The sequence below is a fragment of the Falco punctatus genome, assembly GCF_963210335.1.
Source record: "Falco punctatus genome assembly, chromosome: 10".
Classification (NCBI taxonomy): domain Eukaryota; kingdom Metazoa; phylum Chordata; class Aves; order Falconiformes; family Falconidae; genus Falco; species Falco punctatus.
In genome coordinates, this window is record NC_137590.1 from 42,127,652 (window position 1) to 42,197,897 (window position 70,246).

General features: G+C 42.6%; 3 long non-coding RNA genes across 6 annotated transcripts in view; 2 read left to right on the top strand and 1 right to left on the bottom strand.

The window, feature by feature from the left end:
* The first annotated feature begins 26,659 nt into the window (after positions 1-26,659).
* Positions 26,660-32,801, top strand: LOC308070837. Its single transcript, XR_013930879.1, has 2 exons — positions 26,660-26,953; positions 31,304-32,801. It is a non-coding gene; the product is annotated as an uncharacterized lncRNA (long non-coding RNA).
* Positions 32,802-32,902: 101 nt separating this feature from the next.
* On the top strand, positions 32,903-53,131 carry LOC308070835. 4 transcript variants are annotated; one of them, XR_013930874.1, is made up of 6 exons: positions 32,903-33,458; positions 39,633-39,925; positions 49,080-49,139; positions 50,678-50,813; positions 52,169-52,314; positions 52,797-53,131. It is a non-coding gene; the product is annotated as an uncharacterized lncRNA (long non-coding RNA). The 4 variants fall into 4 exon arrangements; XR_013930875.1 differs by lacking the exon at positions 32,903-33,458 and having other exon boundaries at positions 38,814-39,925; XR_013930876.1 differs by lacking the exons at positions 32,903-33,458; positions 39,633-39,925 and adding an exon at positions 44,323-44,388.
* A 14,572-nt stretch (positions 53,132-67,703) lies between these two features.
* The window catches only part of LOC308070416, a 3,710-nt gene continuing 1,167 nt past the window's right edge, over positions 67,704-70,246 (bottom strand). Inside the window, exons 2-3 of the long non-coding RNA XR_013930735.1 lie at positions 69,800-70,246; positions 67,704-69,516 (exon numbers count right to left, since the gene is read on the bottom strand). The exon at positions 69,800-70,246 is cut by the window's right edge and continues 266 nt beyond it. This is a non-coding gene — a long non-coding RNA (uncharacterized lncRNA). The remainder of the gene's footprint in view (positions 69,517-69,799) is intronic.

Sequence of the window (70,246 nt, forward strand, 5' to 3'; positions counted from 1 at the left end):
AGTCTTGGGGCTAAGTCTTAGGGTTAAGTCTTAAATCTTAGGTTTAAGTCTCAGTGTTGAGTCTTAGGGATAAGTCTTTGAATTAAGTCTTCAAGTTTTGTCTTAAGGTTTAACCTTAAGTTTACGTCATAGGGTTAAGTCTTAGGGTTAAGTATTGAGTGTAAATCTTAAGGTTACGCTTTAAGGTTAAGTCTTAATGGTACATCTTAAAGTTAAGTCTTAGCATTAAGACTTAGGGTTAAATCCCAGGGTTAAATTTCAAGGTAAAGTCTCAAGGTTAAGTCTCAGGGTTACGTGGTAAGGTTGTGTCTTAGGATTCAGTCTTAGGGTTAAGTTTTGAAGTTAAACTTGAGGTTAAGTCTTAGGGTTAAGTCTCAGGCTTATGTCTTAGGGATAAGTCTTAAGTTTAAACCTTAAGCTTAAGTCTTAGGGTTAAGCCTTAAGGTTAAGTGTCAGGGTTAATTCCTAAAGGTTAAGTCTTAAGTTTACATCTCATAGATTGAGCCTTAGGGTTAATTAAGTCTTAAGTTTACATCTCATAGATTGAGTCTTAGGGTTAAGTCTTCATCTTAAGTCTTAGGGTTAAGTCTTAGAGTACAATCTTGAGGATAAGTCTTAGGGTTAAGTCTCAGGGTTAAGTCTTAATGTTAAGTCTTAAGGTTGAGCCTTAAGGTTAAGTCTTAGGGTTAAGCCTTAGAGTTATGCCTTGGGGATAAGTCTTAGGGCTAAGTCTCAGGATTAAGTATCAAGGTTAAAGCTCAAGGATAAGTCTCAGGGCTACGTTTTAGGGTTAAGTCTTCAGGTTAAATCTTAGGTTTAGGTCTCAGTTTTCAGTTTTAGGGATAAGTCTTATGGATAAATTTCACGACTAAGTCTCAGGGTTGAGTCTTAAGGTTAAAACTTAACCTGAAGTCTTAGGGTTAAGTCTTATGGTTAAATCTTAATGTTAAATCGTAATTTTAAGTCTTAGCGTTCAGTCTAAAGTTTAAATCACAAGTTGAAGTCTTAGGGTTAACTCTTTAGAGTTACGTCTTGGGGATAAGTCTTAGGGTTAAGTCTTAACGTTTCAGTCCTAAGGTTAACTCTTAGGGTTAAATCTGTAAGGTCAACACTTAAGGTGAACTCTTAGGGTTAAGTTTAGGGTTAAGCCTTAAGGTTACATCTTCAAGTTAAATATTAAGGTTAAGTCTTAGGGTTATTTCTTAAGTTTAAGTCTGAGGGTTATATCTGAGCGTTAATTATTAAGTTGAAGTCTTAGAGTTCATTCTCAGGGTTAAGTCTTCAAGTTACTTCTTAAGGTTGAGGCTTAGGGTTAAGTTTTAAGGTTAAGTCCGAATGTTACATCTTAAAGTTAAGTCTTAGGGTTAAATCTCAGTGTTAAGTCTCAAGGTTAGGTCTCAGGGTAGAAGTCGTAAGGTTGTGTCTTAATGTTCAGTCTTATTGTTAAGTCTTAAAAGTTATATTTTAGGGTTCAGTCTTAGGGTTAAATTTTAAGGTTAAGTCTTCGGGTTAAGTCTTAAGGTGAAGTCTTATGGCTTGAGTCTTAGGGTTAAGTCTAAAGTTTAATTCATAAGTTTAAGTCTTAGACTTAAGTCTTGGGGCTAAGTCTTAGGGTTAAGTCTTAAATCTTAGGTTTAAGTCTCAGTGTTGAGTCTTAGGGATAAGTCTTTGAATTAAGTCTTCAAGTTTTGTCTTAAGGTTTAACCTTAAGTTTACGTCATAGGGTTAAGTCTTAGGGTTAAGTATTGAGTGTAAATCTTAAGGTTACGCTTTAAGGTTAAGTCTTAATGGTACATCTTAAAGTTAAGTCTTAGCATTAAGACTTAGGGTTAAATCCCAGGGTTAAATTTCAAGGTAAAGTCTCAAGGTTAAGTCTCAGGGTTACGTGGTCAAGTTGTGTCTTAGGATTCAGTCTTAGGGTTAAGTTTTGAAGTTAAACTTGAGGTTAAGTCTTAGGGTTAAGTCTCAGGCTTATGTCTTAGGGATAAGTCTTAAGTTTAAACCTTAAGCTTAAGTCTTAGGGTTAAGCCTTAAGGTTAAGTGTCAGGGTTAATTCCTAAAGGTTAAGTCTTAAGTTTACATCTCATAGATTGAGCCTTAGGGTTAATTAAGTCTTAAGTTTACATCTCATAGATTGAGTCTTAGGGTTAAGTCTTCATCTTAAGTCTTAGGGTTAAGTCTTAGAGTACAATCTTGAGGATAAGTCTTATGGTTAAGTCTCAGGGTTAAGTCTTAATGTTAAGTCTTAAGGTTGAGCCTTAAGGTTAAGTCTTAGGGTTAAGCCTTAGAGTTATGCCTTGGGGATAAGTCTTAGGGCTAAGTCTCAGGATTAAGTATCAAGGTTAAAGCTCAAGGATAAGTCTCAGGGCTACGTTTTAGGGTTAAGTCTTCAGGTTAAATCTTAGGTTTAGGTCTCAGTTTTCAGTTTTAGGGATAAGTCTTATGGATAAATTTCACGACTAAGTCTCAGGGTTGAGTCTTAAGGTTAAAACTTAACCTGAAGTCTTAGGGTTAAGTCTTATGGTTAAATCTTAATGTTAAATCGTAATTTTAAGTCTTAGCGTTCAGTCTAAAGTTTAAATCACAAGTTGAAGTCTTAGGGTTAACTCTTTAGAGTTACGTCTTGGGGATAAGTCTTAGGGTTAAGTCTTAACGTTTCAGTCCTAAGGTTAACTCTTAGGGTTAAATCTGTAAGGTCAACACTTAAGGTGAACTCTTAGGGTTAAGTTTAGGGTTAAGCCTTAAGGTTACATCTTCAAGTTAAATATTAAGGTTAAGTCTTAGGGTTATTTCTTAAGTTTAAGTCTGAGGGTTATATCTGAGCGTTAATTATTAAGTTGAAGTCTTAGAGTTCATTCTCAGGGTTAAGTCTTCAAGTTACTTCTTAAGGTTGAGACTTAGGGTTAAGTTTTAAGGTTAAGTCCGAATGTTACATCTTCAAGTTAAGTCTTAGGGTTAAATCTCAGTGTTAAGTCTCAAGGTTAGGTCTCAGGGTAGAAGTCGTAAGGTTGTGTCTTAATGTTCAGTCTTATTGTTAAGTCTTAAAAGTTATATTTTAGGGTTCAGTCTTAGGGTTAAATTTTAAGGTTAAGTCTTCGGGTTAAGTCTTAAGGTGAAGTCTTATGGCTTGAGTCTTAGGGTTAAGTCTAAAGTTTAATTCATAAGTTTAAGTCTTAGACTTAAGTCTTGGGGCTAAGTCTTAGGGTTAAGTCTTAAATCTTAGGTTTAAGTCTCAGTGTTGAGTCTTAGGGATAAGTCTTTGAATTAAGTCTTCAAGTTTTGTCTTAAGGTTTAACCTTAAGTTTACGTCATAGGGTTAAGTCTTAGGGTTAAGTATTGAGTGTAAATCTTAAGGTTACGCTTTAAGGTTAAGTCTTAATGGTACATCTTAAAGTTAAGTCTTAGCATTAAGACTTAGGGTTAAATCCCAGGGTTAAATTTCAAGGTAAAGTCTCAAGGTTAAGTCTCAGGGTTACGTGGTCAAGTTGTGTCTTAGGATTCAGTCTTAGGGTTAAGTTTTGAAGTTAAACTTGAGGTTAAGTCTTAGGGTTAAGTCTCAGGCTTATGTCTTAGGGATAAGTCTTAAGTTTAAACCTTAAGCTTAAGTCTTAGGGTTAAGCCTTAAGGTTAAGTGTCAGGGTTAATTCCTAAAGGTTAAGTCTTAAGTTTACATCTCATAGATTGAGCCTTAGGGTTAATTAAGTCTTAAGTTTACATCTCATAGATTGAGTCTTAGGGTTAAGTCTTCATCTTAAGTCTTAGGGTTAAGTCTTAGAGTACAATCTTGAGGATAAGTCTTATGGTTAAGTCTCAGGGTTAAGTCTTAATGTTAAGTCTTAAGGTTGAGCCTTAAGGTTAAGTCTTAGGGTTAAGCCTTAGAGTTATGCCTTGGGGATAAGTCTTAGGGCTAAGTCTCAGGATTAAGTATCAAGGTTAAAGCTCAAGGATAAGTCTCAGGGCTACGTTTTAGGGTTAAGTCTTCAGGTTAAATCTTAGGTTTAGGTCTCAGTTTTCAGTTTTAGGGATAAGTCTTATGGATAAATTTCACGACTAAGTCTCAGGGTTGAGTCTTAAGGTTAAAACTTAACCTGAAGTCTTAGGGTTAAGTCTTATGGTTAAATCTTAATGTTAAATCGTAATTTTAAGTCTTAGCGTTCAGTCTAAAGTTTAAATCACAAGTTGAAGTCTTAGGGTTAACTCTTTAGAGTTACGTCTTGGGGATAAGTCTTAGGGTTAAGTCTTAACGTTTCAGTCCTAAGGTTAACTCTTAGGGTTAAATCTGTAAGGTCAACACTTAAGGTGAACTCTTAGGGTTAAGTTTAGGGTTAAGCCTTAAGGTTACATCTTCAAGTTAAATATTAAGGTTAAGTCTTAGGGTTATTTCTTAAGTTTAAGTCTGAGGGTTATATCTGAGCGTTAATTATTAAGTTGAAGTCTTAGAGTTCATTCTCAGGGTTAAGTCTTCAAGTTACTTCTTAAGGTTGAGGCTTAGGGTTAAGTTTTAAGGTTAAGTCCGAATGTTACATCTTAAAGTTAAGTCTTAGGGTTAAATCTCAGTGTTAAGTCTCAAGGTTAGGTCTCAGGGTAGAAGTCGTAAGGTTGTGTCTTAATGTTCAGTCTTATTGTTAAGTCTTAAAAGTTATATTTTAGGGTTCAGTCTTAGGGTTAAATTTTAAGGTTAAGTCTTCGGGTTAAGTCTTAAGGTGAAGTCTTATGGCTTGAGTCTTAGGGTTAAGTCTAAAGTTTAATTCATAAGTTTAAGTCTTAGACTTAAGTCTTGGGGCTAAGTCTTAGGGTTAAGTCTTAAATCTTAGGTTTAAGTCTCAGTGTTGAGTCTTAGGGATAAGTCTTTGAATTAAGTCTTCAAGTTTTGTCTTAAGGTTTAACCTTAAGTTTACGTCATAGGGTTAAGTCTTAGGGTTAAGTATTGAGTGTAAATCTTAAGGTTACGCTTTAAGGTTAAGTCTTAATGGTACATCTTAAAGTTAAGTCTTAGCATTAAGACTTAGGGTTAAATCCCAGGGTTAAATTTCAAGGTAAAGTCTCAAGGTTAAGTCTCAGGGTTACGTGGTCAAGTTGTGTCTTAGGATTCAGTCTTAGGGTTAAGTTTTGAAGTTAAACTTGAGGTTAAGTCTTAGGGTTAAGTCTCAGGCTTATGTCTTAGGGATAAGTCTTAAGTTTAAACCTTAAGCTTAAGTCTTAGGGTTAAGCCTTAAGGTTAAGTGTCAGGGTTAATTCCTAAAGGTTAAGTCTTAAGTTTACATCTCATAGATTGAGCCTTAGGGTTAATTAAGTCTTAAGTTTACATCTCATAGATTGAGTCTTAGGGTTAAGTCTTCATCTTAAGTCTTAGGGTTAAGTCTTAGAGTACAATCTTGAGGATAAGTCTTATGGTTAAGTCTCAGGGTTAAGTCTTAATGTTAAGTCTTAAGGTTGAGCCTTAAGGTTAAGTCTTAGGGTTAAGCCTTAGAGTTATGCCTTGGGGATAAGTCTTAGGGCTAAGTCTCAGGATTAAGTATCAAGGTTAAAGCTCAAGGATAAGTCTCAGGGCTACGTTTTAGGGTTAAGTCTTCAGGTTAAATCTTAGGTTTAGGTCTCAGTTTTCAGTTTTAGGGATAAGTCTTATGGATAAATTTCACGACTAAGTCTCAGGGTTGAGTCTTAAGGTTAAAACTTAACCTGAAGTCTTAGGGTTAAGTCTTATGGTTAAATCTTAATGTTAAATCGTAATTTTAAGTCTTAGCGTTCAGTCTAAAGTTTAAATCACAAGTTGAAGTCTTAGGGTTAACTCTTTAGAGTTACGTCTTGGGGATAAGTCTTAGGGTTAAGTCTTAACGTTTCAGTCCTAAGGTTAACTCTTAGGGTTAAATCTGTAAGGTCAACACTTAAGGTGAACTCTTAGGGTTAAGTTTAGGGTTAAGCCTTAAGGTTACATCTTCAAGTTAAATATTAAGGTTAAGTCTTAGGGTTATTTCTTAAGTTTAAGTCTGAGGGTTATATCTGAGCGTTAATTATTAAGTTGAAGTCTTAGAGTTCATTCTCAGGGTTAAGTCTTCAAGTTACTTCTTAAGGTTGAGACTTAGGGTTAAGTTTTAAGGTTAAGTCCGAATGTTACATCTTCAAGTTAAGTCTTAGGGTTAAATCTCAGTGTTAAGTCTCAAGGTTAGGTCTCAGGGTAGAAGTCGTAAGGTTGTGTCTTAATGTTCAGTCTTATTGTTAAGTCTTAAAAGTTATATTTTAGGGTTCAGTCTTAGGGTTAAATTTTAAGGTTAAGTCTTCGGGTTAAGTCTTAAGGTGAAGTCTTATGGCTTGAGTCTTAGGGTTAAGTCTAAAGTTTAATTCATAAGTTTAAGTCTTAGACTTAAGTCTTGGGGCTAAGTCTTAGGGTTAAGTCTTAAATCTTAGGTTTAAGTCTCAGTGTTGAGTCTTAGGGATAAGTCTTTGAATTAAGTCTTCAAGTTTTGTCTTAAGGTTTAACCTTAAGTTTACGTCATAGGGTTAAGTCTTAGGGTTAAGTATTGAGTGTAAATCTTAAGGTTACGCTTTAAGGTTAAGTCTTAATGGTACATCTTAAAGTTAAGTCTTAGCATTAAGACTTAGGGTTAAATCCCAGGGTTAAATTTCAAGGTAAAGTCTCAAGGTTAAGTCTCAGGGTTACGTGGTCAAGTTGTGTCTTAGGATTCAGTCTTAGGGTTAAGTTTTGAAGTTAAACTTGAGGTTAAGTCTTAGGGTTAAGTCTCAGGCTTATGTCTTAGGGATAAGTCTTAAGTTTAAACCTTAAGCTTAAGTCTTAGGGTTAAGCCTTAAGGTTAAGTGTCAGGGTTAATTCCTAAAGGTTAAGTCTTAAGTTTACATCTCATAGATTGAGCCTTAGGGTTAATTAAGTCTTAAGTTTACATCTCATAGATTGAGTCTTAGGGTTAAGTCTTCATCTTAAGTCTTAGGGTTAAGTCTTAGAGTACAATCTTGAGGATAAGTCTTATGGTTAAGTCTCAGGGTTAAGTCTTAATGTTAAGTCTTAAGGTTGAGCCTTAAGGTTAAGTCTTAGGGTTAAGCCTTAGAGTTATGCCTTGGGGATAAGTCTTAGGGCTAAGTCTCAGGATTAAGTATCAAGGTTAAAGCTCAAGGATAAGTCTCAGGGCTACGTTTTAGGGTTAAGTCTTCAGGTTAAATCTTAGGTTTAGGTCTCAGTTTTCAGTTTTAGGGATAAGTCTTATGGATAAATTTCACGACTAAGTCTCAGGGTTGAGTCTTAAGGTTAAAACTTAACCTGAAGTCTTAGGGTTAAGTCTTATGGTTAAATCTTAATGTTAAATCGTAATTTTAAGTCTTAGCGTTCAGTCTAAAGTTTAAATCACAAGTTGAAGTCTTAGGGTTAACTCTTTAGAGTTACGTCTTGGGGATAAGTCTTAGGGTTAAGTCTTAACGTTTCAGTCCTAAGGTTAACTCTTAGGGTTAAATCTGTAAGGTCAACACTTAAGGTGAACTCTTAGGGTTAAGTTTAGGGTTAAGCCTTAAGGTTACATCTTCAAGTTAAATATTAAGGTTAAGTCTTAGGGTTATTTCTTAAGTTTAAGTCTGAGGGTTATATCTGAGCGTTAATTATTAAGTTGAAGTCTTAGAGTTCATTCTCAGGGTTAAGTCTTCCAGTTACTTCTTAAGGTTGAGGCTTAGGGTTAAGTTTTAAGGTTAAGTCCGAATGTTACATCTTAAAGTTAAGTCTTAGGGTTAAATCTCAGTGTTAAGTCTCAAGGTTAGGTCTCAGGGTAGAAGTCGTAAGGTTGTGTCTTAATGTTCAGTCTTATTGTTAAGTCTTAAAAGTTATATTTTAGGGTTCAGTCTTAGGGTTAAATTTTAAGGTTAAGTCTTCGGGTTAAGTCTTAAGGTGAAGTCTTATGGCTTGAGTCTTAGGGTTAAGTCTAAAGTTTAATTCATAAGTTTAAGTCTTAGACTTAAGTCTTGGGGCTAAGTCTTAGGGTTAAGTCTTAAATCTTAGGTTTAAGTCTCAGTGTTGAGTCTTAGGGATAAGTCTTTGAATTAAGTCTTCAAGTTTTGTCTTAAGGTTTAACCTTAAGTTTAAGTCATAGGGTTAAGTCTTAGGGTTAAGTATTGAGTGTAAATCTTAAGGTTACGCTTTAAGGTTAAGTCTTAATGGTACATCTTAAAGTTAAGTCTTAGCATTAAGACTTAGGGTTAAATCCCAGGGTTAAATTTCAAGGTAAAGTCTCAAGGTTAAGTCTCAGGGTTACGTGGTCAAGTTGTGTCTTAGGATTCAGTCTTAGGGTTAAGTTTTGAAGTTAAACTTGAGGTTAAGTCTTAGGGTTAAGTCTCAGGCTTATGTCTTAGGGATAAGTCTTAAGTTTAAACCTTAAGCTTAAGTCTTAGGGTTAAGCCTTAAGGTTAAGTGTCAGGGTTAATTCCTAAAGGTTAAGTCTTAAGTTTACATCTCATAGATTGAGCCTTAGGGTTAATTAAGTCTTAAGTTTACATCTCATAGATTGAGTCTTAGGGTTAAGTCTTCATCTTAAGTCTTAGGGTTAAGTCTTAGAGTACAATCTTGAGGATAAGTCTTATGGTTAAGTCTCAGGGTTAAGTCTTAATGTTAAGTCTTAAGGTTGAGCCTTAAGGTTAAGTCTTAGGGTTAAGCCTTAGAGTTATGCCTTGGGGATAAGTCTTAGGGCTAAGTCTCAGGATTAAGTATCAAGGTTAAAGCTCAAGGATAAGTCTCAGGGCTACGTTTTAGGGTTAAGTCTTCAGGTTAAATCTTAGGTTTAGGTCTCAGTTTTCAGTTTTAGGGATAAGTCTTATGGATAAATTTCACGACTAAGTCTCAGGGTTGAGTCTTAAGGTTAAAACTTAACCTGAAGTCTTAGGGTTAAGTCTTATGGTTAAATCTTAATGTTAAATCGTAATTTTAAGTCTTAGCGTTCAGTCTAAAGTTTAAATCACAAGTTGAAGTCTTAGGGTTAACTCTTTAGAGTTACGTCTTGGGGATAAGTCTTAGGGTTAAGTCTTAACGTTTCAGTCCTAAGGTTAACTCTTAGGGTTAAATCTGTAAGGTCAACACTTAAGGTGAACTCTTAGGGTTAAGTTTAGGGTTAAGCCTTAAGGTTACATCTTCAAGTTAAATATTAAGGTTAAGTCTTAGGGTTATTTCTTAAGTTTAAGTCTGAGGGTTATATCTGAGCGTTAATTATTAAGTTGAAGTCTTAGAGTTCATTCTCAGGGTTAAGTCTTCAAGTTACTTCTTAAGGTTGAGACTTAGGGTTAAGTTTTAAGGTTAAGTCCGAATGTTACATCTTCAAGTTAAGTCTTAGGGTTAAATCTCAGTGTTAAGTCTCAAGGTTAGGTCTCAGGGTAGAAGTCGTAAGGTTGTGTCTTAATGTTCAGTCTTATTGTTAAGTCTTAAAAGTTATATTTTAGGGTTCAGTCTTAGGGTTAAATTTTAAGGTTAAGTCTTCGGGTTAAGTCTTAAGGTGAAGTCTTATGGCTTGAGTCTTAGGGTTAAGTCTAAAGTTTAATTCATAAGTTTAAGTCTTAGACTTAAGTCTTGGGGCTAAGTCTTAGGGTTAAGTCTTAAATCTTAGGTTTAAGTCTCAGTGTTGAGTCTTAGGGATAAGTCTTTGAATTAAGTCTTCAAGTTTTGTCTTAAGGTTTAACCTTAAGTTTACGTCATAGGGTTAAGTCTTAGGGTTAAGTATTGAGTGTAAATCTTAAGGTTACGCTTTAAGGTTAAGTCTTAATGGTACATCTTAAAGTTAAGTCTTAGCATTAAGACTTAGGGTTAAATCCCAGGGTTAAATTTCAAGGTAAAGTCTCAAGGTTAAGTCTCAGGGTTACGTGGTCAAGTTGTGTCTTAGGATTCAGTCTTAGGGTTAAGTTTTGAAGTTAAACTTGAGGTTAAGTCTTAGGGTTAAGTCTCAGGCTTATGTCTTAGGGATAAGTCTTAAGTTTAAACCTTAAGCTTAAGTCTTAGGGTTAAGCCTTAAGGTTAAGTGTCAGGGTTAATTCCTAAAGGTTAAGTCTTAAGTTTACATCTCATAGATTGAGCCTTAGGGTTAATTAAGTCTTAAGTTTACATCTCATAGATTGAGTCTTAGGGTTAAGTCTTCATCTTAAGTCTTAGGGTTAAGTCTTAGAGTACAATCTTGAGGATAAGTCTTATGGTTAAGTCTCAGGGTTAAGTCTTAATGTTAAGTCTTAAGGTTGAGCCTTAAGGTTAAGTCTTAGGGTTAAGCCTTAGAGTTATGCCTTGGCGATAAGTCTTAGGGCTAAGTCTCAGGATTAAGTATCAAGGTTAAAGCTCAAGGATAAGTCTCAGGGCTACGTTTTAGGGTTAAGTCTTCAGGTTAAATCTTAGGTTTAGGTCTCAGTTTTCAGTTTTAGGGATAAGTCTTATGGATAAATTTCACGACTAAGTCTCAGGGTTGAGTCTTAAGGTTAAAACTTAACCTGAAGTCTTAGGGTTAAGTCTTATGGTTAAATCTTAATGTTAAATCGTAATTTTAAGTCTTAGCGTTCAGTCTAAAGTTTAAATCACAAGTTGAAGTCTTAGGGTTAACTCTTTAGAGTTACGTCTTGGGGATAAGTCTTAGGGTTAAGTCTTAACGTTTCAGTCCTAAGGTTAACTCTTAGGGTTAAATCTGTAAGGTCAACACTTAAGGTGAACTCTTAGGGTTAAGTTTAGGGTTAAGCCTTAAGGTTACATCTTCAAGTTAAATATTAAGGTTAAGTCTTAGGGTTATTTCTTAAGTTTAAGTCTGAGGGTTATATCTGAGCGTTAATTATTAAGTTGAAGTCTTAGAGTTCATTCTCAGGGTTAAGTCTTCAAGTTACTTCTTAAGGTTGAGACTTAGGGTTAAGTTTTAAGGTTAAGTCCGAATGTTACATCTTCAAGTTAAGTCTTAGGGTTAAATCTCAGTGTTAAGTCTCAAGGTTAGGTCTCAGGGTAGAAGTCGTAAGGTTGTGTCTTAATGTTCAGTCTTATTGTTAAGTCTTAAAAGTTATATTTTAGGGTTCAGTCTTAGGGTTAAATTTTAAGGTTAAGTCTTCGGGTTAAGTCTTAAGGTGAAGTCTTATGGCTTGAGTCTTAGGGTTAAGTCTAAAGTTTAATTCATAAGTTTAAGTCTTAGACTTAAGTCTTGGGGCTAAGTCTTAGGGTTAAGTCTTAAATCTTAGGTTTAAGTCTCAGTGTTGAGTCTTAGGGATAAGTCTTTGAATTAAGTCTTCAAGTTTTGTCTTAAGGTTTAACCTTAAGTTTACGTCATAGGGTTAAGTCTTAGGGTTAAGTATTGAGTGTAAATCTTAAGGTTACGCTTTAAGGTTAAGTCTTAATGGTACATCTTAAAGTTAAGTCTTAGCATTAAGACTTAGGGTTAAATCCCAGGGTTAAATTTCAAGGTAAAGTCTCAAGGTTAAGTCTCAGGGTTACGTGGTCAAGTTGTGTCTTAGGATTCAGTCTTAGGGTTAAGTTTTGAAGTTAAACTTGAGGTTAAGTCTTAGGGTTAAGTCTCAGGCTTATGTCTTAGGGATAAGTCTTAAGTTTAAACCTTAAGCTTAAGTCTTAGGGTTAAGCCTTAAGGTTAAGTGTCAGGGTTAATTCCTAAAGGTTAAGTCTTAAGTTTACATCTCATAGATTGAGCCTTAGGGTTAATTAAGTCTTAAGTTTACATCTCATAGATTGAGTCTTAGGGTTAAGTCTTCATCTTAAGTCTTAGGGTTAAGTCTTAGAGTACAATCTTGAGGATAAGTCTTATGGTTAAGTCTCAGGGTTAAGTCTTAATGTTAAGTCTTAAGGTTGAGCCTTAAGGTTAAGTCTTAGGGTTAAGCCTTAGAGTTATGCCTTGGGGATAAGTCTTAGGGCTAAGTCTCAGGATTAAGTATCAAGGTTAAAGCTCAAGGATAAGTCTCAGGGCTACGTTTTAGGGTTAAGTCTTCAGGTTAAATCTTAGGTTTAGGTCTCAGTTTTCAGTTTTAGGGATAAGTCTTATGGATAAATTTCACGACTAAGTCTCAGGGTTGAGTCTTAAGGTTAAAACTTAACCTGAAGTCTTAGGGTTAAGTCTTATGGTTAAATCTTAATGTTAAATCGTAATTTTAAGTCTTAGCGTTCAGTCTAAAGTTTAAATCACAAGTTGAAGTCTTAGGGTTAACTCTTTAGAGTTACGTCTTGGGGATAAGTCTTAGGGTTAAGTCTTAACGTTTCAGTCCTAAGGTTAACTCTTAGGGTTAAATCTGTAAGGTCAACACTTAAGGTTAACTCTTAGGGTTAAGTTTAGGGTTAAGCCTTAAGGTTACATCTTCAAGTTAAATATTAAGGTTAAGTCTTAGGGTTATTTCTTAAGTTTAAGTCTGAGGGTTATATCTGAGCGTTAATTATTAAGTTGAAGTCTTAGAGTTCATTCTCAGGGTTAAGTCTTCCAGTTACTTCTTAAGGTTGAGACTTAGGGTTAAGTTTTAAGGTTAAGTCCGAATGTTACATCTTCAAGTTAAGTCTTAGGGTTAAATCTCAGTGTTAAGTCTCAAGGTTAGGTCTCAGGGTAGAAGTCGTAAGGTTGTGTCTTAATGTTCAGTCTTATTGTTAAGTCTTAAAAGTTATATTTTAGGGTTCAGTCTTAGGGTTAAATTTTAAGGTTAAGTCTTCGGGTTAAGTCTTAAGGTGAAGTCTTATGGCTTGAGTCTTAGGGTTAAGTCTAAAGTTTAATTCATAAGTTTAAGTCTTAGACTTAAGTCTTGGGGCTAAGTCTTAGGGTTAAGTCTTAAATCTTAGGTTTAAGTCTCAGTGTTGAGTCTTAGGGATAAGTCTTTGAATTAAGTCTTCAAGTTTTGTCTTAAGGTTTAACCTTAAGTTTAAATCATAGGGTTAAGTCTTAGGGTTAAGTATTGAGTGTAAATCTTAAGGTTACGCTTTAAGGTTAAGTCTTAATGGTACATCTTAAAGTTAAGTCTTAGCATTAAGACTTAGGGTTAAATCCCAGGGTTAAATTTCAAGGTAAAGTCTCAAGGTTAAGTCTCAGGGTTACGTGGTCAAGTTGTGTCTTAGGATTCAGTCTTAGGGTTAAGTTTTGAAGTTAAACTTGAGGTTAAGTCTTAGGGTTAAGTCTCAGGCTTATGTCTTAGGGATAAGTCTTAAGTTTAAACCTTAAGCTTAAGTCTTAGGGTTAAGCCTTAAGGTTAAGTGTCAGGGTTAATTCCTAAAGGTTAAGTCTTAAGTTTACATCTCATAGATTGAGCCTTAGGGTTAATTAAGTCTTAAGTTTACATCTCATAGATTGAGTCTTAGGGTTAAGTCTTCATCTTAAGTCTTAGGGTTAAGTCTTAGAGTACAATCTTGAGGATAAGTCTTATGGTTAAGTCTTAATGTTAAGTCTTAAGGTTGAGCCTTAAGGTTAAGTCTTAGGGTTAAGCCTTAGAGTTATGCCTTGGGGATAAGTCTTAGGGCTAAGTCTCAGGATTAAGTATCAAGGTTAAAGCTCAAGGATAAGTCTCAGGGCTACGTTTTAGGGTTAAGTCTTCAGGTTAAATCTTAGGTTTAGGTCTCAGTTTTCAGTTTTAGGGATAAGTCTTATGGATAAATTTCACGACTAAGTCTCAGGGTTGAGTCTTAAGGTTAAAACTTAACCTGAAGTCTTAGGGTTAAGTCTTATGGTTAAATCTTAATGTTAAATCGTAATTTTAAGTCTTAGCGTTCAGTCTAAAGTTTAAATCACAAGTTGAAGTCTTAGGGTTAACTCTTTAGAGTTACGTCTTGGGGATAAGTCTTAGGGTTAAGTCTTAACGTTTCAGTCCTAAGGTTAACTCTTAGGGTTAAATCTGTAAGGTCAACACTTAAGGTTAACTCTTAGGGTTAAGTTTAGGGTTAAGCCTTAAGGTTACATCTTCAAGTTAAATATTAAGGTTAAGTCTTAGGGTTATTTCTTAAGTTTAAGTCTGAGGGTTATATCTGAGCGTTAATTATTAAGTTGAAGTCTTAGAGTTCATTCTCAGGGTTAAGTCTTCCAGTTACTTCTTAAGGTTGAGACTTAGGGTTAAGTTTTAAGGTTAAGTCCGAATGTTACATCTTCAAGTTAAGTCTTAGGGTTAAATCTCAGTGTTAAGTCTCAAGGTTAGGTCTCAGGGTAGAAGTCGTAAGGTTGTGTCTTAATGTTCAGTCTTATTGTTAAGTCTTAAAAGTTATATTTTAGGGTTCAGTCTTAGGGTTAAATTTTAAGGTTAAGTCTTCGGGTTAAGTCTTAAGGTGAAGTCTTATGGCTTGAGTCTTAGGGTTAAGTCTAAAGTTTAATTCATAAGTTTAAGTCTTAGACTTAAGTCTTGGGGCTAAGTCTTAGGGTTAAGTCTTAAATCTTAGGTTTAAGTCTCAGTGTTGAGTCTTAGGGATAAGTCTTTGAATTAAGTCTTCAAGTTTTGTCTTAAGGTTTAACCTTAAGTTTAAATCATAGGGTTAAGTCTTAGGGTTAAGTATTGAGTGTAAATCTTAAGGTTACGTGTTAAGGTTAAGTCTTAATGGTACATCTTAAAGTTAAGTCTTAGCATTAAGACTTAGGGTTAAATCCCAGGGTTAAATTTCAAGGTAAAGTCTCAAGGTTAAGTCTCAGGGTTACGTGGTCAAGTTGTGTCTTAGGATTCAGTCTTAGGGTTAAGTTTTGAAGTTAAACTTGAGGTTAAGTCTTAGGGTTAAGTCTCAGGCTTATGTCTTAGGGATAAGTCTTAAGTTTAAACCTTAAGCTTAAGTCTTAGGGTTAAGCCTTAAGGTTAAGTGTCAGGGTTAATTCCTAAAGGTTAAGTCTTAAGTTTACATCTCATAGATTGAGCCTTAGGGTTAATTAAGTCTTAAGTTTACATCTCATAGATTGAGTCTTAGGGTTAAGTCTTCATCTTAAGTCTTAGGGTTAAGTCTTAGAGTACAATCTTGAGGATAAGTCTTATGGTTAAGTCTCAGGGTTAAGTCTTAATGTTAAGTCTTAAGGTTGAGCCTTAAGGTTAAGTCTTAGGGTTAAGCCTTAGAGTTATGCCTTGGGGATAAGTCTTAGGGCTAAGTCTCAGGATTAAGTATCAAGGTTAAAGCTCAAGGATAAGTCTCAGGGCTACGTTTTAGGGTTAAGTCTTCAGGTTAAATCTTAGGTTTAGGTCTCAGTTTTCAGTTTTAGGGATAAGTCTTATGGATAAATTTCACGACTAAGTCTCAGGGTTGAGTCTTAAGGTTAAAACTTAACCTGAAGTCTTAGGGTTAAGTCTTATGGTTAAATCTTAATGTTAAATCGTAATTTTAAGTCTTAGCGTTCAGTCTAAAGTTTAAATCACAAGTTGAAGTCTTAGGGTTAACTCTTTAGAGTTACGTCTTGGGGATAAGTCTTAGGGTTAAGTCTTAACGTTTCAGTCCTAAGGTTAACTCTTAGGGTTAAATCTGTAAGGTCAACACTTAAGGTGAACTCTTAGGGTTAAGCCTTAAGGTTACATCTTCAAGTTAAATATTAAGGTTAAGTCTTAGGGTTATTTCTTAAGTTTAAGTCTGAGGGTTATATCTGAGCGTTAATTATTAAGTTGAAGTCTTAGAGTTCATTCTCAGGGTTAAGTCTTCAAGTTACTTCTTAAGGTTGAGGCTTAGGGTTAAGTTTTAAGGTTAAGTCCGAATGTTACATCTTCAAGTTAAGTCTTAGGGTTAAATCTCAGTGTTAAGTCTCAAGGTTAGGTCTCAGGGTAGAAGTCGTAAGGTTGTGTCTTAATGTTCAGTCTTATTGTTAAGTCTTAAAAGTTATATTTTAGGGTTCAGTCTTAGGGTTAAATTTTAAGGTTAAGTCTTAAGGTGAAGTCTTATGGCTTGAGTCTTAGGGTTAAGTCTAAAGTTTAATTCATAAGTTTAAGTCTTAGACTTAAGTCTTGGGGCTAAGTCTTAGGGTTAAGTCTTAAATCTTAGGTTTAAGTCTCAGTGTTGAGTCTTAGGGATAAGTCTTTGAATTAAGTCTTCAAGTTTTGTCTTAAGGTTTAACCTTAAGTTTACGTCATAGGGTTAAGTCTTAGGGTTAAGTATTGAGTGTAAATCTTAAGGTTACGCTTTAAGGTTAAGTCTTAATGGTACATCTTAAAGTTAAGTCTTAGCATTAAGACTTAGGGTTAAATCCCAGGGTTAAATTTCAAGGTAAAGTCTCAAGGTTAAGTCTCAGGGTTACGTGGTCAAGTTGTGTCTTAGGATTCAGTCTTAGGGTTAAGTTTTGAAGTTAAACTTGAGGTTAAGTCTTAGGGTTAAGTCTCAGGCTTATGTCTTAGGGATAAGTCTTAAGTTTAAACCTTAAGCTTAAGTCTTAGGGTTAAGCCTTAAGGTTAAGTGTCAGGGTTAATTCCTAAAGGTTAAGTCTTAAGTTTACATCTCATAGATTGAGCCTTAGGGTTAATTAAGTCTTAAGTTTACATCTCATAGATTGAGTCTTAGGGTTAAGTCTTCATCTTAAGTCTTAGGGTTAAGTCTTAGAGTACAATCTTGAGGATAAGTCTTATGGTTAAGTCTCAGGGTTAAGTCTTAATGTTAAGTCTTAAGGTTGAGCCTTAAGGGTAAGTCTTAGGGTTAAGCCTTAGAGTTATGCCTTGGGGATAAGTCTTAGGGCTAAGTCTCAGGATTAAGTATCAAGGTTAAAGCTCAAGGATAAGTCTCAGGGCTACGTTTTAGGGTTAAGTCTTCAGGTTAAATCTTAGGTTTAGGTCTCAGTTTTCAGTTTTAGGGATAAGTCTTATGGATAAATTTCACGACTAAGTCTCAGGGTTGAGTCTTAAGGTTAAAACTTAACCTGAAGTCTTAGGGTTAAGTCTTATGGTTAAATCTTAATGTTAAATCGTAATTTTAAGTCTTAGCGTTCAGTCTAAAGTTTAAATCACAAGTTGAAGTCTTAGGGTTAACTCTTTAGAGTTACGTCTTGGGGATAAGTCTTAGGGTTAAGTCTTAACGTTTCAGTCCTAAGGTTAACTCTTAGGGTTAAATCTGTAAGGTCAACACTTAAGGTGAACTCTTAGGGTTAAGTTTAGGGTTAAGCCTTAAGGTTACATCTTCAAGTTAAATATTAAGGTTAAGTCTTAGGGTTATCTCTTAAGTTTAAGTCTGAGGGTTATATCTGAGCGTTAATTATTAAGTTGAAGTCTTAGAGTTCATTCTCAGGGTTAAGTCTTCAAGTTACTTCTTAAGGTTGAGGCTTAGGGTTAAGTTTTAAGGTTAAGTCCGAATGTTACATCTTCAAGTTAAGTCTTAGGGTTAAATCTCAGTGTTAAGTCTCAAGGTTAGGTCTCAGGGTAGAAGTCGTAAGGTTGTGTCTTAATGTTCAGTCTTATTGTTAAGTCTTAAAAGTTATATTTTAGGGTTCAGTCTTAGGGTTAAATTTTAAGGTTAAGTCTTCGGGTTAAGTCTTAAGGTGAAGTCTTATGGCTTGAGTCTTAGGGTTAAGTCTAAAGTTTAATTCATAAGTTTAAGTCTTAGACTTAAGTCTTGGGGCTAAGTCTTAGGGTTAAGTCTTAAATCTTAGGTTTAAGTCTCAGTGTTGAGTCTTAGGGATAAGTCTTTGAATTAAGTCTTCAAGTTTTGTCTTAAGGTTTAACCTTAAGTTTACGTCATAGGGTTAAGTCTTAGGGTTAAGTATTGAGTGTAAATCTTAAGGTTACGCTTTAAGGTTAAGTCTTAATGGTACATCTTAAAGTTAAGTCTTAGCATTAAGACTTAGGGTTAAATCCCAGGGTTAAATTTCAAGGTAAAGTCTCAAGGTTAAGTCTCAGGGTTACGTGGTCAAGTTGTGTCTTAGGATTCAGTCTTAGGGTTAAGTTTTGAAGTTAAACTTGAGGTTAAGTCTTAGGGTTAAGTCTCAGGCTTATGTCTTAGGGATAAGTCTTAAGTTTAAACCTTAAGCTTAAGTCTTAGGGTTAAGCCTTAAGGTTAAGTGTCAGGGTTAATTCCTAAAGGTTAAGTCTTAAGTTTACATCTCATAGATTGAGCCTTAGGGTTAATTAAGTCTTAAGTTTACATCTCATAGATTGAGTCTTAGGGTTAAGTCTTCATCTTAAGTCTTAGGGTTAAGTCTTAGAGTACAATCTTGAGGATAAGTCTTATGGTTAAGTCTTAATGTTAAGTCTTAAGGTTGAGCCTTAAGGGTAAGTCTTAGGGTTAAGCCTTAGAGTTATGTCTTGGGGATAAGTCTTAGGGCTAAGTCTCAGGATTAAGTATCAAGGTTAAAGCTCAAGGATAAGTCTCAGGGCTACGTTTTAGGGTTAAGTCTTCAGGTTAAATCTTAGGTTTAGGTCTCAGTTTTCAGTTTTAGGGATAAGTCTTATGGATAAATTTCACGACTAAGTCTCAGGGTTGAGTCTTAAGGTTAAAACTTAACCTGAAGTCTTAGGGTTAAGTCTTATGGTTAAATCTTAATGTTAAATCGTAATTTTAAGTCTTAGCGTTCAGTCTAAAGTTTAAATCACAAGTTGAAGTCTTAGGGTTAACTCTTTAGAGTTAAGTCTTGGGGATAAGTCTTAGGGTTAAGTCTTAACGTTTCAGTCCTAAGGTTAACTCTTAGGGTTAAATCTGTAAGGTCAACACTTAAGGTTAACTCTTAGGGTTAAGTTTAGGGTTAAGCCTTAAGGTTACATCTTCAAGTTAAATATTAAGGTTAAGTCTTAGGGTTATCTCTTAAGTTTAAGTCTGAGGGTTATATCTGAGCGTTAATTATTAAGTTGAAGTCTTAGAGTTCATTCTCAGGGTTAAGTCTTCAAGTTACTTCTTAAGGTTGAGACTTAGGGTTAAGTTTTAAGGTTAAGTCCGAATGTTACATCTTCAAGTTAAGTCTTAGGGTTAAATCTCAGTGTTAAGTCTCAAGGTTAGGTCTCAGGGTAGAAGTCGTAAGGTTGTGTCTTAATGTTCAGTCTTATTGTTAAGTCTTAAAAGTTATATTTTAGGGTTCAGTCTTAGGGTTAAATTTTAAGGTTAAGTCTTCGGGTTAAGTCTTAAGGTGAAGTCTTATGGCTTGAGTCTTAGGGTTAAGTCTAAAGTTTAATTCATAAGTTTAAGTCTTAGACTTAAGTCTTGGGGCTAAGTCTTAGGGTTAAGTCTTAAATCTTAGGTTTAAGTCTCAGTGTTGAGTCTTAGGGATAAGTCTTTGAATTAAGTCTTCAAGTTTTGTCTTAAGTTTTAACCATAAGTTTACGTCATAGGGTTAAGTCTTAGGGTTAAGTATTGAGTGTAAATCTTAAGGTTACGTGTTAAGGTTAAGTCTTAATGGTACATCTTAAAGTTAAGTCTTAGCATTAAGACTTAGGGTTAAATCCCAGGGTTAAATTTCAAAGTAAAGTCTCAAGGTTAAGTCTCAGGGTTACGTGGTCAAGTTGTGTCTTAGGATTCAGTCTTAGGGTTAAGTTTTGAAGTTAAACTTGAGGTTAAGTCTTAGGGTTAAGTCTCAGGCTTATGTCTTAGGGATAAGTCTTAAGTTTAAACCTTAAGCTTAAGTCTTAGGGTTAAGCCTTAAGGTTAAGTGTCAGGGTTAATTCCTAAAGGTTAAGTCTTAAGTTTACATCTCATAGATTGAGCCTTAGGGTTAATTAAGTCTTAAGTTTACATCTCATAGATTGAGTCTTAGGGTTAAGTCTTCATCTTAAGTCTTAGGGTTAAGTCTTAGAGTACAATCTTGAGGATAAGTCTTATGGTTAAGTCTCAGGGTTAAGTCTTAATGTTAAGTCTTAAGGTTGAGCCTTAAGGTTAAGTCTTAGGGTTAAGCCTTAGAGTTATGTCTTGGGGATAAGTCTTAGGGCTAAGTCTCAGGATTAAGTATCAAGGTTAAAGCTCAAGGATAAGTCTCAGGGCTACGTTTTAGGGTTAAGTCTTCAGGTTAAATCTTAGGTTTAAGTCTCAGTTTTCAGTTTTAGGGATAAGTCTTATGGATAAATTTCACGACTAAGTCTCAGGGTTGAGTCTTAAGGTTAAAACTTAACCTGAAGTCTTAGGGTTAACTCTTTAGAGTTAAGTCTTGGGGATAAGTCTTAGGGTTAAGTCTTAACGTTTCAGTCCTAAGGTTAACTCTTAGGGTTAAATCTGTAAGGTCAACACTTAAGGTTAACTCTTAGGGTTAAGTTTAGGGTTAAGCCTTAAGGTTACATCTTCAAGTTAAATATTAAGGTTAAGTCTTAGGGTTATTTCTTAAGTTTAAGTCTGAGGGTTATATCTGAGCGTTAATTATTAAGTTGAAGTCTTAGAGTTCATTCTCAGGGTTAAGTCTTCAAGTTACTTCTTAAGGTTGAGACTTAGGGTTAAGTTTTAAGGTTAAGTCCGAATGTTACATCTTAAAGTTAAGTCTTAGGGTTAAATCTCAGTGTTAAGTCTCAAGGTTAGGTCTCAGGGTAGAAGTCGTAAGGTTGTGTCTTAATGTTCAGTCTTATTGTTAAGTCTTAAAAGTTATATTTTAGGGTTCAGTCTTAGGGTTAAATTTTAAGGTTAAGTCTTAGGGTTAAGTCTTAAGGTGAAGTCTTATGGCTTGAGTCTTAGGGTTAAGTCTAAAGTTTAATTCATAACTTGAAGTCTTAGACTTAAGTCTTGGGGCTAAGTCTTAGGGTTAAGTCTTAAATCTTAGGTTTAAGTCTCAGTGTTGAGTCTTAGGGATAAGTCTTTGAATTAAGTCTTCAAGTTTTGTCTTAAGGTTTAACCTTAAGTTTACGTCATAGGGTTAAGTCTTAGGGTTAAGTATTGAGTGTAAATCTTAAGGTTACGCTTTAAGGTTAAGTCTTAATGGTACATCTTAAAGTTAAGTCTTAGCATTAAGACTTAGGGTTAAATCCCAGGGTTAAATTTCAAGGTAAAGTCTCAAGGTTAAGTCTCAGGGTTACGTGGTCAAGTTGTGTCTTAGGATTCAGTCTTAGGGTTAAGTTTTGAAGTTAAACTTGAGGTTAAGTCTTAGGGTTAAGTCTCAGGATTATGTCTTAGGGATAAGTCTTAAGTTTAAACCTTAAGCTTAAGTCTTAGGGTTAAGCCTTAAGGTTAAGTGTCAGGGTTAATTCCTAAAGGTTAAGTCTTAAGTTTACATCTCATAGATTGAGTCTTAGGGTTAATTAAGTCTTAAGTTTACATCTCATAGATTGAGTCTTAGGGTTAAGTCTTCATCTTAAGTCTTAGGGTTAAGTCTTAGAGTACAATCTTGAGGATAAGTCTTATGGTTAAGTCTCAGGGTTAAGTCTTAATGTTAAGTCTTAAGGTTGAGCCTTAAGGTTAAGTCTTAGGGTTAAGCCTTAGAGTTATGTCTTGGGGATAAGTCTTAGGGCTAAGTCTCAGGATTAAGTATCAAGGTTAAAGCTCAAGGATAAGTCTCAGGGCTACGTTTTAGGGTTAAGTCTTCAGGTTAAATCTTAGGTTTAAGTCTCAGTTTTCAGTTTTAGGGATAAGTCTTATGGATAAATTTCACGACTAAGTCTCAGGGTTGAGTCTTAAGGTTAAAACTTAACCTGAAGTCTTAGGGTAAAGTCTTATGGTTAAATCTTAATGTTAAATCGTAATTTTAAGTCTTAGGGTTCAGTCTAAAGTTTAAATCACAAGTTGAAGTCTTAGGGTTAACTCTTTAGAGTTACGTCTTGGGGATAAGTCTTAGGGTTAAGTCTTAACGTTTCAGTCCTAAGGTTAACTCTTAGGGTTAAATCTGTAAGGTCAACACTTAAGGTTAACTCTTAGGGTTAAGTTTAGGGTTAAGCCTTAAGGTTACATCTTCAAGTTAAATATTAAGGTTAAGTCTTAGGGTTATTTCTTAAGTTTAAGTCTGAGGGTTATATCTGAGCGTTAATTATTAAGTTGAAGTCTTAGAGTTCATTCTCAGGGTTAAGTCTTCAAGTTACTTCTTAAGGTTGAGGCTTAGGGTTAAGTTTTAAGGTTAAGTCCGAATGTTACATCTTAAAGTTAAGTCTTAGGGTTAAATCTCAGTGTTAAGTCTCAAGGTTAGGTCTCAGGGTAGAAGTCGTAAGGTTGTGTCTTAATGTTCAGTCTTATTGTTAAGTCTTAAAAGTTATATTTTAGGGTTCAGTCTTAGGGTTAAATTTTAAGGTGAAGTCTTATGGCTTGAGTCTTAGGGTTAAGTCTAAAGTTTAATTCATAACTTGAAGTCTTAGACTTAAGTCTTGGGGCTAAGTCTTAGGGTTAAGTCTTAAATCTTAGGTTTAAGTCTCAGTGTTGAGTCTTAGGGATAAGTCTTTGAATTAAGTCTTCAAGTTTTGTCTTAAGGTTTAACCTTAAGTTTACGTCATAGGGTTAAGTCTTAGGGTTAAGTATTGAGTGTAAATCTTAAGGTTACGCTTTAAGGTTAAGTCTTAATGGTACATCTTAAAGTTAAGTCTTAGCATTAAGACTTAGGGTTAAATCCCAGGGTTAAATTTCAAGGTAAAGTCTCAAGGTTAAGTCTCAGGGTTACGTGGTCAAGTTGTGTCTTAGGATTCAGTCTTAGGGTTAAGTTTTGAAGTTAAACTTGAGGTTAAGTCTTAGGGTTAAGTCTCAGGATTATGTCTTAGGGATAAGTCTTAATGTGAAGTCCTAATTTTAAACCTTAAGCTTAAGTCTTAGGGTTAAGCCTTAAGGTTAAGTGTCAGGGTTAATTCCTAAAGGTTAAGTCTTAAGTTTACATCTCATAGATTGAGCCTTAGGGTTAAGTCTTCATCTTAAGTCTTAGGGTTAAGTCTTAGAGTACAATCTTGAGGATAAGTCTTATGGTTAAGTCTCAGGGTTAAGTCTTAATGTTAAGTTTTAAGGTTGAGCCTTAAGGTTAAGTCTTAGGGTTACGCCTTAGAGTTATGTCTTGGGGATAAGTCTTAGGGCTAAGTCTCAGGATTAAGTATCAAGGTTAAAGCTCAAGGATAAGTCTCAGGGCTACGTTTTAGGGTTAAGTCTTCAGGTTAAATCTTAGGTTTAAGTCTCAGTTTTCAGTTTTAGGGATAAGTCTTATGGTTACGATTCACGGTTAAGTCTCACGGTTGAGTCTTAAGGTTAAGGCTTAAGGTCAAAACTTAACCTTAAGACTTATTGTTTAGACTTAGGATTAAGTCTTATGGCTAAATCTCAGAGTTAAGTCTTAGGGTTAAGTCTTAAAATTAAGTCTTAATTATAAGTGTTAAACTTAAGTCTTAATGTTAAGTCTTAGGGTGTAAGTCTTATCATTAACTTTTAAATTTAAGTTTTAACGTTAAGTCTTAATGTTAACTCCCAAGCTTAAATCTTAACGTTAAATCTTAGGGTTAATATTATGTTTAACTCTCAGTGTTAAATCTCAAGGTTGAGCCTTACGTTTAAGTCTTAGGGTTATGTCTTATGGTTGAGTCTTAGCGTTAAGTCTTAAGGTTAAGTCTTAGAGTTAGGTTTTAGGGTTAAGTCATAGGGTTAAGTCGTAGCGTGAAGACTTACGGTTATGTCTTAAAATTCAGACTTAGGGTTTCGTCATACCTATCATAGGGTTAGGTAATGACTAGTAATTCAAAAACAGCCATGCAATTGTCCATGTTCCAGAAACACGTCTTTTCTGGCTGTTGCAAAGGCCCCAGCAATGTCCATAACTTACAGCCAATTAAATTCTTCTGAAAAATTTGTGTTAGTTTCCAATGAAGAATTAACGGGTCATATGAAAAATGGTAAACAGCTTCTGAAGTGCTGCTTCTTTGTGTCTTGCAGATGAGTAATACTGCAGCATTACACTGAGGCCAGTAAGGTGCTCCCCTTCCATCTTCCCAAGCTGGGAACTACTCTCTACAGGATAGTATCAAAGTATACGCACATTTTAAAGTTAGGAGAAACACTCTGAGTTATTAACAACTAATGTTTTTTCTCATATTACAGCAGCTATCCAGCTAGAGAGCACAGTGTAAGGTTTAAAACCACTATTTCACAAGAAAGTACATCCAAGCATACCTTAATAAGCTGGGCCAGAGAAAGAGGTGCGGAAGAGTCGCCAATCTATTCAGAAAAATTAAACACATATTCAAGTTCTACATACACGCCTACTGCTGTATGAAAGCCCGCACTATATCCTCTGAGTGCCACTTAAAGAGCCACCTCCAAGCCAGTGGAATTTGGATTTGTTCAGAACAAAGTACAAACCTTAAAGGGCTGAAGTATGCCTGCGTTGTTAATGAGAAGAAACTAAAGTAACCAACCCCTCTTGAGATCAATCTATCGCTCAGGATACCTCAGAGGGGGACCCTGGTCAAATGCTCACAACTGCTTAAAAGACGGAGGGTCAAGGAAGCTGTCCATTTTCAGCTCAAAAGGATCTAAAAAAAATATTTCCATTTATTTGAGAAGGAAGTGTCACTACAGGAAACATTGTCAGTGCAGTTTATAAATTAATCAGTTAATAGCTCAACATTTTCTAAATGCACACAGGTATGGTTCATGAACGCAGTATAGTTTTTGCGCTGTCTTTCATTTACTTTCATTAGACCCCAAGTTCATGAATTTCTAGATTAAGTTATCCTAAGAGCTTACAAAGTGATCAGATCCCGTGACCTAGAGCTCGTGTAATGCATCACACCATTCGAGTGAAGAAAAAGCAGTTATACTTACAGATGAAAACCAAACACCACCGCAAAGTAAGGTTTGTACTATGAGGGCTATTTTGAAATGCATCGTTGCACGTAGCATTCCACCCAAGGGCCAAATGGAGATCTAGGCCATTACCAGTCAAGTATCTCCTCGAGTTACTTATTCATGTCTTAGCAGCAGAACGACTGTTGCTAGGTAGGGCCTGGCGGCCGGAAGATCTCGCGCTGTACAGAAACACAGGGCCCCCCTCCAGGTAGCCAACAGCTTTTGGTTTATGATGTAAGCAGACGGAAGTGACATTGTAAACCTAGGCTATATAGTGCCGCGTCGTTCAGCAATAAACGCCATTTGCCATCCACCACATTGGTGTCTGTGAGCTGATGGACCGCGTGGCCAGGGGTCGGCCGCCGTGCCGTTCCTGAACCAGGTCACCGCGTGCCTCAAAAGGCAACAAGTGGTGCCGAAACCCGGGAAAATCACCTGGAGTCGGGTGAACGGCGGCCGGAGCGGCAGGACCAGCCCGGCGGGGAGGACGCTCCCGGACCAGCCAAGAGGATGGAAGCTCTTGCGAAGGTCGTATTACAGCTGCATAAGCAGTGGGGTATTGACTGTAAGCCCAAAGATTTTACTCTCGCAGTCGCGAGACTTTTGGAGCTGGGGGCCATTGACCAGCCGGTGGATATACTCCACCCAGATGTGTGGGACAAATGTTCCCGTGCTTTATGCGATGAAACAATGTCTACTGGTAGTGGGAAAAATCTGAAAGCGTGGGGGAAAGTCGTCCAGGCTCTCCAAAAAGCTAGACACGAGCAGGAGACCTGGAAAGCTGCCAGGGATTTTCTGTTAACCACCCCACAGGTGGGAATTGGGGCGGCTACGCAAACCTCACACCCCCCGGCTGAGGAGGGTTCCGTCGACCCTCAAAGCCGACAGAAAAGTGACGCGCCCACTCAGCGTCCGAAAGACTCTAACATCTTCAGCTCGCCCACAGACTCCTCGGCGAACTCCTTTTGGGGCAAACTGGCGGCAGAGGCCAGGGGTGCTGAGGCGAAAGCCGAGGCTGAAAATACACGGATTGAACCACCACCATATGTGCCCCAAGATGGCGCCGAGCAGCAAGAAGAAGGGCGGGGCGAGACCGCCCCCGGCGGGAGCAGGGGGGGAGCGCTAGAGTTAACAGGCGCACACAGAGGAGAGGGGGAGGAGAATGGGAAGGAAAAGAGTGATTGGCATGACCAAAAAAGGGAAAAGAGCACGAGTGAGGGGCAGAAAGCTAATCAGAATGACCCTCCCCAAAACCGTCCTTATAAGGCAGGCGCCTCCCCAAGCGGAAGGCAGGGCGGGCAAAAAGGGAAAGAACCGCCCAATTACACAAGAAAGGGGAGGGGCCGAAGCCCGACCACATACCACCAACACCCGGAAGAGAGCAGTCAGTCGGACTCTGACTCCGGCTCAGACTCTGCATGGGAGACTTGGCTTGCAAATACAAAGACCAAAATATCACCACTCACGGAAAAAGAAAAACAGAAGGGGACAGAAATTACTCTCACTGATTGGAGAAAAATACAAATTGCATGTGCCGATTGGGCCCCATCGGACGCACTAGCATTCCCGGTCCGAGTGACGGACGGGGGACAGAGGGTTCATTTGCCCTTAAGCCCTAAGGATATACAAGCGATTGTTAAAGCAATCGCGGGCAAAGGACTCAATTCGGCCATGGTCTCCACCCTCATATGTTGGGGCTCTTGCTGTATTGAATGATTATACTGAACTTTGAAGCAAGTGGAAAAATACTGAAGAAATAAGACGAGGCCACGACCAGAACAGTGGAATGAAGAGGGAGGAACAAATTGCAGATGCTTGCACAAAACCAGAGCCAGCAGGACGCGATAAGAGGAGCTGGGAAACGGCAGAAAAGAGCCTACGTGCCAGAATGAGCAGAAACAGAAATCTTGCCAATAAACAATTGTTAACCAATCATATTATTATACGCTTGTAAGATAGCCAATCACATTATCGCACGTTTATAGAATGCCTTATAAAAGTGTACCTGGTTTGTACAATAAACGGATCAGATCTTGAACTCCATGAGTATTTGAATCTGACTCCCGCTCGCCCGAAATGCCCGCAGCACTCATAGATGGGGTTTTTGGGGGAGATGATTTGCTCCTGTTCAATATAAAACAGACCTGTAGGTTGATTTTTGACGGGGCAGGGATGATTGTGTTTAAACAAGAATGGGAGGAGAACTGTGCAAGGCAGTTAGCCCGAGTAACCGGAGCGGATCATCCGCTACACGGCTCCAGCCTACAGCGGTTGATGGGTACAGACCCAACAATGATTACCCCCCAAGCACAAGCCCAGGGCCTGCGGGCCCATGAAGTTATGGCAACCACCCGTGCAGCTAGAGAGGCTATTCGCACAACCTCTAGAGTTGTTGCCAAGCCATCGCCATGGTCCACAATAAAACAAAAAGAAAGCGAGAGTTTCACACAGTTTGTAGATCGCCTCCAAGCAGCAGTCGATTCCTCGACCCTGCCCCCAGAGGCAAAAGGCCCGGTTGTCGCAGACTGTTTGCGGCAACAGTCTAATCTAAAACCCAAGGAAATCCTGCGATCGCTGCCACCTGGGTCAAGTCTCGCAGACATGATTAAACATGTAGTGAGCGAGGAACACCTGGCCCCAATCCAAGTGGCCGTTCGTGCACTGGCTAGCGTGATGATATGCCCCAAATGTGGCCAGCCAGGCCATGCGATGATTAATTGCCCCCAATCAGGAGACCTGCCAACAGCACTCCCCCCGCAAAACCGATCTAAAGGACCATGTTGGGCCTGTGGAAAGAGAGGGCACCTCGCGAAGGAATGCAGACTTAAAAAGCAGGGAAACGGGAAGGGGAGGGGGCCCCTGGGCCGCACACAGCCCTCTCCCACTTGGGATGTCAGGCGGCCCCATTACACCAACCCCAGACAGGGGGGGTCACTCCCGAACCTGTTGCCCCCGCAGGAAGCAACCAACTTTATGGCCCAGCCAACGACCCCACAAACCTGGCCTCCGTCCCAGGGACAGCAGGGACCGCCCGGTGGGGGCGAGACCCCTGGGTGGCCCTGGCAGTAAGGTGTGACAACCCGCCAGTGGTGTGGGGGATTTGTTCCCTCCATAATTCCCTAAATGGTACCACCATCAGTATCCCCTTTTTGATTGATACCGGAGCAGATGTTACAGTCATTCCTGAAACGAGCTGGCCCCCACATTGGAAATTGGAAGACGCCTCCATGGTGGGCGGAGTCGGGGGATTAACCCGAGCTCGGAAAAGTGCTCACTTGGTAGCAATCACGCTCCACACAGAAAAGGGACCAGAAAAGACCATTACCCTCTTCCCATACGTCATGTCAGGAGTCCCACCCCTGTTGGGAAGGGACACCCTAGCCTTATTAAAAGCCAGAGTGACAAATTTACAGTAAGGGCCACTGCCGTACACCCACTTCCACCGATCAGACTGACATGGAAATCATCCGACCCAGTCTGGGTCGAGCAGTGGCCCCTGTCAAAGCCTCGAATGGATGCCCTTCTTGAGTTAGTTGACCACGAACTGCAACGAGGTCATATAGAGCCTTCCACTAGTCCATGGAACACCCCAGTCTTTGTAATACCCAAACGAGCAGGCGAGGGGTTTCGTCTCCTCCATGACCTGCGTGAGGTAAACAAAAAAATCCAGCCAATGGGTCCAGTTCAAACACTGTTGCCCATGAACTCCATGGTTCCGGAGGGACAACCTTGTGCTGTCCTTGATATTAAAGATTGTTTTTTCTCAATACCTCTGCATGAGGCGGACAAAGAGCGGTTTGCTTTTTCTGTAGTGTCTCCAAACAGCCAACGCCCTAACTTGCGCTTCCAGTGGAAAGTGCTGCCCCAAGGAATGATCAATTCACCCACTATCTGTCAAATCACAGTGGATCGAGCACTGGCACCGGTACGGCGCAGTGACCCGACTGCGACTATCATTCAATATATGGATGATATCCTGATTGCCGCACCATCAGGCAATCAGGTAGACCACCTGGTGACAATCATTTCAGAAACCCTCAAGACAAACGGGTTTGAAATCGCGAGTGCAAAAATTAAGAGGACCCTGTGTCAGTTTCTAGGGAATGGGAATCACAAGTTCTTATATAACACCTCCTCAAATAAAAATCCGTCGAGCCGTTAAAACACTCCATGATATGCAACAGTTAGTGGGGTCTTTGCAATGGCTCCGCAATGTTGTCCTGATCCCTCCCGAAATCATGGCCCCCCTGTATGATCTTTTGAAAGGGAAACACCCATGGGAACAAAAAACTCTGACGACAGAGGCAGTAAACTCTCTCGACTTTATCGAACAACAGGTGTCATCAAACACACTCGCCAGGTGGAACCCAGCTATGCCACTCGATCTGTATGTGCACTTCACAGAAGGGGGGGGAGTAGGAGCGCTGGCCCAAGGCCCTCCTGAAAAAGCTCAGCCAATACAATGGATAGTCCTGGGAAAAACGTCACGCGCTTTCTCTCCAGGAGTCGAGTGCCTCGGTAACCTCATCATGAAAGGCAGGAAACTCGCCCTAAGGCATCTGGGCATTGAGCCAGCCAGAATATACCTACCCTTTCGCAAACAGCTCCCAACACAATCAGTGACAATGTCAGAATATCTAGCTATAGCCCTCACCGGATTTGGGGGGGAAGTCGGGTATGCCACAAAGCCCCCCTGGACTCAAATGCTAGCTATTGTCGACGTCGACCTCCCACAGAAAATCATGGACCAGCCCCAACAGGGACCAATGGTCTTCACAGACGCATCCTCAGCGACCTCAACTGCGGCAGCAGTATGGCAGTCGGGAGGAGAATGGCACTGTGTCAAAATGACCGATCGTGCGATCTCCGTCCAACAGCTGGAAGCAGCAGCTGTAGTGCTGGCATGCGGTCTGTTCCCAACAGAACATCTCAACATAGTAACTGATTCAATGTTTGTGGCCAAGCTTTCCTTAGCCATGTCAGGGCCCGGCGTGTCAACATCCACAATAGCTCTGATGCTAGAAGAAGCACTTTTTTCCCGAAAGGGCACTATACCGGTTATCCATGTCAACAGCCATAACCCAATCAAAGGGTTCTTCCAAATCGGCAACGACAAAGCAGATGCCACTGCAAAAGGGTTGTGGACACTGAAAGATGCCCGCCAATTACATGAGTCCCTCCACATTGGAGCTAAAGCATTAGCAAAGAGATGTGGGATCTCGGCCACTGACGCGAAACATATAGTAGCTACATGTCCCCACTGTCAAAAAGCACCATTGTGGTCTAGCGGAGTCAACCCCAGAGGTCTTAAAGCCGCTGAGGTGTGGCAGACAGATTTTACGCTCTGCCAATTGCTAAAACCTCGAGCATGGCTAGCAGTAACTGTAGACACATATAGCGGGGTGATCGTAGCGACACAACACCTTAAGACCGACGCTAAGGCAACCATCCAACATTGGCTAACAGCCATGGCGTGGCTTGGCATCCCTAATCAGATCAAAACGGACAACAGCCCAAATTTTGTGTCTAAATCAGTCCAGGCATTCGCTCTGAAATGGGGTATTACTCTGATACACGGTATCCCATATAATAGTACAGGACAAGCCATAGTCGAACGGGCAAATCAAACTCTGAAATCTAAATTAGAGGTATTAGCAAAACCAGAAGGTTTTACCAACGTCATTCCCTCAAGGGACCAGGCACACTTATTAGCAACAGCCCTGTTAGCTTTAAACCAGTTCTCCAGGGGAGACGAGGTGAATAGCCCTGCCCAGAAGCACTGGGCCACTCGAGCGCTAGAAGAAGGTCCGTACGTCATGATCAGAAATGAGCTAGGAGAGTGGGAACAAGGGTGGAAATTAGTTCTGACAGGGCGAGGGTATGCTGCGGTCAGAAAAGATAACAGAATCAAATGGTGTCCACTTAAGTCTATCAAGCCAGACCTCCAGAATAAAACTAATGAAAACTGTGAGTTTTTATCTGCAGGACCGGATCATCGGACACCCCCGTAACCAGTATACCCTGGTGACAAGAGAAGACGACGAGTCGGCAAGCGGCCTGTCCGCATCTGAGAGCTCTGCACCGGCGGAGTCCAGACAACGGCGAAACAGCTCCCGCAAGGCGGGGCTGCGATGTTTTTGTGTGATCTCAATTTTGGGGTTCATAACGCCGTCTAGCGGCTTGTATGAACATCAGCCATGGGAATGGGTACTGGCAAGATGGGAGGACCAAAAGATACTGCAAAGGATAGTTACCCCGGGATCCCCTAGTTTTCAAGTATATCTCTGTGACCTAATCCTCTCAACCCCCTGTTCGAACACTATAATGTATTATATGTGTCCCAGCTCTAACCCCGGCAAATCTTACTGTAACGTCCCTTATCAGTATTACTGTTCTCGCTGGGGCTGTGAAACCATTGCATCTGGCTGGAAGGTAGCGAAACCAGACCCGTTTCTTAAAACCAGTTGGGGACCAACAGGCTGCACCCCTAGGAGACCAAGTGGGATGGAAAGGACAGTATGCCGAGGGAAATGTGACTGCCAACATATTTTCTTAAACGTAACCAATGAAAACGACCTAGGATGGACCATCGGCAAAACTTGGGGCGTTAGATACTGGAAACCTGGCACAGATAGGGGGGGACTGTTTTTTATTAAAAAACAGGAAGTAAAAAGCGGAACAGCGATTGGCCCCAACGTCGTGATCAAAAGTGATAACCAGCAAAGAAAAGAAAACTTGCAGACTGCCATGCCCGCCCCAGCCGATCCCTTACTAACCAAGCAGATAGTTCCCTCAAGCCAACCTAACATGAACCTTCACCATTTACGCGACAAGCCATTTTTTAGCGTGTTAGATGCCACCTTTCGGTCGCTGAATCAGTCAAACCCGGATCTCATGAATTCCTGTTGGTTATGTTATGACGTGTATCCCCCCTTCTACGAGGGCATTGCCCTTGATGCTTCCTTTGATTATTCATCAGACAGCAATCCAACCCAGTGTAGGTGGGATACACCATGGAAAGGAGTTACCTTGAACTAAGTCAGGGGCCTGGGCATATGTATTGGTAATGTCGCCCTAGCAAGCTGGGATAATGCTGTCTGCGCAAGAACCATTGCGGTTGACAAGACCCGTAAATGGGTGATCCCATCCGCACCCGGAATGTGGATCTGCCATCGATCAGGAGTAACCCCCTGTGTGTCCCTCAAAATTTTTGACGATTCTGCTGACTTTTGTGTACAAATTCTGATTGTTCCTAGGATCCTATACCATCCAGAAGAAGAAATGTACCGCTACTGGGGAGAAGCCAATAGCAGGCTTCAAAAAAGAGAAGTACTGACAGCTGTAACAATAGCAACGCTGCTTGGTTTGGGAGCAGCCGGCACGGCCACGGGAGTGACCTCCCTAGTGACCCAGCGACGAGGCCTGCCTCAACTGCAAGCTGCCATCGATGAAGACCTACAAAAAATCGAGAAATCCATTACCTTTTTGGAGTAATCCCTCTCCTTGCTATCAGAGGTTGTTTTGCAGAATAGACGGGGATTAGACCTCCTGTTTATGCAACAAGGAGGCCTCTGTGCCGCCTTGAAAGAGGAATGTTGCTTCTATGCGGACCACACCGGCGTAGTTAGGGACTCAATGGCCAAATTGAGAGAGAGATTGGCTCAAAGAAAAAGAGACAGGGAAGCCCAACAAGGGTGGTTTGAATCATGGTTTAAGCAATCTCCGTGGCTAGCCACCCTGATATCCACCTTGGTAGGTCCGATTGCAATAATCCTGCTGACACTGATCTTCGGACCCTGTATATTAAACAGGCTTGTGTCCTTTGTCCAGAGCCGGCTAGAAAGGGTCAACATCATGTTTGTAGAACACCAACAACTGCTTTAAAAATGTACTTGATCAGTATTTCCCCCGATTCTCCCTGGCTCTCCCCAAATATCCCAAGCTACACTCCATTACCCCCAGTCGCTTCCCAAGTGCCAATTGCTCAGTGTGCCTTATCTTTGTACTCTTTTTTAGAAATATTTTTACTATTTTAGCCTGTTTAGTTAAGCATGGGGTGGGGGGAAATGTTGCTAGGTAGGGCTTGGCGGCCGGAAGATCTCGCGCTGTATGGAAACACAGGGCCCCCCTCCAGCTAGCCAACAGCTTTTAGTTTATGATGTAAGCAGACGGAAGTGACATTGTAAACCTAGGCTATATAGTGTCGCGTCGTTCAGCAATAAACGCCATTTGCCATCCACCGCATTGGTGTCTGTGAGCTGATGGACCGCGCGGCCAGGGGTCGGCCGCCGTGCCGTTCCTGAACCAGGTCACTGCGTGCCTGTGAAGGCAACAGACTGTGTTAGATTAAATTGTTTGCAGTAGTCATTGTATTAAATTAATTGTAATTGGCTACAATGCTGGCTTATCTGTTTTTGAGTTTGCTGCCCAATCTTTAAATCCTGGTAGGCTGACAAATGGGACAAGCTGGTTAGAGGAATGAGCCTCTTTCCAGGGAAAGCTCCACTGACTTGAACTTTAAGCCTAAACTATCACCTTACTGCGTTTACTTTGTGTGTGTTAATGCTTACCTGATAAATATATTTCAGTTGATTTATCAGTTTAGTTACAAGTTGGAGTAAGTGGTCCTTGGCTATACGTAAACCTCTCCTCTGCTTTTTTAACATGTTGTGTGTCATAACACTTACTGTTGTACTTCAATACAAACCGGGAATGATTCTGGTAGTGTTGCAATCTAACGGTAATACTGCATCATCTTGTCTGTGAAGAGAAGGGAATCAAGCCGACTGTCGCTGTTCTACCAGGCAGGGTGGACACCCGAACAGCTTCGGTCTCAATGCCCAAGCCTGGGCCCAGCCCAAGAAACGACTGGCTGCTTCAGTAATTTGGCCATAAGGTATTAACTGGTTGTGTGGGAAGGTGCCTAAACAATACTGTCTGTTCTTTGCTTTGGTATGTCTCATCTGTAATGGATTCTTAAACGCTGGGTGTTGCAGGAGGCTTGGAGAGGCTGTGCTGGTCCCTGGCTGGCAGGCCATGCCCTGTGGCAGGGGCTGGGGTCTGCGGGCGGGCAGAGCTGCGGTGTGCAGGGGCGCAGCCCGTCCCCCGCTGAGTCACTCTGCCGGCTGCTCCGGGGAGGCTGCTTTGAGCAGCGCTTTTGCTTTTGTATTCCTCTTGCTGAGAGGCAATGTTTTACTTTTGTTCTCATGAGATTTTGTCACGTTAGCTTTAGGCCCGTTTCTCACTTATTAATTAAACCTGGTCTGCGAAGGACTGGGGCTGCCCTTCTTCCACCCGTGCTGTGATGTCATGTGCAGATTTTGTATGTAAAGTCTCTGCTCTGACATCATGGCTGACCCCTGTGCAAATACCTGTCTTGGGCTCCAAGTGCAGTATTTTATACACCCGTTCAAGCCACCCACCTTATGGTAATTACAGCATGACAGGATTTCCCTTGTTTGCTTATAGGACATTTGCATGGAATAGGGTTTTAGGCTTTAAAAAGGTTAGGATACAGCCCATCCCCTACTTCCCTCTACTTCGCTGATCCAGTTATCCTCTTAAAGGAATTAGAATGGTATGACACTACTGGCTCTTGGGGGAAAAAAAATTGTGACTGTTTTCTAGTGCTGCGTTACTTTTTAGGTGCTTGTACATTTGTTTTGGTGTCCCATTCCCTTACCCTGTGGTTCATCCTAGTATCTTTTCATATTGAGTCGAGGCCAACCACTGTGTCCCTCACCACTGCTCCTTTCGCTATAGGAGCAGGCAGATAGGGCAAGTAAGAAACAAGCGGTAAAAGTGCCGAGCAGAGGATTTGGTTCTCCCTTTCCCAGGCATCCCTTTGATTTGCTTTGTGACTTATTCTATGGTCCTTTATTACCTCTTCTTTAAGAAAAGATAGGTATTTACCACACTGCCATAACGTGAGTTTTAATTAACCCACAGCTGAACAAAGCAAACCAGACCTAGCACAGATAGTTCTGTCATTCATTGGCATGCTTTAGGCGGGTAAAATGGGAGGAGGTTTACCCGGAGACCTGTCTTCCCTAGTTGTTTAGCTCCTGGCACCACCACCTATCCATCACCTGCCTCAGTCCTACCTTTCTTTTCAGGGTTGTGCAGATTATCAAGGCATATAGGTTGTGTGAGGTCTTGATTTTCGAGCCTTGCTTCTTTGGAGGAGATGCCCTTGTCTGCACAAGGGGTGAGGCATGTGTCACTGTAGATGTCCACCAAGAGCTGGACACCTGGCCATCCTGACATGAGGTGTCTTGAAATAGATCTGTATCAGTCATGCCAGTCTATACATGTGCAAGACATTAGGAAGAGCTATAAGAAAGCAAATGCAGCGTAGTCGTGTATTCTGCACATACACACCACACACCGTGGTGTTCTAAAGCAGCCTTCTGCTTTCAGCCTCCCAGGCAACGTTACTTTACAGGACTGTGCCTTTTTGTGGTGGTTCCCAGGCTCGTTCAGTCTCTTACTGAGCCTTCTTTTATGGATGGATGGTTTTTCTGTCGTAGGTGATGATCAGGGCTTGTATGTAAATCTGAAGTTTGACAGGTAATCTCCGTGGAGCAACAGTAGTGGGTAACAGGTAAACTGAAGCCAGGAAAAGGCAAGAGCACGCCTGCAGTTTCAGGCAGTGAGGCTGTAAAGAGGCTGTGTAAGGACAGTGGTGATGACTAATACGTTGTCCTTTCCAGATGCAGACTTGTGGGGTTTGTGGCAAAACAAAATAGCACGTCAGCACAGGATACAGATGCATCCACAAGTCATGACGAAACGAGCTGGTTTGCCTTTACAATTCATTTATCAGATCACTTCCTGTTCCCATTTTGAGGCTAGAGGCTAATGATTGATAAGTATCACTTCAGGAACACTACATGGTGCTCAGCTCAAATGATGCTCAGTTAAAAAGCAAAACAAACAAAAAAACCCCACCCCCACAAAACCCGAAGAGTGTCTGTTTTGGCTTGAAGAGTATTAAGCAACCTGGGAGGACAGCTGAAAACACTTTGCATATGCCGAAGCAAACAAGAATTTTTGTTGCCAGTTTGGATTTGGGGAGTATACAGAGATGTTCATATGCAACGAATCAGTCCCCAGTTCAGAACTTAGATGCTCATTTGCCTGGGGGGGGATGACCCTCCTATACTTTTTTTTATTTAATCAGTGAAAACTGCTAGCTGGGAATTGATTTGGGGGATCGGATCCAGAAACACCTTTCTCTGAAAGGCAGCAGTAACAGCAGTTCAGTAGAAAGGATAAACAGCTTATAGGTGTCTCCTGACACTGAATATTGGTCTAGGACCCAGATTACTAGAAATGCTGTCCTTCCAGGCTTTAGTAATAATCTAAACGTTTCTATAGGTTTTCTATTAATTAGGATACGTAGGGGTGTTTACTGACCATTGAGAAATAATTCCAGTGTTTATCAATCTTGCTGTGTTGTTGGCCACTTCAACTTGCTGGAATTTGCCACTTTTAATTTGAGGGCAGAACTCTGTGGTTCTTATGCCTATTCCAAGAATTCACGAGGGAGAATAAAAGGCTGTGTGTTGTTTTGGGGTGGGGTTTTTTGTTTGGTTTGGTGGGCTTTTTTGGTTGTGATTTTTTGTTTTGTTTTTTAGAACAACAACCGCCTCAGACACACTGCCATGTCTTAGTCACCTCCTCATTTTCTAGTTCTGTGCAAACGTGCTGCATTAAAATGACAGTCTCTCTCGGTCTGCCCTTACGGAGCCAAGGCAGTTACGGCTGCGATTCCAAAGAGAGGCTATGTCCTTTATTTCATTTGATTCCTATTAGCTGTAACAGAGTCACTGGACAGCACTGAAGGATGCTTTACTCAATGTTCTGTCCTGTTTTTGTTTACCCGATTGCCTTAACGGCACAGAAACCATTAGGAACAGCCTTCAGCAATAAGTATTTAGACCCTGTTCAGAGCTTTGAGCACAGCCATGTGAGTTATCTGCTCTGTTTCTCTGTGCTGCTTCAGATTTAAGTTTTTAGAGTAAATGTGGAGTGTGATCAAGTACATTTCGGAGCAATTTTCAGGCACTGCTTTTGGAGCCCGTCACAAACTGCCAATGTGAAATAACGCCTCCTGCGACGCTCATCTGCACAAGAAGCTGTGGGAGCTGCACTAAGCGAGGGTTGAGTGCAGAAGGCTTGAGGCTTCTACTTCTTGCCTACAGGTAACAAGCCTGGCCCTGACCAGGGACTGGGGCTCTATGGAGGAGTTTTCCCTGCCTGCCACGTCCAGTTCCCGTAGCCTCTGGGGAGGGACGGTTTCTGCAGCTCCCTCTGTGCTGATGCTGCAGGCAGCAGCTGAACCAGCCGGGCTGGAGCCTATAAAGAGGATCGGAGAAGTGTACTGAGTTTTCCGATGTCCCATCCTAAGCTAGGTGCTCCCTTGTTTTTGGACCAAGGGCTCTGGGGATCTGTGCTGAACTCTTTACAGTTTATTGAGCCTCCTGTGACCAGATGTGGTGATGACCCCGCTTTGCTGAGGGGAAGGATGTCTGATGTTAACTAGTCATGTCCAGTGGAAGCCTGTGGGAGTTAACGTGGGCATAGAGAGTTCTTTAATCCAGTGCTTGGTGGCACAGACTGCTTTAATTTTGACTTAAATAAGATAGGCACTTGGAATGCAAGCTGCAGAGATGTTCCACTTACAAGCAAAGCATTTGACCGTTTCACTTTTTTTAGAAAACTGAACAGGCAGTATAAATAAAGGAAGCAAGCTGAACTGTAAAAAAAATAAAATAAAAATCAGTGAAGCTATCAAGGAACTATGTGTACCCTCTAGAACAGGGGTCCTGAAACTTTTTAAACAGGGGGGCGGCGTGCAGATGAAGTGGCAGGCAGTCATCTGCAGTTGCTTGGTTCCCTTCCCCGCCCCCTCCCCCCCCAACCCCTGGCAGGGGCAGGGGGAGTCTGTAGATACTGGGGGCCGGATTGAGGACCCTGGGGGGCTGTATCTGGCCCGCGGGCCGTAGTTTGAGGACTCCTGCTCTAGAAATTCAGCTAGCTAACATACCAGTGGGTGAGATTTGTGCATTTTTCTTGGTGGAAAAATATTTCTGCCCTGTGAGCCCTGAGGATGGCTCTGATAGCAGGGAGAGGCAGTTTCTATCACTGTGCAGAAGGGTGATGCTTCTGCTTTCCTGGGTTTGGTAGTGCTGTCAATGGTGATTGTGTGGCTCTACCAGATCAGTCATCTGAAATGTTGCCGCTTGTTATGTATAATTGGTGGCTTTGGTCTGGTGGGAAGCTAGATCTGCCCTTCACGCTGTGTGACAGGCCATCAAGACCATGTGTCAGACTGGTTATGCCTTTACTGGTGGCTATAGAAAATCAGAGGGCAAGTGCTGCTCCTCACATTCACTCTTTCCACCTTTTTGCAGGCTCCGTGAGAGAGCACCTAGATGTGTTTGACGCGTCTGGGAATGAAGCAGACATGGCTTTGCCACCTCCATCAGGATCTCGGAAGGGGAAAATAGTAAGAGAAGCTACCAAAGCCGCAGCAGAATTGGGACAGGGGAGATGGGAGCTCCCAATAGGGTTGGACATTTGGGAATTGTGTGCCAGACAAGTACAGAATAAATGCTACATGTGAAGCAAAGACACCGTAAGGTGAGGAGTGTGTGAAGGGTGTGTTTGTATGAGAAAGAGCAGTCTGAAGGCACAAAAGGAAAATTGGTTGAACACAAAGATAAAATAAATGAAAACATAAAGCAAAAGCAAGAAAACAAAAGTAGTAGGTAATGTTTATTTGGAGGGGAGTGTGTGTGTGTGTAAATCCCAAGCCTTAGGAATAGCCTGCAATTTCTAAAAAAAAACCCACCCCCAAAAAGGGCAGGCCGGGGGGAGAAAAAAAGAGACTGGTCTAGGAGAAACATGTAAGAACAGGGAAAGAACCTGGAAAGGGCATGAGGTTTAACGAAACATTTGAGTTGCCACTAGCAGCAGGGATGTCCACTGTTAGCCTGTATAAATGTGTGATCTAGTGGTGACACAGCCTCTCCTCTTTCTCTTCTCGGTCCCTGTGCTCCCCTAATACATCTGCCTAGTCTGGGCTCGCGTCCTGCCCCATCGCCAGGGTGTTTGTGCTGTGGCCAGGCTGAAGGGTCCTTAGTTTCTATTGTGCTTGTGGCGGTTCACTATAGTACAAATAATGGATATAAGCTAATTATTAATGTAAGCTATGTTGTCATCGGGAGGCTGAGTGGGAGAGAAAATTCACTTACAAAGTAAAGGTTTTCAAAGAAAATATTTACCAAAGAGCTTTCTCTGTTGATGTGTTCTGTACCTTGGAAATGGAGACTGACTGTTAAAGAAAACCTTGAGTAAAACAAGAATAAAAGAAAAATAACTGAGAGGTTACTGTGCCATGTGCACACTATTGCCAAACAAAGAACTTCAGACTTGATGACAAAGCTGTATATAAGCTTGCATGATGAAATCTGAAGCTGGATAAACGCAGCTTGGTTTTCATTTATAGTTTAGTGCCCGTCATCTGTCCAGCATCATAAAGATCTTAAAGCTGAGCCAAGTTTTAGGAGACCCTGGGTGAGTTATAGTTTCTGATGGAAACCATGCAAAAAAAGATGGGCTTTCATGCCAAAGCAGACAAAAGTTAGGGTTTTGACTGTGTTATGCTTCAAGTTTCAGAATTAAAGTCTAAGCTCAAAGTAAAATAAAACTGGGACACTTCTGGCCAACAAAAGAAAAAGTTAACTGGAGCTGCTGCTTGCTTGCTGCTTTGTTTTGGGGTTTATTTCTTTTTTTGTTGGGTTTTTTTTTTTTGTTGTTGTGACAATCTGTAGTCTGCCTTTGTGGTTTTTTTTGTACTTCCCACGTTGTCAGAAATGAAAATGGAATACAGATTCTGTTCTGCCTTTTATTTTCTTGTTGACAAACATCTGGAGACTCAGCTTCTGTAATAACTAAGCCTTAGCAAGTAGGTCTTGCTCTACAGTGTCTCTTGGGAGTGGTTGTTACTACTGGCTCTGCTCTAGAGGAGGAAGACAGCTCAACTTGTGTTTTCCCGTTGCAGATGTTGTCCTGGAGAAGGCCATGCATAAGCGCATTCTGAAGCCGTTGAAGAGCCATAATGAAGCAATGTTGAAAGTGTTTCATACTGCAGATGGTTTTTGGAAACAACTGAAGGAAAACTTTCAGGTGGTGCGGCAGAGGAATCCTCAGGAACTGGGCGTGTTTGTTCCAACACCAGACTATGTGGATGTTGAAAGTCTGTGACCACGCAGAAGATGTATTCACCTGAAAAGAAAGTCATGCTGCTGCTGAGAGTTTGCAAATTGATTTATACTGTTATGGAGAATAACTCAGGTATGGTGCTTCTTGTGGTTCAAGGTCATTGTTTTTCTAAACCTGGGGTTGTGTTTTGGTGGAGGAGATGAGACCACCTGATTCTGCAGCTTTGTCTCCTCCTCCTGGAGCTCTTGTAGCATCTCCTTGCCCTTTTGAGAGGGATTCTTCCTCTCTGCTTCCTTCCTGATCTCTCTGCATCTGGCAGCACATCTTACAAATTCAGTGTGAAGCAGAGTTGTGAAGCAGCTTCAAAAAAAAACCCAACCACCAGCTTTGCTTGACTGTAGGCATTTGAATTTGGCTGTCAGAAAGGCTGTCCTGTAAGCCTAGAATTTGACACTGGTTCTAAATTAGTATTTTCCTGGAAATCGTAATAAAGGATGCACCCAGTATCTAGCTGTAGTAATTCAGCAGTGTGTATGCAATATGACAATTACAAGGGCTCTGTGTTAATGACTGGAGGAAAGCAGCCCCTGATCCAGTGTTTTGGGTTTGCTGTGCCTCTGAATGTTCTCATTTGGACAATTTCTTTGTGTTTTTGCAAGAGAAATAACATCTATTTTTACGCTGTAGCAGGAGTCCCAAAGTGACTTGAAACCTAGATGGTGAAATGGAACCACAGACCAGTTAAGACCCGCTTGATTAGTCAGTGGCACAGTTAAAACGCTGTGCTGGACAGCATGAATTCATAGGTGCAGCTCTATTGCCTGACATCTTATCATACGCTGCCGTGGTAGGTCACGAGCTAAGGTGAAGCAATGCTAGTGGTAGTGGAAGATTTTTTTCTCTTAAGAAAGTATAAGCTGCTGCAGGTGGTTGGCAGTTTTCTTTCGAGCGCTGAATCTGCAGCTGGGCTCTGTGCCGATCAGGATGCTTGCTTTCTTTTGAGACTTGAGGTGAATGGTGAAAGCTTGAGGCTGTAAAAGACCCCCAGGCACTTTGGCAAGATTTGGGCAGGAGCTTAGACCTGGCTTATTTCTGTGCAAAATCCTGCATTTTAAAATGTATATAGGAATCTTTGCCCAAAGTGATGTAAACTTTGGTTTTTTCTCCATACTGTATTATCACATTGAGTAAGGTATTCCCAACATGCAAAAGAAAAGTACTGAGAGGCTTCTGGTGAACCATTGTACTGAGGGGCTTGGGCTAAGATGCAGCGAATGCTCCTTGGGGTTGTCTTGCTTTGTCATGTAAAGTTTTAAAATGTGGCATCGAGCCAGCACCTGTTTCCAGTACCTGCTTTGTCCTGTAATCTCAGCCATATAATAGTGTAATACCTGGAGGGTATGTCTTAGCTGGTCTGACTTTCAATATCAGCCCTTCAGTCCTCTGGAGTTTCGCCATAGTTTAAACTGGCTCCCGATCTTGATGTTTCAAGTGACCATCACACCGCTTCTGCAATGAGCACAGTTTGGCCAGACCCAGAGATCTAGCCACATAGCGTTTTCTAAAGAGAAAGTTTAAATGCGGTAAGAGGAACACATACAGACCTAGGTACAGCAGAGCCTCTGTGTGTTGCGTGCTGTTGTTACTGATGATGCTTCACCAGCTAGTTGGGAGTTACGTGAGGCTTTGCTCACTGGTGTTTTTAACCATGATCCATCAAGGAAATGTGCAGAGTTTTCATGTAAAATCTAATAGGCTTTTATATACAGGCTTCTCTGCTGGGTTTCGGACTCAGGAACTGATACTTGTGGCTGGATCCTTCCAGAAAGGGGACGTCGTCCGTGCACGTATGAAGAAAATGCCCATTGATTTTCTTTTAGCCACTGACAGAAGTGCGGGTGGAGGTCAGGCCAGACTGGCATGGCTACCTCTTGTGAGTTCACCAGTTGAGCTGACACCAAGGTGAGCCCAGTCTTTAAATTCCCTTGCGTGCTTCAAGGTCTGCGTCATCCAGTTTGTGCTCGTTAGAAGTACAAGATGAAGCTGGACGCTGCCCACCAAGTGTCCGATGATGTTCTCTTTGCTGCACATCCGTAACGAGAGGCTCTAGAGTAATACAAACCCGGTCAGTAAAGGCAGCAAAATAACACTTTCCTTTCAAACACCGAAACTGGCAAAAGGGTGTGATTTGTCTATCGCTGCCTGTGTTCTCTTTGACCCAGGGAGGCTGTTTGGAGCTGATGACTTCTTGCCTGTGTTGGCATATGTGCTGGCCCAGGGTGATACGCTGGAGCTGGATACTGAAACTGAATACATGGTGGAATTGCTGGACCCATCTTTGCTGCATGGAGAAGGTAATCAACTGCTATTAGAACTGAGTGGAGGGCTGGGGAAGGGGGATTCTTCCTCACCTCGTTTGAGTAGAAACCCTTTTGACGGAGTCATGTAGTCGGTGATGGCGGTAGTGTAACAAGAGAACCTTGTAATTATTTCCACCTTAAAATAAGAGAAGGCTGGTTAGCTTGCAGAGTTACAGCCCCAAGTGACCTGGGAATCTACCGACGTCTTAGGAGGGAGTATGTTGTTTTCTGCCAAGAAGGAGGAGGTGCCCTGACTTAGCAAGCAAACATAGGCTGTGCGGGTGCCAACTGTGGTTATCCTTCTGTGCCTGAAAATGTCCCGACAGTATGTCTGGGTCTGCAGCATTCAATTGAGTTGTGAGACCTGGAATGGGACCCAGGTTAGGTGCTTTGTAAAATCTTTGGGGGAATTCTCTGCCCCTCTGGGGAGAGTGCTTTTGAGAATGTTGCCCCCCTTAATGATCCTGGTTTATGCCCGATACTTGCTTCTCACAGAGTATTTTTATGAGGCCTAGGAATATGTTTCTTAAGGCACTCTTGAACAATGGCTGAAGTCTGCTAGAGGCAAGGAAATCTCCCTCCTTTGTTTTCACGGTGGTGGTTTTAACAAAGAGGTATTCTGCCAGCCCTTGGTAGGCCCCAGAATCTATCAGTTTATGAGGAAGTTTCAAAGGTTCTTGTGACCAAGCTCAGCTATGAGTTAAGTATATGTGTATACGTCCCATTTCTGCTGTCTCTTGGGTTGCTGAAATTGCTGTATCCTTTTACATGCCGATATGCATGACAGAACTGTGTCGGGTTTCCTCCGGTTCAGTACTAGTCTGTTCCCTGCTTTGTGTGCAGGGTGCATTGTTCAGGAATCTTAGGACAGAAAATACTTGAGATGTGAAGCTGGAGATCATTAACACGCTTGAAAGGCAGAAATATTTACTGGGCTGTTAAGTCGTGTCATTTTTAATGTAGCAAAAGTCATTCATCTATTGGCTGGCCCTGTCTGTGCACTAGTTAAACTGTACGGTGCAGGAAAAATTGTTTAGTGCTTTGGGGTTGTGCGGTTCAAATGTAAATGTATTTTCCAATTTGTCTGGTGGGTCTTGCGTGTCTTCCACGTATTGAACTCGTCACAGAGATGAAAGCGAGAGGATGCTGTCGGTAATACAGAAAGCACTACTGTGAGCATAGACTGCATCTCTGAATGACTCCACAAATAGACCGTGCTGCCTCTTTATTGAACGCTCCCACTCAAATAGTTTACTTAAAGAGCAAGAGAAATATATGATAGCCTGTCTTCTGTTTCTCCTGGTTGCTGAGGACTGTTGCCTCCTGCTGAGAGTCCTTTTCCTTTGTGACCTGCAGCTCCTTTTGTACATCGGCAACTCTGTTGTGGCTGTACTTTGTTCTCCACTCATGTAATAAAGGTGAAGTCTGGAGAGCTGTACACGCTGCCTCCTGAACTAGTTGGATGTAGTGTTGGACATAGGTGAACAAACACAGCCTGCCTTTTAAAAACAAAAGCAAAACCTTTGGGATGCTTCCAGGTACAAATCACACACTCGGTCATTGCTTTGTTGCCACTAAGGGGGTCACTTTTAAGTTCCTGAACAGTGGTAGATGGTCTTTTATGTCGTTTAAACAGCTGTGTTTGTTTGATCCCCACTTGAAGCTCAGGAAGAAAACAAATCGCTGTTTGGAAACTGTTTAGAAGAAAACTCATGTTCCACCTTTGTAAAAACACTCAGGAGTAAAGGAGCGACACTGGTCATTTAAATAACCGGCCACCCCCAGCGCTAGCGGACCCAGAGATGGATACTGTTGCACCACTTTGATAATATGGAGCCCAGGCAACCACTGCACGGCTCTTAGCAGCTGAGAACACACTGTCCAGTATTTTGCAGGCAAGTAAGCTGTTTTTCTTTACGTATAAATATTTTGGCCATAGAATGCAGTGACTTTCGTGTATGTGTGCGTCTGTTTATTAAAAAAAAAACAAACAGAAATCGTTTGTACTTTTGACTGTGACCCGTTGGAACTGGCGTGGTGTTTGCAACCACTCTGAATTGTTCTTCCCCTGCTGTCCTTCACAGGAGGATATTCCTTGGCATATGCTTATGGAGCACTTTTGCTGATCAAGAACTTCCAGGAAGACCAGGCTGCCCAGAAGCTAGAGATACTCTCCGGCAATGGCACAAGAGGAGGACAACTAACAGAACAATGCCTTCAGTTGATGATTTTCAGGTAGAGCTTTAGGCTGAAGAGAAAAAAAGCCCAGGGGATGGTTGTTTTGTTGGAAATCTCCATTTGAGAAGTACGATTCATAATGATTTCCTTGGGGCCACAAGTGGTGTGAAGCAGTGCTGAGAAGATGGCTGGCAAATTTGCCTCTGTTTCAAAGTCTTTCCACTTCATAACAGAGTGTGGTTATGATGGTATAAAGGAAACACTAAATAATGGAGCTTTCCCACTGTCCTTTGTATTTAAGTCGTGCAGAGCGAGGACAGACCAAATTGTATTTTCGATTCAGCTTCTTTGTACGCTTTGCTGTTAAAAAGAACAAACCCAGATTTCCAGTGGTATAAATCATCACAACTCCCCAGTAGCGATTGGTGGCTTACCGTGGGTAATAGAGAGGAGACTTGGCAGAAAAGCTTGCCTACAATTTGAAAGTTTAAGCAAGGAGTAGAGTTCTGTATTGTGGATGTCTTCATGTTTGTAGTTTGTTTTGTGGGGTTTTTTTCTCCCCCCTCCCATTTCTTACTGCTCTTTCAGAGTAGGGCAGTAACTCCAACTGAAGAATAACAAAACAGTCGGGATTACTTTATCTTTTAAAACCAAGTCTGCATGCCTTTCATATAGGAAAAGTTTGTTACGTAGATAGGCGTGCTGCTGTCTGTCCAGATGCATCAGTTTGCGAACTGAAGCAAGGAGGATGTTGGAATTGAGAAGAAAGGATTTACTCCTTTGTGTCTGGTTGTTTACAGTCCATACCACAGTGCAAAGCTGCTGGAGAGGCTAACAACAACCGTCAATAAGTTATGATGGAGCTAAGAGCTTGATAAATGAAGGTATGGGGTCATCAGGAAGTAATTAAACCTTTCACTTGCGGCTCCTTCTGCTTTATCAGTGTCCATGCAAACAACCACAGCACATCACTGAACAGGAAGGAGCTGGGAAAAGCAGCAGTCTCCCACAATATGCCTCTCTTAGGAACAGGAGAACTGACAAACAGAAATTCCAAACTGTGGCATGTCGCGACAGAGGGAAGACACAGTCACTCAATATGAGTGATCAGCAGACTTCGTTTATTGTCTCTTACAGTCACCTTTTATGCCTTGTTATAATTAGCTCATACATATTACAAAAGTTAAGCTCATTATTGGTTAGTTGCCTAAATACCAAGTCCGCCCCTAGTTTCTCTTCTGTAGTTATCTGTTCCCACCTGCAACATTCTTTTCCCACCGAAATCTTCCTGTTATTGTGTAACAAAAACAGCCAAAGACAGTGTATTTTGCTTTACTTCAGATAAGCTGAGAGCCATGTGCATTTTTGTCCAGCCAGCTGGACTATGTCTATGTGACCCTTTTCAGCTAGCCAGTTATCCACAGTGGCAAGTGCACAAAGCTAGTACATCTTACTGGGATCCATTTTATATTCTGCTTACCTGTAGTTAGGTGTCACATTCAAGTAGCTTGAGTCTTTGTTCTTTCTAGCAAAATATTATGCTTAATAGGAAAATTAATCACCTTTGTATTTCTGCTGGATGACTAAATGACAGAAGATTTTTTTCAGCAGGATCTTGTATTCAGTTTCACCTTCTCTTCCTCAGCAACTGAACTTCAGCCAAGCTACCTGTACAGCTGGACGCCGTGCTGGATGCTGGAAGATGCAGGGGAGCACAGGAAGAGCTGGCACCAGCTGTGTCCAGGGCTGCTCCTTTGACTCTTTGAAAGAGAGCCTCAAATCAGTAAGGTCGCTCCGCTTCCAGGCTATGCTTGGCACAAATTCAAGCACTTTGCTGCCTGCCCAGAATGCCAGTTTTCCATCTCCCTTCTCAACATCTGCAGTCCTGACATGAAGCACCTTCCCTACAAGGTATGTGTAACACAGCTTCAGCTCAACTCATCTTTCCCACATTGAACCAGGATGTGGTCACTACATGTCTGTGGTGCTGTCTCACAGCCTTACCACCAGCTTTTGGGTCCTGGAAAGGCCTTCATCCTCCCTCCCTCAAAAGGATGGAAAAGCAAAAAATCCGGTATTTTGATGATGATGAAATACAACTTGCTGATACTGCATAAAGAATTTTGATACTTACTATATGAGTTACAGGCATTTGCACAAACCTCAGCCTCTCCTTGAAGCAATCCTGTCCATCTAGAAGCATCGAAAAACAGGTCTTCTGTGTGTTAGCTACGTTAGAAATTGAAACTGTAGTGTGCTTTGCCTTATTTAGAGCTGATTTGATTTTTTTTATTTATTTTTTTCTTCACACCGGCTAACAAAAATGGATTAGTTCTGCTCAGTCCTAATGGTTTAAAAGCTGTTGCAAAGTTCCAGTGTTTCAGTCTGCAAGCTATCAAAAGTTTATTAAAAACCCAGAGTGCTCTTTGGAACTGAAGTCATATGAGCATTCTTCTCAGTCTTAGCTTTTAACAGCTTGTTCTTAGGAAACGTGAATTTTTGCTATTGTGATTTAGCATGCTTAATTTATTCAGCGTACAAACATAAGTATCAGCTCAGTAAATAAACAGGTCTTTCTTACTGTCATTTTTCCCATCTCCTTTCATTTTACTGCTTTTAGTTTCTAATTGCAGTTAGTTTTTTGCAAAAAACCACGTGATGGCAGGCTGCTTTGCTCATGTGTCCAAAAGTGTTTTGTGGTTGGGTGTGTTTTTTTCCAGTTGCTTTTTATTTTACTTTTTAAATACTTTTTGAAAGGTAGAACTGCGTTTCCTTGTAGGACTTGTTTAGAATTAATCTATGTTATCAGTTGTGCACATGTGTGAATTTCAGCAGAGAAAAAAGATCCAGCTTTTGCCTCGTGATCATACGGTTTTACTTTAATGTTGCAGAGTAAATTTTCTTTCTGCCTCCCTCTAAGCCTGTTAGATGAAATTTGGTTACATCAGGCTCAGACACTAAGTTGCCATCGGTTAATGTGATGGAAATGTCCTGCATGAAAATGGATTGCCTTTTGCATGCTGCAGCATAAAGAGTGTGAATGGTTTATCGTGCAGCAACCTGTGGCTGAACACCCTTGTGTGTTGCTGGCAGAGGGTTGGGTTTTTTTCTTTTTCCTTATGATGAACATATTGTGTGAAGCTTCTCTTCAATAGTATTGACCAGCAGTTGCAGCATCATCTCTTGGGCATGCTGCCTCTTGCGGCGCAGTTCCCTAACAACCGAAAAAGAAAGAGGTGGTCCCCCTGCCCGACCCTGAGTGTACAAGACCGGAGCAACTATAGTCTTAGCCATTTCTAAATCCACCTCCCTTAAAGCTTGTTTCTTTATTTTTGCCCACAGATCGCGTGGATCAGGAGAGTATAAATCAGATCCTTTTTCAGGGTCTGCCAGTCCTGGGTCAAAGGGATCTTCCTCTGACGGATACTCAACTGCATTGACACCCAGGGGTTTAGAGCACTGTGACTTAGAGGCTGGTAAAGAGCATGCGACTCCTCTTCCTCTCCTTCCTCTGCCTTTTCTTCTTGTGCTTTCATAGTTTCAAAAATAACTCTCCATGAAGAGAGCAGACGGTGGGACTCAGTATTGCCTTTTGTCACAGAATCCCACAATTTCACCCCTGTGTTGTTCTGAAGTTCCCGTGCAAAAATTGTAGATGCAGTCACTGCGGGCATATCTACTTGCACCCACTTGAGCATTGCTTTAAGGTCATGCCCAGAAATACTTTTCTCATGTTTGTTAGGGAGACTTTTCATAAGCTCATAAACGTCTCTTTCTGGGGACGAAGCCTGATTCGCCATTACGCATTTCCCACAGCTCACCTCTCAACTCCGGAGGGATTTCAGGCCGGCCGGCTCCCACTTCCTTTCAGCGGATCATTCAAAGTTCTGTGGGATTCGCTGCAAGTCGCTCAGGTGATTCAAGAGCCCCTCCACGTCGGATCCTTCACTGGATCATGTCAGGGTCACCAATTTGCGGCAAATGAGGAGACGGGACACAGCTTGATGCAAGCAAGATGTCAGTTTATTAGTGATTTTCTTACAATTATATACGTCTCTACCTTCTACATATTACACACTGATTGGTTGACATTTAAGACACACCGTTTAAACAATAGGAACTGATTAGTTTACCTTATCATAGCAACAATTCCTATTCTAAGATTAGGGGGTTTCTTTCTACGCAGCTTTCGTGATTGGCAAAGTTCCTTATCAGCACTATGCGTTCCCTTATCCGGCTACTTGTTTCTCTGTCCGTCTGGCTGCCTCCTCAGCTGTAACGGCTCAGGGGTCTGCAGTTAGCTTGTTCCTTGGCTCCCAGGGCTTGTGCCCTACAAGTCTTATTCATCAGGCTAACAGTACTTGGACTCTTGTTCTTGAGGCCTTGTCCTACAGCCTCTGATGTTTATTTTGCTTCACAGCATTTAGTTTCCTAGTAAGGCCAAACACCCAGTCCCGTTAAAACCACTGATGTTTTCAATGGGGCTTTAAGACTGCTATCTGTTCGTTTGTAATTGCAGGGTTAGAATGTGAGCCAAGGAAAGGAGGATGTCAACTTATGAATTTGTTATGCCTGCCACAGTCTTATCACCAACGTCAATTCACAAGGTGGCTGTAATGTACAGGAATCACTGGTGTGCGTTTCACAACTAGAACATAGAGAGGATTGCTGTTTGTTGCTGAGCTTCCTGTTTTCAGAGGATGAGGTTTGGAGGTTTTGTTTCTGATGTCTGTTTTCTCATTCTACAGAACTACCTTCGTGTTGCATTCCAGGAAGTTAACAGTGCGTGTACAGGAAAGACCTTACTAGTAAGACCCTGCATCACTACCGCAGATGTATGTCAGCTTTGTGCTGAAAAGTTTAGAGTGGACAATCCAGAAGACTATAGCCTGTTTCTTTTTGTTGATGACACCCGGCAGCAACTGACAGAAGATACCTACCCTCAGAAGATTAAGACAGAGCTGCACAGCCGCCCGCAACCCAAGGTCTTTCGCTTTGTCTACAAGCGCATTAACAGTGATCCATATGGTGCCATTTTTCAAAACAATGATGAGTCAGCTTCTTAAAACCAGCAACTCCTTTAATTTCTGTTCCTTGTTAACTCTTGAAAACATCTTTGCTGGCTGCCTGCCTTAGGAGCTAAAAAAGGTCTTAAACCATAAATACCTAGTTAAACATGTGCATTGCATACAACACTCCGTGTAAACCGTGCGTATGGCCAGTTATACAGTGTTCCACCAGTGTGTTTGAGCCAGCAGCCCATGAGGCTGAATTTCTTGTACCACAGACTCTTTTGAAGCATATTATACCGTGGCCCTTTGCAGGTCTCTTGCTGTAGTGTGCAAAAATGTATTTTCTTGCACTCACTCTATAGCCAAATGTCTTAGCATACATATACTTGAATCAAAATGACAAGTGTTTCAGTAAACCAACTGGTATGAGCTTAGTTTCACCAGCATGAGTTTGACAAGACTGTCCGATGCAGCGCATCAGTTAACTCCTCATTACTTGGATGATTGCATCCTTTCCTAATTTTTTTAATTACAGAGATTCGCCGTGTTTTTACGTGTGTGTGTATATATATATATGTATTTGTTCCTTCCAGTTGTTTTTATTCCCCTTCTTTTGGGGGGTTTGAGAAGGTGGGCACAGAATGGGAGTCTTTGTAGGGACCCAGGAAATGAAGTGTTTAACAGTAAAGCTTAAAGCGTTTGCTGTACGGAAGGTTTCTCTGTACCCACCACATCAGTTGCTTATTTAGCAGTGCCCTGTGGAAGTCTGCATATTCATTAACGAGCTAACAGGAGCTTGGCTCTGTGTAGAAAGGAGAGGAACTATGAAGAACACACACCCATCCCTGCTTTTATTTTTTATTTTTCCCTAAACGTCCAGTGTTTCCAGGGCCTTTGCTTTCTCTTGCCACATTGGCAAAGCGTCCCAAGCTCTATTGCCCCATAGTCAAAAAAAGTCTTCAGTAATTGCTGGGATGGCGAGTGACTTTTGGGCTTCTAGCCCTCCATTCCTTCGGTCGTGAATTCCGCTCACTTAAAGACTCAAGAGAATTGCTTAAAACTTGCATTTGGAAGTCACACCTCAAACAATGAATTTGTGGAGATCCATTTATTTATTTATACTAACAAAGAAAAAACTGTAATACTGCGTCAAAATGAAACTTAGTGGCTGCTGAATCACTGAGTAATAGCCTAGAATCACTGCTTAAGCCTTTACCACAATCATTGCAATGTTTGTTTGTAGACTGCTTGGTTTTTTGTAAAGTCATGTGGCTGCGTGTGGTGCATTATTCCCAAGGTGCTCCTTACTGCTCTGATGCTCTGTACGTTCGCAGTACTGGGTAAAGCGGAAGGCTCTGTGGCTGGGGAAGAGTGGCACGGACATGTTACTGCTCTCTCTGTCGCACCGGAATTTCAACAGCTGGGTTTGGCTGCTAAATTGATGGAACTACTGGGAGAAATTTCAGAAGTGTGAGTACCATGCTTATCTTTAATCTTCTAAAAGTAACCTCTCAACTGACATGGCTTAGGTATTTGACTTGCATGAAAGAGACCCAGAATTTTGCTTTAAGTAGTGTTCTGATTCGCTGAGGATTCCCTGTAATTAGAGAACAAGACTAAAACTGTCATGTGGCGGTGTAAGATCTCAGGGTTTCTATGAAAGCTAACTTGCCAGAATGAGTAGGGTGTAGCTGCAGGAGCGGGCTGGAAACTAGGACCATGCATGGCAATCAGTTAGCTGAGGGGAATGTGCTCGAGCTTGTCTAGACAACAATTAACATGATGAGGCATGTTTGCAGAGCACAGGGGGGTGGGAGACGGATGGCGCCAAGGATGGCGCCAAGGAAAGGTAACACCTTGCTGTTAATTGATGGCAGCTAACCACCAATCAGGGATTGCCTAGTATGCAAGGCTTAGCTTCAAGAACCAATCTGTTTCAAACGCACAGCTTCTGAAAGTGTCTAAAACCTCGTGCTTCTGTACAATAAATTGACATTTGCTTGCATCAAGCTGCGGCCCGTCTCTTCATTCGCCGCATGTAGCCTGAATTCTAATAGAGATACTGTATAGAAAAAGGTCCTTGTCTTGACAGCAAGAGAGTTTCATGGAGGGTCAACACTTTCCCATAGGGTCTCCAGCGTGCTTGTTCAGTGATCGTGAGATTTTTGCAGTTCCTGCAGGCAGCCTTGGAACCAATTCTGTATGGCAGACAGTACCTTAGCTTACTTTTTGTCATGCTTGGCTGCTTGTACTTGCTGAAGATTTAATTGAGCATCAAATGAACCCACAGGGAAATGTCCTGAACTCATGGTGGTAGGGCAACCCCATTGTAATCGGTAAAATGGGAAAATTGCACATTGAGGAATCTGCCTTGTGAGGAGAAGGGCTGCCTTGTGTTAGGTGACTGAACTTTGTGACCCGTTCCGCCACTGCCCCCTGCCACACACATTGAAGGAGGCAGTCCCTAAGCCAATGCAATTGAAAATGTGGATTTTTAGATTATTTTTTTTTTAAATGAAAGATTTCTTATGTGTATGAGACCTGTGCGAGTGCTTAGCTTGCCCTGTTCTTTCTGTTCATAACTTTGAATCTACAGGCTGGTATAAAAGAATGGTTATATGACAAAAATAGAATAAAATCTGAACTTATACCAGATTTGTCCCTTGGGAAAGGAGTGCATCTGTTACTGCAGTGTGAAAGGTGTTTGATTAGCATATGACATCATCAGACCTGCTCTTGGTCAGATTACAAGTTATGGGTTATTTAGCAATATATTCACCTGCTGTTCCTTACTGTGGTTTTTCTTTGGTTTTATGTTTCCAAAGAAAGGGTGGATTTTTCGTTGATCTCTTTGTGAGAGTATCAAATCGGGTTGCAGTAAATATGTATAAGCAGCTCGGCTACCGTGTGTACCGGACAGTATCGGAGCGCTACTCTGCTAGCAGTGGAGAGCCAGATGAAGATGCTTACGGTAAGTGGTTGTTGTGCCTTAAGTTGAATGGAAAGGTTCTTGTGTTGAGGGTTCCTGGGCCTGTACAAGTTCAGATAGTCGTTGATGAATGGGATTCTGCATTCTGCTTTAGATAGCTTTTCCTACTGAAGAGTACATCAGTTAGGAAACTTGATTGCAGGAAACGGAATGAAGCTGCGTCAGGGGAAGTTCAGGTTGGACATTAGGAAAATCTTATCCACTGAAAGGGCGTTCAGTCAGGGCACCAAACCTGTCAAGAGCTTAGGGAGCATCTGGATGATGTTTTTAGTCATATGGTTTAGTTTCAGGTAGTCCCGCAAGGAGCATGGAGTTGGACTTGATGAATCCTTATGGGTCACTTGCAACTCAAGATATTCTAGGAAATCTTCTTGAAAAATGATCTTAACATAATAGAGAAGTCACTTAACGTGGCTTTGTGCAATGACTGTCTTTCATAATAGCATTATTTTCTTTTGCCATAGGTATGAGGAAAGCTCTTTGCAGAGTTACAGAGAAGAAATCAATTATACCTCTGCCTCATCCTGTGAGACCAGAAGACATTGAGTAACCGTAAACTGTGATTCTCAGACAACCTAGTAAAAGTGTCAGTTTCCTTCTCCCCAAAGCCCCCAAGAACTCTACAGATGAGAAATATTAGGCTCAATGTTTTTCCCTGTGAAATACCAAAAAGCAATATTGAGAAGCTTACCAACGCTGCTTCTGTCGGTATTGGCTGCATATTCGTGCTCTTACCCTATTGTTCTTCCTTTCGAACCGTGACACTTTGGAGACTATTAAAATGGAATTGCTTCCTGTATGGTGGTGTCATGGTCTTCCTTCTCGGCCACAAAACAGTCCCCTCACTTTGTCACTCCCACGGAGCCCTGCTCCGAAACTGAAAACGTCTGGCCGCTGCTCCTACACAGAAGGTTCCAGGAAGTTCTGCTGCTGGCTCTCGCCTTCCCTTTGCAGCCATATAACTGCTGCGACAAAACCTGGGCTCTGTTCTTTCTGAGCCACAAAACCAGAAATTGGGTACATCAAAATATACTCTCCAGAACTCAGAGGTCTCTGTTTCTCTGTGCCTTTTACTTACCTCATTCCCTAATTTAATTCTTGGATCCATCTGTCCCTTCACAGTCTGTCTGGATGTCACAGCTGCTGTTACTTGGAGGCATTGACCAGGCACTTAGTTCCAACACAGGTTTCTGTCACCGTCTTCCCTGCAATTTCTTGGAGTGCAGAGGAGTGAAGGCAGAGGGTTGATGAGTATTGATAACATGCAGCTGTGACCTTGCCTCCAAGGCAGTGGGTTGAGGGACATGGATGATGAGCAGCTGTAGCTCGTTCCCGCTAAGTAGTTAAATAGCCCTGAGGAGTGTGGGAGAGGGGGTTGGATGGAGGGGGTCCCATCCCATCCCATCCCATCCCATCCCATCCCATCCCATCCCATCCCATCCCATCCCATCCCATCCCATCCCATCCCATCCCATCCCATCCCATCCCATCCCATCCCATCCCATCCCATCCCATCCCATCCCATCCCATCCCATCCCATCCCATCCCATCCCATCCCATCCCATCCCATCCCATCCCATCCCATCCCATCCCATCCCATCCCATCCCTGGAGGAAGGAGAAACAGCACAGACAGTAGAATCTGACTGATGGTAAAAGCCTTGTTGCAGCCTGATAGCTTGCTTGTGCTGCAGCAGCGGGTGCCCTGTGTGAGGCTGCCTGAGTTGGGCTCCAGCTACAGCAACTGGTGCCCAACGTAGCTGAGACAAGCGGGAGAACCTGTGACCCATAACAGACACGGTGAGAGGCAAGCTGTTGCAACTAATCAATATGGGTGTGTTGTGATATTTGTTGTCTGTCTTAACTCAGATCGCAACTGAAGAGGATGTGTATTATTTGTGCTCATAACAATCTCCAGGCAGGGTTTTTTCTTTTATTACAGTCCCGGGCACGCAGGCTTTTGCTACTATTCTGGTTTTGCTGTTCTCCTTAAGTGCCCAGTGAGGTTTGCTCTAGTATCAGTCATGGCAGTTAATGTTCTCTCGTTCACCTGTTGTGTTTTTAGCACCAGCTTCTGTAGGCGCAAGGGGTCTATTTTAGATCTTTGAGTCACCGTGTCGTGCTGTTGTGGTTTTTCCATTGGCAAACTGCTGCTGTAATTCCCTAAGGGGCTTCCTAGGTCAGGAGGTAGCGGATGGGAGCAGGTTGCCACCCTGGGTCAGTGTGAGTGCTGGCATGTATCATCTGACCTAGAGCTGATGTCTGTCACCGCTTTAGCTCTGGAATTACTCTGAGACCCAGGGAACTCTGGTTCCCTTAAGCTGCAACCTTGGAGATTTTCCAAGCAGTGGATGAAATTCCTGTCACAAGCTCTAAGGCACCTTAAGGAGAAGGGGGCACAGTCTGAGTTTTCCTCCATGCAGGTGTCAGGGAGGTACAGTTCTGAGCTTAGTACTGGCCGCTACTGGGAGACGCTTTCAAGTGATCCGAGTGCAGCTCTGGCTACCCAAAGCTGGACAGGGGTGGCAAATGCTGATGTAGAGTTTTGGTGGTAAACTTGACCAGCCTGTCTTAACGAGCAGGCATGTTCTTTGTTTGCAAGCACCGTTTAGTCCTGCCTAGGCATCCCGAAAGTTTGAAGGGCCGTGGTCACATCTTCCCTTGGTCACACACAATGAACGGTTGCCTGCGCAGAGTTGCTTTTTAAGGAGCATGCTGTGGTTATATTTGCTCTGTTTGGCTTTGCATTTGGGAAATAATGTAACAGTTACAGCTGAACTGAAGGAGCACGATACCTGACGTGGCAGAGGAGGAGGTGCGTTTTACTAATTTTTTGGTGTGCACCAGTTTGACCGCAAAATGACATTGTGTCAAAGCTTGTGGCCAAGTTCTGCTGTAGATGTTGACTTGGGGTATGAATGGCTCCAGGTGTGCTTTAGGAGAGCTCTGTTGGTGTAGGTGTGCTGAGTAATTGCTCTGCTGTGTGTGCAGCTGTTCTGGTTTGGCTTCCAGGCGTGAGCATGCAAAAGAAAACTTGCCAGTGTGGTCAGCCTTGCTGTAAAATCAGAACGCTTTCTGCTGCTGCCTGGATATCCGAGAGCCTCCTGAACGTTTCAGGCAGGCAAGAGATGTGCTCCAGTACGTCTGAGAGTCCACAGCTCTGCAGTTCCCTAGAGGGGCACTCACTACAGGTAAGGCTGTAAGATCGCAGGGCTCTTTGCAAGTTACGCTGACGGAGTTTCTTTGGGTATATATTTGGATACATGTGCCAGCTGAAAAGGTATTGTTTGCTTTCCTGCTCAGTAAGCACAGGTCACTTGGGTGGTCATGGACACTTGTCATTTACTGAGGAAGTTTCCACTCGTTGGATGGAAAGGGAAACAGTTCAGAGGCACTGTTTAGGGTTTGGGGCTTTTTTGTTTGTTGTAAAACCTGGAGGTTTAGCATTTTGTTCTGTGTTGTCTGTTAGAGAAAAAGTATTTTGAATTAGGAAGTGTGAAGTGCTGAAGCAGCTAAGTGGCAGAACCACGCCTTGTCCCTAGTGTAGCCCTAATCCAAGGCTGGTTTAAAGCCCAGTCCAGTTAATCAGTGGGAGAGCAGAGAAACAACAGATGATCAAGTTGTGTACACAGGTGTTCTCAAATTCAGGTGTTTTTGGAAAAATTTGTCTACTGGAATAGTAATTGCTTGTTCAAAGACTTAAGTGTACTCGAAGGAGTGTGTGAGTTAAAGCAGGCAGAAAGAAGATCAAGATCTGAGGAGCAGCCTGGAACTGAGGAGATGAATCACCTGGGACAGTCAGGTGATGGATTTGCAGAACTGACAGGACCAAAGGAAACTCCTAAAAACTTCAGACTTGACTAATGGTTTGAGAAGCATATCTAAGCCGTGCTGTATCCCAACGGTTTGAGAAGCATATCTAAGCCGTGCTGTATCCCTTTGCTCCTGCCACTTGCTGGGGTGGCAGCCCGGCTCTGAGTTGTGACTAAAGCAAGCCCAGTGGTACCCGCATCTGTTTAAATTTCTCCTGGAACAACAGCAATCGCCGGGGCTTATCCGTAGGACCCCACCATGCACCGCCGCCCCTGCACCTTGTGCCAGGGGTTCCCCATGCTGCTGCTGCTCCCTCCTGGTGGGCCGGGGGCACGGGCAGAAAGAGCCACCCAACTGTAAAGCTGTCAGATGCAAAGGATTTAGCCACTCGAACCACGCGGGTGCTTTTTAGTACGGAGGCAACGGGTAATAGCGGCTGGGCTGCGAGCGGGCGAAGGGCAGAGCGCAGGGCACCGCGCAGCCGCAGCGGGCACTCCCGGGCTCCGGTGGCGTAAACTGGGCTGAGACCCCGCCCAGTGCTCGCGCGGCCCCTGCTCAGCACGGGGCTGGTGGGGCGCTGCTGCCACCTGGCGGCCAGAAACTGGGTACTGCAGCCGCGCGCTTGGAGCGCTTGGTTAGGGTTAGGCGCCGGTTAGGGTTAGACGTCGGGGTCGGGTTTAGGGTCAGACGTTGGGCGTGGTCAGGGTTGGGGGTGGTCAATGGTGCTTTAAGGAACTCTCTCCTCATCAAACTATTTTCACAAAATGTCTTCTCCAAACCACCTTCCCTACAAGTGCCCTGTATAGCTCTGTGACCAGTCTCAGTAGATCAGTACTCTAACCCTAGAGGAATTAAATGTCAGGGAGAAGTGAAGGAAGTTTTATCTGGGAGACAAGGACTAACTCTAAACTAGCTGCTCCATTCTTCTAAATCGTGAATAACTTCACATGCAGGGAACGCGTTTTCTGTTCTCTCTCTGACTTGGTATACTGGTTACACTGTAAACAGTCACCTGGCCCACAGCTCAGAGACCTTTGTACGCTGCTGCACATACTGCACAGCAAGAATCACCCTGCAACTGCCCTGGGAGGCTGGCTGTGCGCCAAGTGACCATTTTGCTTTGTGATGTGCTGTCAAAGGACATGGCACTGGAAAACCTATGAGATGGTAGGAGGACTGATGCGCCGCTCTTCCTTACTGGTTGAAGTTCAGCTGTCTTGGGGTTATGTAGATCAGAATCAACCTTGAGATCTGTACAAGAAGTTTAAAGGGCACAATCCGATTTCCCTTAAAACCAACAGCAAATTTTTACTGACTTGACACTTCAGTGTTCTAGTCCTCCACAATAGAGCAAGAGATTGCCCTTCTCTGCAAAGGTTTTGGGAAACAAGAAGTTTAGCTACACTCAAGTGATGTCTCTATGATGTAAAAAACACATTTACAGAAATCACTAATGGAATAAGGCTTTAAGTATCAAAGCTGCTCTTATAGTAACTGTTCTCTCTGACCATTGTAAGGCAAGAGCTGCCACCTTTGGAGTCCCAGTTGCTGGACAGCTTCCCTGTACTTCTCTCTGCATTTACTATACTTCTTTGTGCATCCTGCAATTAAAAATGCATCCTTCTCTATTCCTCTGTCCTCAGAGGTTATTTATTGCTAATTCATAACTGTTGTGAAAGACTTGAGATACCAGAGATGTAATGCAGAAGAAAGCCTCCACCAGATTCTCTCTTTCCCTTAAAGCCTTTGTTTGTGCTACTCCACTCTGCACCACTGCTCAGAAAAACTCCGTGTATCAAAAGATGGTGAAACGACAGTCACGTATTAATCTAAAGCTTGGCTGTGTCCCAACACTTGTGTATATACTCTGTGCTACTCCACTTCCCTAACTTCCCGCCTGCCTTCCCTCCTACAATCACAGTAACAAAAAGATACCCTGAAAAACTGGTTATCCAAGAATCTGGGTATGGTTGGAATCTGTTGCTGGGTTAAAACAATTAAAAAATTGTGACCGTTGGAAAGATGATAACATTAGGCATGCCATCCCAACATCAAACAGTGCCACAGACAAATAAGCCATGGGTCTCTCCCTTAATTCACATGCATATACAAATGTGGACAAACAGCACTTTTTTTAGGATAGGCAGGTGAACCTTGTTAGCTACTCCTTTGGAAGTAGTGTTTCAGAAGAGTCTAGTGCAATCAAGGTGTGACTGCTTTTAATACATGCTAGAAAGATCAAATTAAACACTAGGTGGAACATGCCTTGACCAATTTAGGGGGTGCTAAAGTACACACCACCTGAGCTGGCTTACAGCTGTCAAACACATTAATTAGAGCTGACACGTTCAAAAGTCTTTCAATCGTTCACTGGGCATCTCTGCAGACAGGTTTTGTATTGTTCTTATTCTCCTCTTCTAGAAACTGATGTAGTGTAGTCACTGCCCTACTAATGGTGGGATGAGCATGCATCACCTCTTCACTAGTAAAACTGCACCCCAGGAGAGAGCTGTGCAAATGCCGCTAGGAATGTTTCTGAACAATTACTGTTACAGCAATGTGAAACTGTGTACAGATAGGCCCTAGTCAGAGCTGTGTCTATACTGCAGTTTCAGATATGACTGCAAGTGCCCGTCTGCCATAGTTCAATGTTCCTAAATTAACACTGGTACTCTGAGAAGACATCACATAGGAGCTCCATCAATGTGGACCTACGTTTGTGTAGGGAATTCTCACTGAAGTTTGTGCTGCTGTGCTTTCTCTGTGGTTGTTTCATGGACTACCTAGATCAACGCCGGTACAGGCAGGCAACTGTAACTTCAGCGTCACTGTGACCAGAACTCTTACATGGTCTCTTCTACCATGTACATCGTATTTGGACACAACATACTCAAAGGCATACCTACAAACAGTCACAGGCACAAGCAGAGCCTCCAGTGAACTCAAGGAGACAAATGCACATGAACAACTTTGCGCTCACTCCTCACTCACACCTCCTCCATGACTATGAATAAATGCTGGGTCAGGACCACATGAAGGCTTATCTTGTCTGAATTTGTTTTTCTTTTCTTTTAAATCTTACATTCCTAAAAAAGAGAGTCAATGAAGTAAACTTGTTGCTGTGACTACACTGCAACAGAGTGCTTAAATCAAACAAAAACTTAGATGAGATTAAGAAAAGAATAACAAAAACTAAATAAAGGGAATTTCAAAAAAAATACGTAAGCAGGCATTTACACGTTTGAATCTTCTCATGGGGATTTGAGTTCCTTGGAAGATGAGCAACTTTTCTGCTCCTTCCTTTGCATTGCTTCATAGCAAATGCAGCATGCTTGTGGACAAGAGAAGCTGCCTGCTGCAACTAGTTAGCACCAACTTTTATTTGTTTGTCAGACTTCCAAACCTGAACTTTTCTACATGTGGAGTCAGGCATTCCCATTTCTATTTCTGCCTATTTTGCATCACTGTGTGACGGCAGCAATTCACCTAGTGACTCCAAACTCAGGTTCTTCACTCATGAAACAGAGAGAAAACATCTCTGTAAAGCAGAGCGGGGAAGTACTGCTCTTCAGGTGCTCACACTCTTCATTCATTTCCATCTCATACTATAGATTTCTATAGCTCTGTTTCTCTCAAATTCAATAGCTCAGTCACTGAGCAAAACCAAGTAATTATGAGCCACAATGCACCACAAGCAGCAAATGCAGAAATGTCAGAGCATGCAGTTTGCGCATAATTTTCATGCCTGATGCCTAAAATTGTTCATCCTAAACTCTTTGGAAAATACTTAGAAATAACTATTTTGTTCACAGCAGGAGAAAAAGATTTTGTTTGTCATACATCTTCCTTTTCCTAGCCAAAACTAATCTGCATCCAGACATGGCACAAAGCATTTTCACTCACTCTTCACACTCAAAAGGCACACATGCAAATAAATACGTTGTCAGCACACACTTAGAAAACTACTCTGTACATAGTCAAAAACTTTAAAGTTTTGCACCAAAAGAAAAGGATAAAAAGGCATTTTGAACATTGTGCTGTTTGCAAAAACTATTCCTTTCGTCTGTTGTCTGTAGCACAGAGTTAGCCATAGCTGCGGATAAAATGAGGGGAACAGCTACAGTCCTGTAGCACTTGACACACGCAGTAGTAGTGACAGCCTGGCACCAAGGGCCATCCCGTGTTAGACACAGACACACAGAGATGCACGGGCATGTGCACTCAGAGAATAGATTCTGGGTAAACAAGAAGGCTAATTTTTCCTTTTTTTTGTGCCCTGAAAAAGAGAGGAAGAGCTAAAATATCAAACCTGAGGTTCTGTGCATATCAATTGGTAAGAGACATGCTACTGAAACATTAGTTTGGCTTTATGGAAGCAGTCATCAGAAATTCAGTCGCTAACATTTCAGCCGTATGGTAACGTGCATCTCATCCTCAGCAGATGAACAGATGTGCCAACAGCTGAAGGGGCAAAAAGCTGGGTTCCAACACCCATTTCATTTTTCACTACCTGGAAAAGACTTAGGAGGAAGTTGGGGCCAATTATGGAAAATGAGTAGGGCAGGAAAGAGATCTTCTTAAGTTCCTGTCTTCCCTTTTAAGTACATCAAGCATGCAGAAATTTCTCACACGTGCTTTGCACCCAGAAGCAATGCTGGCATTAGCCATAAACCACTGCATATAGGTTAAGGCTGCACTGACCCTCAAATAAAAAAGCCTAATCCATTGTAAATATGCAGAAGACACTCAGTTCTGTTACCACCCACTGCTTGCTACTTTCATTCAGTTTTTAAGGAGTCTGCCTCTGAGGTATGGTCTCTAATTACAATTACAGCAAAACACTGATTAGGATGCACATGGCAAGATCATAGGAAACAAATATAAAATTGTCTTGACAAAGTAACTGAATGCATTTATTGGGATGGTATTGCTTTTAATTAGCCTTAATTTCCAAAGAATTATTACTTGCTAAAAAAAAGAACATCTTTATGGATCTTTAAGTTTTTGAGTGCAAGATTCTCCCTCTCTCTCCTGCTAATACCTGAGAGAGTAGACCTAGCATAACTCATCAGGGAATTTGCTGTATTTGACTGCAGGAATGCTCATTGTTCCAATATATTTGGGGGTTTTGTTGTTTACTACAAAGATTGTATGGGTTCTCAGTGAATGAATATGGAAATCAAGTCCCAGTCTGGATTAACCTTCAGACTACCACAAATACATTGTGCTTCTTGGAAGTAATCTGTGTGTTTGTACACACGTGCACATAAACACACACAGAGGCTATATACATCTGCAATTTTATACCTCATTCTGATCAGATTTGTAGTTTGCTTCATGAAATACAGTAATGCAAACCAGGCCACTCATTTCTCTCTGTAACATGAATGTGACCCTATTAGCGTCAACCTTGAGAAGTCCAGGACACAGTGCAAATCCAGGTAAATGGGCTTGGTTAGGGATGTTATATCCACTTTATTCTGGGCTGAGCCTCCATTCTTTCTCCTCCCTTCACTCCCTTAGTTTCCTGGTCCCCATGGCTAATGCTCATAGTCTGCATATGCCCCTACCGTTTGCTTCCATCCTCACAGAAGAAACACCCTATGCTGTTGCTGTCAGGACGTCTGGTGTGGTACAGTAGGAGGAGGTTCTAGATACTAGAAGTCGTAAGGCCAACTCTGGGACAGCAACTCAGGAGTCCTTTCCAAAACGGCTGACATCTGTCCAGATCCTTAATTCTACTGAGAGAAAAAGGGGTTTAAACTAAATGAATCACCAAGGGGGTTTCTTTGGAGGAGTCTCATCAAGCACAGGCATAGGCCCCATCCTGCTTATTGTGGTGGCAGGAAAATAAGCAAGCAAGCACATCGTTCAAACTAAGATACAGTTTTGTGCATGCCCCACACCTTTTTGCACATTTTAGACCCGTTCAGCAGTGCAGTTTTATCTTCACTTTGAGCTGATGGCAGCCCCTGCTGCATGAAAGCCCCAAAATGGCTTCAGCAGCTGGAACGCCTGTATCAAGACAAAGCAGGGAAAGAGATCTGCATGACCTACTAGAAACAGCTTGTGCTCCAGTGCCCAGACATGAAGATTCACATCATCTAAGAAAAAAAGATTCCCAAAAAAATGCATAAAACCAGCCCCAAATCTCAGCTGCAGGAGCAAGACAGCCTGCCCTTGATTATGGAGATCAGCACAGAAGTCTGTTTAACTTCCAGCCATCCATGCTGAAAATTCCTCAGTATTTGCTTCCTGTCACATTCTTTGCAGAGCAGAGCTCGTATTCAAGAAGTCAAGGACTGTGGTACCCATAGTGCGTTCACAGACTCTGCAGTGTGAACCAGTTTTAGATTCCACCACTTGCCTCCTCAACTGTAACTCCAGAGTGGCTCAGGGCTGAGAGGTTCCCATCCCTGTTCCCTGGGTGTCTCAGCACCACCAGAGATGTTACCTTTGGTACCCCTTGCTGAGGATTCTTCTGTGCATTTTAACCTTTATCTCAGGAGGCAAACACAACATTTTACAGAGGACAGAGACACTCTCTCCCCTCTGTGCTCTTGTTCTGCCTCATGAGAACACAGGGATGATGGGTCCCAGTCTCCTGCTTATCAGCAGTCCTGGAAGTGGACACGGCTCCATGCAGTGCCCGTGGTCAACCGCCAAGTAAAACAGACAAGAATGGGCATGCCTGGGTGAATGCAGCTTTTTCTTCCATCTGGAGCTACAAGCCTTGACGATAAGTGTGTGACTGGGTGTTTTCATCCATAAAGAGATCTTCAAGACGTTGTTACAGGGAGTAGCTGACACATCCCATCTATCTATCTATGTCACTATGGTATCTAGGCACTGTATAATTTCACATTATAGCTGATTATGGAAAACATTTCCCTAGAAGACTGTTGGCCCTTTAGTAACACTAATGCCCTCTTTTGTGACATGCCCCGGGACTGTTACAAGAGCGGGGCTTGTCTGCACTAAGAAATTTACCATTAAAATTATACAGCCATTTCATACTGCATAACTCCCACTCGGGATGCTTTTCCAAAAGAGGCACTTTTCTGATCTTATTTGTGTTACTCAACTGGGGAAAGGCATTATTCTTTGGAATAATAATAGAGATCATGCTGTTACACCTACAGTACTTTAACTACGCTGATAACTGTTGTAACTTTTTTTCAAGCCAACAGACCTTTCTCAGTCTCTGTCATTCTCCATTCATCCAGTACTGTGCCACAGGAGAAATTCTGGAAATCCAAAGAAACCTGCAATGACAGTCTGTAATCTGAGCTTCTGTGAGACCAGGCGTTTTGGGATTGGATTTGTCTCCTCCTGGAATAGACAGGAAAAATCTTCCCCAGCTGATTTCTGCTAATACCTTGATCTGAGGCCCATCAATGAGCAACTTATTACAAAACCTACATCTTTGTATTTCAAGGTGTTTTGCTTTGGTTGGATGTACTGTTCATGAAAAGATCTAGGTGCCAGAATCAGGCTTTCAACATGCATATTTGCAATGACAAATTCAAAATTCCCTTTCCATTGATGTTCTTGGAGGCATCTTCAGACTTGCTGCTGCAGTCGCTACCACTAAATGCCACTAAATCAGTAAATCCATTTATTGAAATAGTCATACAGAGCTGCAGCAATGACACACAAACTCAATCCAATTCAAAGCTCTTCTAAGCAGAAGGAAATAAAGATTCAGCGCTGTTCTCTGTGAAACTTGAGTAAAAAAGGGTGGAAGCTTATGGATGTATATGGTAAAGAAAAGGCCATTCAGGGGACAATACAAATGAACCCTAGCAATAACTCAACAGGGACAAGAAGGTGAATGGTGTCCCACTCCTTTAGCAAAGCCCTGAAAATACCTCTGGGATTGTCCAAGGCCCCTTGATTCAAGATATGTCTTTGCATCAGCTCTCTGAAATGCTCAGCAGTAACATCTGGAACCCCCATCCAATTATCAGATGAAATGCAGGAGGATCAAAGAGAGAGTTTCCCAGCTCTCCTGAGAACAAGCTGGAGCGTGGGATAATCAGCAGCTTCTGACTGCTGCTAACCACCTCTCACTCATTAGCATTTTCCCCCGGCCTCCCCACCTGCATGTGCAGTCCCCTCTGCCTCCAGAGTACCAAGGGCCCCTCCATGCGTGTTTCTCTAAACCTGCCTGTAACAGTCGCTGCCCTGACACATCCTACAAGTTTATAGCGGTCTCTTTTCTCCTCTCGCCATTAACTGGAGGCAACGCCTTTTGGGACATACTTGCACTGCTTGGGAGTGGGGATGAGGGCAACAGATGGGAGGGTTGGGGGGGGTCAGGAGCTCCAGGGATCCTGGTGCATCTCCAGACGGGTGACACCAGGCGAAGAAGGTCCCCCGTGGAGAGTCAGCCAATTCACGACAATCACACCAATATGGCTACGTGCCGTGCTCACTTTATTAAACAAACAGGTCGTATTTATAACTTAAACCAGCCGCCCACCCGACTTTACACACAGGTGATTGGATAAAAGACTCTGGCCATGCGGGCACCCGTGTCACATGCTGCAGGCACCTGATCAGAGTGTGCCAATGACTGTGTCGATTCTGCGGTTCCCAGGACTTGCTCTGCACCTGGCTTCTTGTTCGTGCATAGCTTGTTTTATTTCTCACACTGCTTGTTCCAAGGACAATTTAAAGTTGCTCTGCAGCTTCAACTAACAGGCCTTGGTTGTCCAACCTGGACAACGGTAACATATGTCCTCGGTCCTTTAAAAATCCCTCTACACCCCTCCAGCTTTCCTGTCAGTCCCTTCAGGTATTGGGAGCTGCTCTAAGGTCTCCCTGGAGCCATTTCTTCTCCAGGCTGAACAACCCCAACTCCCTCAGCCTGTCTGCACAGCAGAGGGGCTCCAGCCCTCTGAGCATCTCCACGGTCTCCTCTGGACTTGCTCCAACAGCTTCATGTCTTTCTTATGTTGAGGGCCTCAGAGAAGACACAGCACTGCACGGGGAGGGTCTCACGAGAGCAGAGCAGAGCAGAGCAGAGGGGGAGAATCCCCTCCCTCGCCCTGCTGGGGATGTAGCCCACGGCATGGTTGGCTTTCTGTGCTGCAAGCACACGTTGCTGGGCCAAGTTGAGCTTCTCATCCACCAACACCCCACAGTCCTTCTCCTCAGGGCTGCTCTCCATCCATTCTCTGCCCAGCCTGTGCCTGCGCTTGGTATTGCCCCAGCCCACACGCAGAACCTGGCACTTGGTGCCTCTTTCCTACTTTCCGTTAGATCTAGAGATGTGGGTGACTTCCCTTCTACGGAACGTGCAGCAAGAGCACTATGTCAAATCAAGGTTCTCTCTCTTTGAGTTTCAAAATTTTTTCACAGATTGGTACTTGCATAACGGCTGCTTAGAAAAGAAATCTTTGCCCAGAGGAGCGTGCTGTGTGGCCCAGCTCCCAACGAGGTGTTCAGGCCTGGACATAACTTTTAATACCAAAGTGCAAACCACTTCTGTTTTGATGGAGTTCTGAGAGTTCCGACACCGTTTAGGTAACAGCATGAAATGTTGGCATGTGGCTGAACTCTGTTGATTCAATAGCTGGTAAATATTCCCTGGCCAGCCTTCCAAAAGTAATCTGCCCAGGGGGATGCAGGAGGCTTGGCAGCAAGTAAAGCAGGGCTCTGCAGGGTAGGGGGGTGGTTTCTCATTGAACGTGTCCTCAGGGAGACTGACATGTTTGAAGCAAACGGGAGGCTGGTGGAACAGGTGCACACAGCCAGTGTGCATGTTGTAAATAGATGCTATGATTGCTAGCCTTAGGCTCTGTGTTAGCAATTACTATATCCAAATATAAAAACATTGGAAAATATCAGAGCTGCACAACACAGGACAGCCCTGGGAAGCACAAAAGCCAGGAAACAAAACCAGTGCATTTACAGGTACCTTAACTCCGCATCTTCGTGTTACATGGTTTGCTGTTAGATGCTGGCAAAACAGAGTGTATTACCTCTGGAAGAACTAAATTCTGCAGCAGAGTAATAGTGAGTGCTGCTTATCGTATGGAGCCTTTCCCTCTTTGTAGACAAGTCAGCTAAGAAGTTAATTGTATTTGTGATTGTTTTGCTAAAAATGGTCTGGCGCTGGAGGCTGTCCCAGTGTGCCTCCCCAGCCGAGGGCAAAGCCGTGTCTTTTTGCTACTCTAACGTTGTTCCTTGCTTGATAATACTGCTGTAATGGTACCCAGTAATTTACAAGCCGAGCTGCAACCCTTTGCAGCCTGGGGTCAGATGAGAAGATGCTGACAAGTGATGTTACAAGGTGGGACAAGTGCTTGCCCCTGTGTCTCTCTCACTTTCGTGCACTCTTCAGCCTTTGCCCTCAAGACTGAAGCCTTTTGGCCAGGAGGCTCCGTGAGGGCCATGGCTGCTTCTGGAGTGCCTTGTGCAGATTATGTAACAGATAATAAAAACGATTATTGGTAATGAATTATTTAAGATTTTGTTACTCCCCTGTTTTCCTTTTTCCCGACGCAAAGTTTCCCTTACTTTCTGCTATGAGGTCCCTCTTTTTTTAACTTATTACTGTGAGATTTTGCCTTATTCCGTCCTGCCCCCCGCTTTCCATTGCGAGGCCTCCGGGCTTTTAATAGGATTTGGCAGTAACCTTGGTTTGCTCAATCTGCCCTCAAGATCGCTAGCGACCACCCCTTGGTCAGCAAACCCCCTTCCCAAGGTACCTTTTCCTCCTGGGGACTACGCTGCTCACCTGACGTCTCCATGCATCTTACCAGCCTCGGTGGCCACAAGCCAGCGATGCGCCACTGCTCCAGCGGTGTGCTCAGAGGCTCTACCTGGGAGGTGTCCTTTAAACACCCCTAAAAAACCCAAATCCAGCCACACCCCGGTGACAACAACAAAGCCACAAGCTCTACCTCCTGCACCAAGGGCTTCAGAGTCGAGAGGGAGCACCCACGTCCTCGTGAGCACCTGCTGGCAGGGGGCACTGGGTTTCCTCTCTCACCTGAGGCTACCACCCGGCACGGCGCACCATCTAGGCTTCCCCCCCCACCCTCACAGCCAGCTGGGGAGCTTCACAGGTGAGCGAGAACCACTCCCACCAGGGCAGCGTGCCCCCTGGGCTTTGCCGGGGATGTGCAAGAAGAGTTCGTTGCATGTGACAAACTGACAGGGGGCAGGAGGCAATGAAGAGGTCCGCCAGGCAGCTCGCTATCCAAATGCAGACGTTCGTCTCCCCCCCCCCGAGCTCTCCCCATGGCCAGCCCCACGGATCCCACACAATTCAGCCACCCGCCCCATCTCCCTGAGGGGAGCAGGTTTGCAGGCGCTTGCCTGACCTGCAGCTGCTCCATCTGCTTCTCCAAGGCTGCCACTTTCATCTTCCAGCTCTTCCTCAGCTGCTCCTCTTGCTGCAGCACCTCTGACTTCTCAGAGAGCTCGTTCATCAGCTTGCCGCACCACTCCTGTAACCTGGCCACCTCAGCGTTTTGCCTGCACCAACAGAAGCAGCGTTATTGCAGCCCGCAGGCCAGTCAAGCATCCCTGGCGTTACCCGGGGGAACACATCCTCCTGTGGGCCTGATAACAGGGCTTGAAACATCTCAACGGTTGTGTTGGCCTGCTTCTCGGACACGCCTGGTCCTTCAGGGATGGGGTGGAAGGAGCTGACACATCAATTTCAAAAGCTCCGTTTCCATCACAGGAGACATTCCTTTCTCATGAAATAGAAGACGCATGGATCTGTGTTCCCAGACACAGGAGAAAGCACTCTAAGCAGCTGGAGTCTGCTCCGTAATTAATTGACCACTGTTAATCACCAGGCAGTAGGGGTGGTGGTGGGTGGTGGGCTCTCAGCTTGCCATTCCCTCAGCCAGAATTCAGCAGGACCCCTTTTTCTTGCCTGACCAGAGACAGGTCATGCACATACCGCACAGCCCAAGTGTGATTTGCACGTCCCTTCTCCATCATGACCCCCAAAGCTGCAGTGCTGGGGGGACAGGACACGTGTCTACCCAGTCCTGCCTGCGTGGAGTCTCTGGTGTGTCTAATATAGAGGCTGAGCACACGCAGACTTCTCTGGGAACAAAATGGAGGCGGGTCTGGCCTTCATCCCCCTTCCTGGCCTTGGTTCTTCACACACCCCAGAGGTACCAAGTACTCTGGGGGCCTTTTCCCCCCACCAGCTCCTCAAATCCCACTGATGTCAGCGCCAGGCTCAGCAGCTTTATTGTGAGGAGGCAGGCACCAAGCTGTGACGTGGTCTCTGCCATTTCCCAATAAACCAACTTGAAATAAAAAAAAAAAAAAAAGAAAAATTATTTAAAAAGAAGAAAACCTGGGGAAAAAAGGGTGGGTTTGTGTGGAGTTTCAAAAGGAAAGCCACAAGAAGGGGAGAGAGAAGGCAGTGCCCAAGGACCACCACCACACAGCACCCGCAGGGACAGAATTTCAGGGGTGCGCTGAGGCTTAAGAGAGCAGGAGCAGCCTGCGCTGGGCTGGCGAGGCTGTGCTGCTGTGCCCTGTCCCCACGCTCACGCTGCTGTGCCCTGTCCCCACGCTCAGCCTGACCCCATGGCAGGGGACCTCGGGGTGCAGCCAGTGTGAGGACACTCGTGGCTGGAAGGGAAGGCTTCTCTCCTTTGCGTATCTTGGAGAAAAAACAGAGGGGATGGCTGTTTGCAGCACAGCAAGCAAGGCGGGGAATAAAGGATCTGCTCCCGGCCACAGCAGGGTCCTTCTTCAGTGACCCCAAACACCTGGCTGGCTTGCAAACTTAATAAAAAATTAGTAAATAATAACCGGGAAAATGAAGCAAGGATTAGCTCTTTTCACTACATCATTGTAAATGCATCAACACCCAGAAATACACAAAAAGATACGTGCCAAGAGCCACCCATCAAAGAGAGGCTTCCTTCCATGCTGGGTCTCACTTTCACACTTCTTGCACTCCAACAAACAAAAAAACCCCAAAACAAACCAAAAAAAGTAAAAACAAAGAAAAAAAATAATTTCACCAGTTGATGTACAAACAGAGTCTTCCCTTTTCACAGATTTGTGGGTTCTGCCTGCCCCGATGTGGTCGGTGCGGTGCCCCTGGGAACAAACGGTAGTTGTACAAAACAGTATGAAGATTTTCTTACAAACATATGCCTGCAGTGTTTACTGGTTGGGTTTTTGTGTTTGGGTTTTTTTTTAAGTTTCAAAACTAGGTTTTAGGTCACAAATGGCTTGCAACTTTTTTCTACAGTAAATCAGGCATATATTTTTAGTTTTAGTTTTAGGAATGTGTAAGGCATTTTGGCAAGCTGACAGTAAGGTCTAGGTCACAGACTCATCAAGCTGAAGTCCCTTCCTTCAAACTGTCCTCTTCCCCCTGGAGAAGGAAAAGAGAGGTGGGTTACTCAACTGGGTCTCGACCTTATTCTCATGGCAGCTCAAGCATCAAAGCGTTTCACAGATGGGCCAGGTCCTGCCTTTTGAGAAGGGAGAACCATGACCACCATCTCCTGTGCTCCCAGAGCTTCCCAAAAGCCACCCAGATGGTTTCTGGCAGCAAGTGCCACCTTGTCTCCGGTTTTCAACCGCTGCCTGACAGGCGCTTCCCCCTGCCCTCCACCAGCACCAAGGGGAGGGATGGCTGTGGCTACCACCAGTACCGTTTCCTGAAGCTGTTCTTTACACTTCTTCATTCTCCCTTTGGCCAGTTGGTCCTGGGTAACCTTCAGTCGCTCCTGTAGTTCGCTTGCTGCCTGGCCCCAGTTCTTTCTTTTTTTTTTTTTCCTAGTTTTTCCTACATGGGAGTCAAAAGAAGGCATCTGCCTGAGTCTCCCTTGGCCGTCTGGTGACACTCCCCCCTCCAAAACATCTCGGGTCACCTCAGGTCTCCACTGAGCTGCCTCGGTAGCCACAAGCCAGCGATGCACCACTGCTCCAGCGGTGTGCTCAGAGGCTCTACCTGGGAGGTGTCCTTTAAACACCCCTAAAAACCCCAAATCCAGCCACACCCCGGTGACAATAACAAAGCCACAAGCTCTGCCTCCTGCACCAAGGGCTTCAGAGTCGAGAGGGAGCACCCACGTCCTCGTGAGCACCCGCTGGCAGGG